Source organism: Monodelphis domestica, chromosome 2, assembly GCF_027887165.1.
Source record: "Monodelphis domestica isolate mMonDom1 chromosome 2, mMonDom1.pri, whole genome shotgun sequence".
NCBI lineage: Eukaryota > Metazoa > Chordata > Mammalia > Didelphimorphia > Didelphidae > Monodelphis > Monodelphis domestica.
The window spans coordinates 119705920-119778008 of record NC_077228.1 but is presented as its reverse complement, the minus strand read 5'-3'; the positions used below and the strand labels follow the sequence as shown (position 1 = coordinate 119778008).

The window sequence follows — 72089 nt, the reverse complement described above, 5'->3', positions numbered from 1 at the left end:
CACTAGTCCTATGAGGTAGGTAGTATTATTTCCATTTTCCAAATGGAAGAGACTGAAGCCCATGACTGTACAACTAGTGAGAATCAGAGTCAGTAAAGGGTGGCTAGATAGCAGCAGGGTGGATAGTGCACCAGACCTGGAGTTGGGAGAACCTGGATTCAAATCTGGCCTTGGATACTTCCTAGGATTGTGATTCTGGGCAGGTCACAACCCCCATTGCCCTTAACCAATTCACCAGATGGGCTGCTAGGTAGTACCATGGACAGAGGCCAGCCAGAAAGGTAGGAAGTCCCGAGTTCGAATGTGACCTCAGATACTTGCTATCTGTGTGACTGAACAAGACCCTTAATCCTGTTTACCTCAGTTTCCTCATATGTAAAACGAACTAGAAAAGAAATGACAAACCACTTGCTAAAAAAATCCCAAATGGGGTCACAAAGAGTCTGAAATGATTGCACAAAAGCAAAGATATTTCATAAAATACCTTAGTAAGACTAGTAACAGTAAAACATTTCTCTCATACAACTGAGCTATGCTGTCTCAACAAATACACAAGCCTAATATTAGTGGGGGAAGTAGAGACATATATCCATGTCTGGACAAAGTAATCTCTGCCCTTCCAACCTGGATAAGTTAGCAAAAAACCAGAGACAAAAAGAAGAAGTCTAGGGAGGAGGGGGAAACCATCCCCTTTGCTGGAGGGAGGGAGTGCTTCTCAGATCTGTTTGTGTGGAGAATTTTTTTTCTTTCAAGGCTTATTCAGAAGAGGCCCACTCTAGCAAGTTCTCTGGAACCCAGAGTGAGGTCATACTCAGCTAGCCGATCCCTTAGGTCTAATTCCATTTTTTGTCATGTTTCTTTCTCCCCGGGACTTGGATATCCTCCACAGACCAGGGCTAGTAAATCAGTGTGACTTCCAGTCTAATTTCTAGTCTAATTTCCAGTATGACATATGACATCTAGCCACTTCTAAGGAGAGGCTGGCCTTCCAGCAAACTGACAGACTTTGGTGTTGGAGATTCCCACTTTTTTCACTTGGAAAACTCTATTACTCTTGAAATAGATATATATTTGGGGGTGATCTAATATACAATCAATATACACCCTCAAGTATCTATTATACTCTCTCATGCAAATAAATGAGAGTGAGGAAAACAAAATATCCCAAGAAGAAAAATTTAAAAATCTTATCTTCATTGGCCTAGCCACATTCCTCTTTATTATGACTATATGTCCAGGGAAGACTATTTAGGCTTTGAGCCCAGCCTGCCATCTTAAAAGCCTCCTTCCTACCTGGTTTCCTTGTCTTAAGTCTCAAATCCCTCTAGTAGAGCCATCATTCGCAGAACTTTGAAAATATTATGCCAGGGGCAGCAAGGTGACTCAGTGGACTGAGAAAGATGGAAGGTCCCAGATTCAGATCTGGCCTTAGACACGTCCCAGCTGTGTGACCCTGGGAAAGTCACTTAACCCCCATTGCCTAACCCTTACCACTTTTCTGCCCTGGAGCCAATCCACAATATTTATTCTAAGACAGATGGTAAGGTTAAAAATATATATATGTGTGTGTGTGTGTGTGTGTGTGTGTGTGTGTGTGTGTGTGTATATATATATATATATATATATATATACATATAATGCCAAAAGGGGCAACTAGGTGGTACAGTAGATAGAAAGCCAAGACCAGAGACAGAAGGTCCTGAGTTCAAATCTGACCTCAGACACTTCCTAGCTGTGTGACCCTGGCCAAGTCACTTAACCTCAATTGCTGAGCCCTTACTGCTCTTCTGCTTTGGAACCAATACTTAGTATTAATTCTAAGACAGAAGATAAGGTTCATTTTTTAAAAGCTAATTAAAGGGAATATTAGTTACTCTGCATGCTACCAGGAAGAAAGCTGGCAGCAAGACTGATTTCTTTATACTAGTTGTGACTGCCAAAAGACTCTAGGAATGTTCACCAGAGCCCAGCAATGAAACCACAAGTACATTATTCAACCTTTGTGGTGCCAGAGTGGTAAAGCAGCTGTTATCTGGGTTTGGCTTGGGAAGACAAATTTCAAGGACTCTTGGCTCCCATCAATGAGTATCAGTGGAATAATTTTGTGTCAAATTGATAACCATTCCTGGAACATTCATCAAAACTCCTTGTTCTCCAAGCCAGGGCATTTTGTGTCTTGACTGGAGGCCCTAGTGTCATGCTACCATGTGTAGACCACCAACTGCTTGGATAAGATGAAATAGACCCTTTAATTAGTGAGAATCTGGAATGGAAAAATGGTAAACCCAATGATGATGATGATGATGGTGGTAACTGATATTTATATAACCTGTTGATCTCTTACTTAATTATTTAATTTAATAAGTCAAAGTAGTAAAAGACTTTTCTTCCCTTTTCAACAAATAAACAAACATTTAAGTATATTCTATGTGCAAATTCAATTGTTAATTTTCTTCATGGGAAGATTAGCCTGGTGTGATTAAGATATTTTGGGGGAAAGATTTAGAGCTACCATGTGACCTGGGATCTATGACCTTAATCTTCCTTAGATGAGACTCAGTTTCCTCATCTGTGAATTAGGTGATAGAACCAGTTTCCCTCTGAGGTCACATCCAGTTCTAAGCCTTTGGTCTTATGGTTTCAGGGACAATAGTGTTCCTGGTTAAAAGTACAGATATTCTACAGGTGTAATTAGTCTGTCGTGGCTTACTCTACCAGAGCGGAGCAGGCAATGTCTCTCCTTTAGGGTTTTTAGGATTCCCTGAGGGATTTGGAGGGTTTCTTCTCTGCCGCTATTGACTCAGTCCCCTAGGTTCTCTTCAGTCAGTCAGTCAGCAATGACATATTAAGCCCCTACTATGTATCAAGCATGGTACTGAATTCTGGAGATACAGCGAAAGGTAAAAGATGATCCCTGCCCTTGAAGAGTACAAAATTAAAGGGGGAGCCAACATTCAAACATACAGGTACAAATAAGCTATGCACAGGATAAATAGGAAATAAGAGAAGGAAGGCATTAGAATTAACAGTGAATGGGAATGAAGGTGAGACTTCAGCTAGGGCTTTATCCCACATTGTTGGGTGCCAGGGACTAGGAACCCCAGTTCCATTTAAATACATCAGTTTTTTAAAAGGAATATTTTGAAGAACAAACTTTCAAAGGGAATGAGACCTCCATGAGTGGAGAAGTGAGCCCCAACCATGTAGTGAAGATACATGTATGCATTGAGGAGCTGTTACTTGCCTGTAACAGGGTGGAGGTGAATTTTCATTGAGTGGCTTGAAGGAAAAGAGAATAGATATCTCTAGCCTCTTCTTCCTCAACCATTCTCCCAGAAACTTTTAGTCTTTCCAGGAGGGGAAGCAAGAAACTGGGGCCCCTGGCCACCAGTCACCTCCAAGAGGCAAGGATTATCTCTAACTGTTTCCTTAAATATTATTAGTCTAAGGAATATGCTGAATATTTCAATCTACCTTCTGATCTTATTATCAGGGACAAGGGAGTTCCCAAACTCTACCTCCAAAGTTTTGCCCCTTTCCCTTTCCTTTAATATCAATTCCTCTCTGAACACACACAACAAAACACAAAAAAGAAATCCATTTATCCAAATCACAGCAAAATAGGAATCAGAAAAAGCATACTTAGAAGAATATGTACCAGACAATACAAACTGAAGGAGCTCTTCCATTGAGAGGGGGATAACACAGCTCAGCTAAGAGAGAGAGAGAGTCCTAGATCTCACCCAAGGGGAAACTCTAACAGTGTCTAGTGTATCAAGATGGGGACAGGATGGGACAATGATGGAGACTTCCATTTCTTCCCTTATTTTCTCAGAGTCTTTTCCTTCAGGAACCTGAAAAAGGGTTGGCTTCTCTCTTAAAGATGGAATCCAGAGTCACAGCCACACAGTTTAAAGTTTGAGAAGTCTCAAAGAAGACTGGCAAAGGTTAGCTCTCTCACTTTTGTCAATTTGCTGCCTCTTGTACAAGGTAGGACATTCATCTTCACCAGTGAGGAAGGAATGTCCTAGCAGGGGACTTTGAGACAGGTGTTACACCAACATTTTACCCAATATCTCTCTTATGTCACTGTGGTCTCTGGGAAGAGTAGAAAAATGAGCTCAGTCCCTACACAGCATTGGTCCAACCAGCTTTATGTACAAAGGACACTGCTAAGTACTGGAGCTAAAAACCAATCTCAATCTTCAAGGAACTCATGTTCTAATGGGGAAAATGACATGTGAATGGCTAGATATATACAAAAGTATATATGGCAGCTAGGTGTCTCAGAGGATGAAAAACCAGGTCTAGAAATACAGCTCTAGAAGGACCTGGGTTCAAATATGTACTCACAGATTTTCTAGCTGTGGGTCCCTGGACAAGTCACTTAACCCTACTTGATTAGCCCTTCTACCCATGGAACCAATATTTTGTAATAGATTCTAAGACAGAAGGTAAGAGATTTTTTCTTTTTGTTTCTGTTTAGAAGGTAAGAGTTTTTTTAAAAAAAAGAGTACCACATACACACAGTAACTGGGTCTTCTGAATCATCAGTTCTTCTTATTCCACAGCTGCTCACAGTTCTAACCCCTGAGTCTCTCTTAGCCATATACTGACTCCCTGTTTGGTTATTTGGACAAATTGTACATGTCCTTCTAAGAATTGGGCCCATTTTGTATAGCCAGGCTCCAATTATATTACTGCTCCAGAGAGGATATACTTTTTTTTTAATTTCATTTTTCCCTACATTATTTTTTTTAAGAATATTTTTCCAAGTATATACTTTTCAGGGCAGCTTTAACCTGCTGGTGGTCAACAGTGGCTTTAGCATTAACAGGGGCAAACCACCCATGGCAGTTTTCTGAGTTGTTTGAATTTAGGTAAATTGGGGAAGGCAAAGGAGGACATTTTGTGACCCTCAGGTTGACCTTATGCTTAAGCAGAAAACAATTGTTTTCTTCCCAGCTTTTCACAACTAGTTCTAATGACCTTTGAGATATATTCTTGACAGAATTTGGCTGGCTCTGGGGAATCCAGATGAGGTAAGTTGACTCATTTCATTCCCTTCCCCTAAATGATTTCTGTACAGGATAGAGTCTGCCCTTCAGGCTGCCCACATGAAGTGATCCAAAGGCTTTGGAGATGAACTGAGCTGATCATAGGCATAAAATGGCTCCTGGATGCCTCTGAAATGCTGTTAAAACTCATCCCTTTGACCTTCAAAGTCCTCTATCTAGCTCCAGTTCCTGCATCTTAACCATCCTCATATTTTTGCTCTCTCTGCCCATCTCAGAATCTAGACTCAGCCCTGACTTTGAAAGACCTCCATGTACCTCCTGGCTGAGCCATTTACAAGTTGATTAGGCTGTTCCAGACTAACCTTCAGTGATTCTTGTCATCTTATTGTATGGTGGGTTAGATGGGAGCATGGCCTGGGGAGATGGGCACACACACTTGTACCCTGGTCCCTTACAAGAAAGTGCGCATAGCCAAAGGTCCCTCTTGGGTCCCTCCTCACAGAGCCAATGTACATGCCCAGTTGAGTGGGAAACACTCCAATCTTATCTATAATATCAATTACTTCTCATCTATGATATTCTAATACTACTTCTAATCTATGATAATTCTAATCTATGATAACAATTACATAACCTTTTTAATGAAAATTCAAATTGAAGTCAATAAAAGTGGTACAAATGTAGGAAATTTATACCAACTGAGAATGGATACAGCAGCAGCTATCATTATTTTATGTGGTATGTGCAGAAGAAGTCACATTTCAGTTGGTGCCTATGAGATTCCCAGCTTTAGGTAGTTATAGACATATGCCACAGATTTGTTGTATCAATTTGCTATATATAAACTTGAAATTTATAAGCTCAAAGTCCAATGATTTTTGTGTGGAAGTTAAGTAATATTTATCACATTTCTCAGTATCATTCTTTTTTGGTAAGTAGGCTCCCAAAACACTACAACTTAAATCAAAGTGAAATAACTTAAAAATGATTATAGTTAATCATTGGAGAGTTTCAATAATTAAATTAATGTTGCTACAAAATGATAAACTCAGAATTATATCTGAATAATATTAGCTAAGAAAAATATCTGCATAGATTATTTCATAGGAAAGGGGCATGAAATTTTTTTGAATAAAAAGAAAGCTTGGAAACCACTGTGCTAGGGTAAAAGAATATTTTTTTAAACTTCTGGGGAACTAGCTACTTGCAAGAAATTGTTTTGGCTTGTTTGGGAAGCTTTGTTAGAACAGTAGGAGTTTCCTGTCATTGCTGGCAGACCATTCAGCTTGTTGCAATTTCTTTTGGCCATGAGCCAACTTCAGGAACTTTTATTTTTACAAATTTTCAGATCTGACAAATGGTGGCTTCTCTGGAAGCAAAGACTTTACCCGAATTACTCCTCATGTCTATAAACTCAAAGGGTTTAAAGAACTAGACAAAGTTAAAGATATCACTGGCTGCTGTCATTAGCCGTGGAGACCTATCTCCTTTCAAAAGCATTCTACTTTAGTGGATGCTCTCTTTGCCAACATGAACTTTGACTATGGAATGCATGGTTACTATTTATGTTAGTGAGAGATTAGATAAGTCAAGAAGTGAGAAAATAATAAATTCTAACCCCTAAATTTTCTAGAGAAAAGATGACAGTCTATCCAAATAAAAACAAATTATGCAATATAATATACAAACAACTTTGTTCCTCTCTCCCTCCCATTCCCCTAATCTTAGTGGAAATCATTGAGCACAGCTTTCCCTAAGAACATATTGAATGGACCAATTCTTAGAATTCTAAGTTTCCAATTTTTTTTTCTTAAAAGATCTTCATGTTCCCGTAGACTTTTTTTTTAAGTTCATTGGTTTTCATTTTTAATCAACATCAAATACCAGATTCAGTCTAGATATACCTGTGGTTGCAATTTAGTCCACTCATTTCTAGATCAAAGAAGAAAAAGAGACAATGCTAAATGGTCCAGTGAACCCTTGCCTATGCAAACTAACCAAAGTCAATCTGAATTAATGAAAAATATTAACAAATTAATGATATAGACTTTTCTGTCCCCATTACCCCCAAATGAGTTTTAGTTCTTAATTACTGGAACGAACATCTCTGAATATTTTCATATGAATAAATAGATAAGACTCATTTTTAATTAACAGTATATGGGCTATCAAGAATTATTAGTAATTTCCCCCATTAGAAATGGGCGAATTCTGAACAAATTGTTATCTATCTTGGCCAGGGGTAGATGGATGCCTTTATGTTACTAATGATTACCATCCAACTGCTTGAAGTTGGAAAGAATTTGGGTGGGGTGGGAGGAAGACCTGAAAAAGACCCCTTTCATCTTCAAGGGAGTCATGTTTCTGTAAACTGTTTGGGTTTGAGTGACTGTTTAGAAATAACAATGTGGATGAATTAGCAGTCCTTTAGTTGTATATGAGCAAAACTATCCAGTAAGAGGTGGCACAAGGAGCTCCCAACAGTGAGAGAATGTAAACCAAGGCAAATCCCTGGAATTTTAGGATTATCCAACAATTGGAGAAACTGAGTTTTGTTTAGACTTTGAGACATCAACTGTAATGTTGTCACATGGCATGAAATGCTCAAATTCTTTGGTGCAAGGATTTGGAAAAGGCATTTGAAAGGTCAATGTTAAATTTTCCCCAGGAACCCAGAGACATTTCTGGAATTGAGATGTGGACAAATGCCAATTGAGCCACCATTTCATTAACTGAAGACAGCCAGGGGTGATGTTTTTAAAGGCAGTTTTAAAAGTTTCTACTTTTGCATCTAAATGACAAAATGTAAAATGTGAACTAAAGCTTCCAGTGAAGGACCCCTGAGGAATATAGAACTTGGAACCCAGGAGCATTTACTGAATCCCAGCAGAAAAATCTGCTGTTTGTACATGAGAAATAGAGCATGAGTACTAGCCTGGAGGAGTCTTTGCCTTTTTGTTCATTTTGTTGTTGTTGTTACAGTGTTTTTTACCCAGCCTGGTAAAGGCAGTCCCAGACCCCAGTGTTAGCAGAGCCCCTGTCACTCCTGCCAAGCAAAGGAGAGTAGTCTGGCTGATGGACATTATCAGGTAACATCCTAGAATAGGGCAGAAGAGTTTGGGGCCCAGTAAGAGTTGTTGTCCTGCTCTGGCACAGGAGAATAGCAGTGGACTCTGGTAGAGGAGACAGTTGGTGACAATGCCTAAAAAGGAAGACCTCAGCAATAATGGACTATGGATTGATCTCTGGGAAGTACTGGTAGAATAAGAAAAAGGGCACTGCTGTGTGGCAAAATACAGGCCCACTGTAATCTATTATTTATTCTACTGTAAAACTGTTTGGTTGTTCCTCATTAGTGCCAGTACAAAATCCAATAATCATTGTATTGCTCTTTCTTCCATTTATCCTTGGTGATCATTTTTTTTATTGGGTTATGATCTGAAAAGGTTGCATTTATTATTTCTGCTTTTCTGCATTTGTTTGCTGTGTTTTTATGACCTAATACATGGTCAATCTTTGTGAATGTACCATGTGCTGCTGAAAAGAAGGTGTATTCCTTTTTGTCCCTATTTGTTTTTCTCCATATATCTATTAGCTCTTAATTTTTCTAAGATTTCATTCACATTTTTACCTCTTTCTTATTTACTTTTTGATTTGATTTATCTAAATTTGATCGTGGTAGGTTCATGTCTCCCACTAGTATAGTTTTACTATCTATTTCCTCCTTCAATTTCACTAGTTTCTCCTTTAGAAATTTGGATGCTATACCATTTGGTGCATACATGTTGATTAGTGATATTTCCTCATTGTCTATTCTGCCTTTTATCAGGATGTATTTACCTTCCCTATCCCTTTTAATCAGATCTATTTTTACTTTGACTTTGTCAGCTATCATGATTGGAACTCCTCTGCCTTCTTTCCATCAGTTGAGTTCTAATAGGTTTTACTCCAACCTTTCATTCTAACCTTGTGAGTGTCTACCTGCCTCAGGTGTATTTCTTGTAGGGAATATATGGTAGAATTTGGGATTCTAATCTACTCTCCTATTTGTTTTCGTTCTTTGGGTGAGTTCATCCCATTCATGTTCAATGTTATGATTGTCACTTGTGTATTCCCCAGCATTTTGATATCCTCTCCTAGTTCTGTCCTTTCTTCTTTTGCTATATCCTTTTAAACCAGTGGTTTACATTTAATCAATCTCCCTAATCCCTTCCTTTAATATGCTTCCCTTTCTGGTCCCTCCCTTTTTGTTCCCTTCTTGTTTTTTTAGGTTCTGTTAAGTTTTAGGTTCTGTTTAAGTTCCCTCCCCCCTCTCTTTCCCTCCCTTTTTGTACTCCCTGCCCCCTACCTATCCCCCTTTGTTTTCCCTTCTCACTTTCCCTGTAGGATAAGATAAAATTCAAGACCCCAATGGATTTAGATGCTCTTCCCTTTCAGAATTGATTTCACTGAGAGTAAGGTTTAAATATGACCTATTAGCACTCCAATGCAGCTGAGGAAGTCTTCAGGTGTAACGACTTTTCGTGCCACTGGACTCAGGCTTCCAATGCTGAGAGAGTGGGACGGTCTCTGTGCATCGACTTTTCCACTTAAATCTCCTTCACGCACAAGTGTCTTTGTGCACACTCATCTACCATAGATGAAAACGCACAAAGACAATCGTCATCCTCCGTTACCGAGAGACTACTACCACTTAGTGATATTATTGGGAGGAAATTTGTTGGCGGTAAGGGAAAACCAGCCCCCACAGAAGAATAGAGGGAGGCAAAGATTTTGCTCAGTATCACTTTGCTCCTCTAAGCCTCCCAGAGAGATGGAGAAACTATGAAGTCAATGCCATCTTTACTGTAGCCTTGGTGTTCTTGGTGCTGTTCCTGCTTATGGCCACCATTTTGTATTGAAAGACCCACTGGCAACTGCAAAGATTTGGCATCACCACCTGCACCTGGCTGGTCATTTAGACCTCGAACTCTATTCTTACTGGAATTCTCCCATATGCAGTCAATTTTAAGGAACTTCTACCCACATCCACCCATGCTTCCTCTGCCAGAGTCCACTGCTATCCTCCTGGGCCAGGGCATGACAACAGCTATGATTGAGGCCCAAATTCTTCTGTCTTCTGCTGGGGTGGTGTTATTATAGGCCTGAGAATTATTGTACTGCCATTACCCAAGCCTGACTCCACCAGCTAGAATCTGCCCTCCTTTGCTTGTCAGGAATGATGGGGGCTTTATTAATGACATTGTTTTATTTTTGTTATGTTTCTCTTTTGGTTTTTCTTTTCCTATTTTATGATGCTACCAGACCTCTTGAGTACTTGAGGTTAGAACTGAGCAGTAACAACCCTAAAATAATTTAAGTGTTGGATGTTCTTAATATTATCTTATCTTAAATAAATAATAATAAATATATTTTAAATATATAAAAATAATAAATAAAAATAAATGAATAATCTTATCTTAAATATTCTCTAGAAGACCTTAAAGACCTTACCATTAAGGGATGAAGTGTGATAGGCCAAATATCCTAACCCTTCCCTCCCATGCAAGTTAAGCTAGTTTTCCTTAAAAGGTATTGGGACATTTCTTGAGATTTTTTTGTCTCAAGGGTCTAAGGACTCAGGATGTTGTGGTTATTTTCTCATCATTTGATGAGCCTCAAAGAGTATATATGCATGAGTGTGTGTGTATGTGTGTGTGTGTGTGTGTGTGTGTGTATGTGTTGGGGAGCAGAGTCTGATCGTTGGCTGGCAAACTGCGATGGGACTTATGAACATTTGTATATGGAAATGTTTTCTTCCACCTCACCCCCATTTGGTGTTTGTTAAGTTCAGGGAAGAAAAAGTTTAAAAGTAATAATTTAAATTTAAAAAGACATATACTTTTACATTGGTAAACAATTTAGAAAGTTTAAAAACTCTACCTATATCTGATGCGCAGTGTAGTCCAATCTCTTCCTATTATTTCTGGGCTTAGCTCAATATCTACCTGCATTACTTATCTAATGTTCACATTTTAATTTGTTGTCAGTCTTTTCAGCTCTAGCTGACTCTTTGTAACCCCATTTAGGGGTTTCTTGTCAGAGAGAGATATTGGAATGGCTTGTCATTTCCTTCTCTAGCTCATTTAACAGATGAGGAAACTGAGGCAAACAAAGTTAATGTCTTGGCCAGAGTCACACAGCTAGTATGTATCTGAGGCTGGATTTTAACTCAGGTCTTCCTTACTACAGCCTGGCATTACTGTACTACCAAGCTGCCCTCTCATAAAATAGATTACTTTAATGAGCTACCCAATCAGTTCTGTCATAATTTGGACAACAAAGGCAACTTGAGATAGAGAATCAAGTGCTAGAATTTCAGTCAGGGAAATCTGACTTCAAATCCTGATATTTGCAAAAGTAGGATATTTTGACCTGAGGCCCCTAAAGAAAAGGGATTATTTAGGCTCTTCTGAAGCTGAATATGCCTGGGAGGGCTTGTCTTCTTGAAAGGGGGAAAAGAAGGTTCTGATTTCTTTCTCTGGCTTCTTATACCCTAAAGCAAAACTCCAGGGAAATCTCTAAAGGAAAACATGATTAGGGTTCATGTTTAGAGTATCCTCCAAAATGTGGTCCCTTCTAAAAAAGGCACTTATAAATCTGAATATCAGATATAGGACAATGGTTTATTTCTTCCACCTCAAAAATGCTCAAGAAACAAAAAGATGGAAAGTCATGCATGGGCAGACACAGAAAATTGAAGAGTACCTTTAAAAAAAAAAGACTTAACCTTCTTAATTACCTTACAATACTTACTCTGAATTTATTCCAAGACAGAAGAATGGTAAGGGCTGGCTAGGCAATGGGGGTTAAGTGACTTGCCTAGGATCACACAGGTAGGAAGTATCTATGGCCAAATTTGAACCCAAGACTTTCCAGCTCCAGGCCTGGCTCAAAAGTCACTGAGCTACCCAGCTGTGACCAAGAATAACTTTAAAAAATTTTACTCCTCCCCATTACATGTAAAAGCAATTTCCAACATTAAAAAAAATTATTTTGAGTTTTGAATTCTCTCCCTTCCTGCTCCTCCACTTCATTGAGCTGGTAAGCAATCTGATATAGATTTTGCATGTGTAATCATATAAAGCGTTTTACTATATAAATCCTTTTGTGGAAGGGAATTTGAACAAAAAGAAAATAAAAAAATAAAGGGAAAAAAGTTTGTTTTGGTCTGGATTCAGACTCCCTCAGTTCTTTCTTTGGAAGCAGATGACATTTTTTAAAAAAATCATGAATGCTTTGGAATTGCTTTAGATCATTGCTTGGCTGAGAAAAGTTAAGTTTTTCACATTCGTTAGTCATACAATATTGCTATCACCGAATAACAATGCTCTCTTGGTTCTGCTTACTTCACTCTGCATCAGTCCATACAAGTCTTTCCAGGTTTTTCTGAGCTCCTCCTATTCATCATTTCTTATATCACAATAGTATTCTATTATAATCATATGCTATAAATTACTCAACCATTCCCCAATTGATTGGTATTCCCTCACTTTTTAATTTTTTGCCACCACAAAAAGAGTTAATTTAAATATTCTGGCATATATAGGTAATTTTCATGTTACTATGTAGAATGGTTGAATTAGTTCCCACTTCCCCAATAGTGCATTAGGGTCTTGATTTTTCCACTTCCCTTTCAAGTTTTTTAATTTTCTTTTTCTATCATAATAGTCAATCTGATAGATATGGTGAGGTACTTCAAAGTTGTTTTAATTTGCATTTCTCTAATTAATTGTGGTTTGAAGCAGTTTTTCATAGAACTATAACAGCTTTAATTATTTTATCTGAAAAGTTCTTGTTTATATCCTTTGACCATTTATCAGAAAATGACTTCTATTCTTATACATGTGACTCATTTCTCTATATATTTGAGAAATGAGACCTTTATTAGAGACTTGCAAATTTTCCTCACTGTTGTGATAACTGTGTATTACTTTCTATTCTATTCCTTCCCATTTATCCTTTTCTTTCTCTTTTAATTCTGTTCATCTTCAAAAGTATTTAGCTTCTGAACACATCCCCCCATTTGCCCTCTTTTCTATCAGTTCTCCCTCCCACTTTTCTTATCTCTTTCCCCTCCTACTTTCTTATGGGGTAATATAGATCTTTAACCTGATTTATTATGTATGTTCTTCCCTTTTTGAGCCCATTCCAATGAAAGAAAAGTTCAAGTGCTTCCCTCCATACTTTCCCCATCTTCTCCCACCTGTAATAGCTCTTTCATACTTCTGTTATGTGACATCATTTACCTCATTCTATTTCTTCCTCCTTCTCTGATTACATTCCTCTTTCTCATGCCTTAATTTTATTTTTTTAGATATCATAACATCATTTTCAACTTATACTCTTGACTTCTGTCTACATATATTTCTTCTAACTGCCCTTATAATGATAAATATCTTATGAATTATGAGAATCATCTTCCCATATAAGGATGCAAATAGTTTAAACCTTATTGAATTCTCTTCAATTTCTTTCCTGTTTACCTTTTCATGTTCCTCTTGAGTTTTGTATTTGAGAGTCAAATTTTCCATTCAGCTTTGGTCTTTTCACCAGGAATATTTGAAAGTCCTCTATTTCATTGAATGCCCATTTTTTCCCTCCAAAGAATTATGCTCAGTTTTTCTGGGTAGTTGATTCTTGGTTGAAGTCCTAGTTTCTTTGCCCTCTGGAAGGTACATAGAGAGAAAGGGACCTAGCTGGAAGTCCCAGGAAAGAAAATGTAGAAATTGAGAGAAAGGCTCAAAGTGAAATAGAGACTTTTTCTCATTCCTCTATGGGTCTACAGCATTCAGGTGATTCCTTCTAACTCTGTCAACTTCAAATCAACCCTACCCCTACCCCTACCCCATCCACAGTGATAGAGACCAAAGGCCCAATTAAGAGATACTGGGTAATGTTAGCAAACCTCTCAGCAAGTATATTAGCTATATGACCAAAGGGTAAGTCATTTAACTAACTACCTTTACTCTTGTTTTTATCTGTACAGTTAAAAATAAGAAGTAGATTTTCCACCTTATAAGGTTGTTGTTTGACTTCACCAGCATAATGTTTGTAAAACATTTTGTAAACTTTATAAATGCTTTAATGTCCCATGATTTCTGTTTCTGTCCTAAAATCCTAGATGCATTTTAGGCAGCAGATAAAGTGCTGGTTCAAACTAGCTGTGAGACCTAAGGCAGGAGTCAGTGTTAGCCAAACCAGAAGGAGATATTCTCAAATGATGAAATGCTCACCAACAGATTGTTCGGTAGCCAATAAATTAAATTCTTGGACTCTGTTTGCCCCAATGTCTTCATCTATAAAGTGGTAATAATAATAAGCTCCTACCTCCTAGGGTTTGTGTGAAGTAAAATACCTCCATCCCATGGCATTCCAGAGATGGGACATAGGAGTCACAGAGTCACCTGTTGTGCTTGATGGCCTCCTTAATGTTTCCAAAGAAGGGCAGACAGCATGTCCTTTGAAAGCCATTGGCCAAGGAAAGGAAGGAGGACCTAGAGGTTTTGGAAAGCTGAGACTGGAAGTGGAGTCAGTCTTTTGGCTTCCAGATCTGTCTCTGGGCTGGGGATTTTCTTTGAGCTCTTACCTTATCTTTTGATCTCTGGCAAGAGGCAAACCAACTGTAATGGGGAAGTGGATCTTTACCTAAAGTTGGAAAAGCTTGTATCTTCTCTGTCTTTACTAATAAATGCTTATATATCTAGTAATAAGCCTCTAGACTAATTTCTATTTGTAACAGGTTGTTGTGAGGATCAAATGAGATTATATTTTTAAAGCACTTAGTAGAGTGCCTGGCACAGAGTAGGTACTATATAAATATTAGTTATTAGTATCATCCATTTTGTCAATGTTTAAATAATATATATTTTTCAAAAGTACATTCTTTTAATAAGGTTAAATATATTCCTTGTAATCTTGTTTCCACTAAACACTGGTTAAATTGCACAGTAAGCCTTTCTTTCATAATGCAGATATAAATTTTCAAGCCCTTTGGAATCATAAGTATTACAAATTCTAACTTAGTGGAGTTCAAATTGATGAGGATTTTTATACATTTTTTACCACAAAACTGAGGAATTGTGTCACAAAGTTTTTAGGGCTAACCACTTTATATTGTACCAAAAAAAAACCCTCAAACTTTCTTATTCATAGTAAAAATACAATACCAATCTCATTAACACTGGAGATCCCTCAATTGGCATAAATAGCAACCTCTCCATTCCTCAGTATCCAATTTCATTCATTTCTTGGGGGGTGGGGGGAGAGACCGAGAAAATGAAACAGAGAGAGGGAGAGAAAGAGAAAAGAGAAGGAAAGAGGAAGGAGGGAGAGTGAGAGATAGAGAGGGAAGGAGGAATAGAGGGAGAGGGGGTAAGGGAGGGAGAGAGACAGAGAAAGATACGGAGAGATACAGAGATATTATTTCCTGGTTCCCAATCTTTGGCCAATGGTTTTCTCCAGAGTCATAATATATGTGCTCCATTGGAATTGTTGTTGTTCAGTCATTTTTCAGTAATGTCTGACTCTTCATGACTCCATTTGGGTTTTCTTGGCAAAGATATTGGAGTGTTTTCCCATTTCCTGAGACCAAAAAGTTTGCCAATCATTGATGTATTGCTTTAGAGTTTGATTCCTTCATAACAACTCAAGGAATTTATATAGTTCAAATATTGTAATTTCCATTTTGACAGGGACAAGAAATTGGGAACTCCCAGTGAGGAAATTCTGCCAATGAGGATCATGATTTTCTCTGCACTTTGTAGACTTAGAGAATTTCCTAGACTGTTGAAAATATCAGTGACTTAACCAAGTTTACACCACCAATACATATTAAACATGGGACTTGAACTCATGTTCCTGTTTTACAGAGAAGGAAATCAAGGCTCAGGCTGGAATCACAACTTCCCCAAGGTTGCATAGTAAGTAGAACCTCAAGTCCATTGCTTTTTTATATGATTTATGAATCATTTTAGTTATTTCATTTTAATTGAAAACTATTTAAGATTCCCACCAGTTTCCACAAACAATAGGAAATCTTTTGAAAAGCAATGTGTCATAGTGAATCAAGAGCCAAGGGTACTTGAGTTCAAATCCTGCATCTAACACATACTAGCTGTGTAACCTTGAAAAAGGGACTGAACCTCTTAGTAGTCTAGGCAATTAAGACTATAAGTTATAGCAAGAGCCTCCATCTGCTTGTAGAAAGAGTTTTTTCTATAGGAGTTACCTATGTCAATGAAATCACTTCTGAGACCTCTCCCCTACAGTGTCAATTTTTAAAAAATCTACCAGCCTACAAATGTATTAATTCGATATAGGCTTATTACTCTCACCACAAATGATTCTCCTTCTTTCTTCCTGCCTCATTATTACAGCTCAGTAAAGATGAATGTAGACACAGGCTCTTTAAATGGCTATTTATTACACATGTAAAGCATATACTCAAAGTCCAAAAAAATTGTGGGCCAAATACAGTGAGATTAAACTGAAGAGGAATAAATGTCAAGTCTGGTACTTAGGTTAAAAAACAGCACCAAAGGTATAGGAGGGAAGAGCAGAGATTTGAAGCTCATCTGAGAATTATCTGGATGAACATGAATCAGTTCTTGGTTTAGTTTGAATTAATGATCTCCTAGTAGCTAGTGGTGAAGTAGATAAAGTGCTGGACATGGAGTCAGGAAGACCCAAGTTCAAATCTGGCCTTTGACCCTTCCTAGTTGTGTGATCCTGAGCAAGCCACTTAACCCTATTTCCCTCAGTTTCCTCATCTGTAAAATGAACTGGAGAAGGAATGGCACATAACTCCAGTGTCTTTGCCATGAAAACCCTAAATGAGGTCATGACTAAAATGAATGAACAATGAAAACAAAGTTGCCTTGTTTGTTGAATACTTAAGATTTTCATCATCACTATCACTCTGTAAAGCGGGTACAAGAATTATCCTCATTTTATAGATGAAGATACTGAGGAGCAGGGAAAGTAAGTGATATGCCAGGTTCATATAGTTTATAAGTGTCAGAAGTGGGATTTGAATCCAGGTCTTTCTGGCTTTGAGTACAGCATTGTTCCCTTCATTGGAGTATTGTGTTCAGAACCATGTTTTAGAAGGGATGTTGACAAATGTCTCCAGAGGAGGGCAAAGAGGATGGGAAGAAGTCTCAAAATCATGTTAAAGGAGGATTAGTTGAAGGAATACTTAGTCAAGGTAGAAATAATACAATGGCTATCATCAAATAAAGATTTTTGATGTGGAAGAATTAAGCTTTTTGCTTGTCCCCAGATGGTAAGAGTAAGATATACTGGGAGAGCTGTGTATTTCAGGTGAATATAAGCAGAGCTTCCCCATCAATTCAAATTCTCCAAAATTGTAGTGATCTGCTGGTTCCTCATTCCTGGAAGTGAATCAAGCAGGAAGTTGATACATCCCTTGTTGGGTGGGAAAATTGTAGAGGGGGTTCATGTTTTAGGTCAGGGTTTGACTAGAAGGTCTCTAATGTCCCTGCCAGCTCTGATGAAATAATTTGACATTCAATCAACAAACATTTTTAAAGTGCCCACTATGTGCAACATTGGTGATATAAAGGTGAAAAACTTCGTATTGCTTTGTCCTCAAAGAGCTATGTTAGTAGTATATTACATCCATCAATCACCAAGCATTTATTAATCACCTACTAAGTGACAGGCACTCTGTTTAGCTCTAGGAATTCAAATACAAAGCATTAAGCAACTTATCAAAATGAGTTTACATTCTAAAGGGATAAATTGTGTTTGTCTCATTACTCCCACACAATTCAGAGCTAAAAAATCCTTGGAAAATAAACTAAAAGCTTCTTGTTATGTTTCAGTAGGAGTGTCTTATTTAATTTAGAAGCTGGAAGGGTTCTTAAGAGGTCATCTTACCTGTTACTTGACTTCACAATTTATAGACGTAAAACTTTTCATTGCAATCACTAGTGAAATGTCTGGCTAGTAATATAAACATTACTAGAAATGTGGAAGTTGAGGTTCTCAATGCAGGTTTGTTTGTTCAACCACATTCGAAGTCATTGTCAGCACTGCTATTTATTAAGTATCTATTCTCATATACATTATATGATTTACCTCCAGATTCTATTCAAATCTGTCATTATTAAGTGTAGATCCCTGAATACCAGGACCCACCATCTGTAGATACATTTTTCCACTTTATCCAATTACTGGTTCATCTTATGAATTTTCAGCTTTCTGATTATATATGTTTATGATCCTGTAGACTCCAATCTGCTTGTTGGACAGTATAGCTAATATTCATTATCTTTGAAGGCACAATAAAGAAATAAATCAATTTATTGGGTCCTGAGATTTAGATCCTATATTAGAGAATACCTTCTATTGGTGGAATTGCTAACCAGATTTGGCATACGAATGTAGTGAAATACTAATGTGCCATAAGAAATAATGAAAGGGATGGTTTCAGGAAACCAGGGAGCACTTGTATGAACTGATGCAGAGCAAAATGAACAGAACAGGGATAATTATTTATATAATAACATTGATATTGCAAATACAAAAAACAATTGAAACACTTAAGAACTTTCATTAATAAAGAGACCAACTGTGATTCCAGAGAACAAATAATGAAGCATGCTAGTCAGCTCTGGACTGAGAAGTGATGGTTTCAGGGGACAGGAGACATCTATTTTTGGATGTGGCCAAAGTCAGAATTTGTTTTGTTTGACTATATTAACTATTTGCTCCAAGGGTGGGCTCCTTTTCTTTTTCCTCCTCCTCTTCTTTTCCCTTTTTCTTTCTCTTCTTCCTCTTCCTCCTCCTCTTCTTGTTGTTCTCTCTCTCCCCTCCCCTCCCCTCTCCTCCCCTCCCCTCCCCTCTCCTACCCTCTCTTCCCCTCCCCTTCCCTCCCCTTCCCTCTTCTCTTCTCTTCTCTTCTCTTCTCTTCTCTTCTCTTCTCTTCTCTTCTCTTCTCTTCTCTTCTCTTCTCTTCTCTTCTCTTCTCTTCTCTTCTCTTTTCTCTCTTCTCTTCTCTTCTCTTTTCTCTCTTCTCTTCTCTTTTTTCTCTTCTCTTCTCTCTCTCTCTCTCTCTCTCTCTCTCTCTCTCTCTCTCTCATACTTTATTTTTAAACTTAATTTCGAATTTCTACTCCTCTATTGACAGTTTATGACCTTTGGTGACTTAGTGCATCAGCAGAGATTCACAATCAGTTTTACAAGCATAATTATCTGCTCTTTGGAAATTTTCAAACATTCCCTCATTAAAATAAAAGCACATGGGGCACATACACAGCCTGTCTGTGTAATATCTTTCTTTTGTTGGGATAAACTTACTTGGCTTTTTTTTTTTTAACTAAAATGTGTGAGTTTGGGGTTGTAGGACAGAGAAAGAGATCAAGGATGTGAAAATAAGCCAAGGAATCCTGTAATACTAATTATTCCTTTTCTACTTTAAAATGAACTGAAATCCCAGTAGTATGAAACCCAGCTAACTAAAAGCCGGAGGAAAAATAATTCGAACCTGTTTAGCCCTTGAATGTCTGGAGTTCCCTAACCTGTTGCTGAACCCACTGCATTTTGGGGATTCCGTCACCCCTCCTTTTCCAGTCTTAAAGTAGAGCAGTTGGAGAGGTGAAGAGGAACAGATGATGGACACAGTGTATGGATAGTGTTAGAAGTCCAAGATGAAGTCTGATGAGATCTTGGAGAAAAGCAGAAAGAAAGGGCACATGCCTGTGTATGTGTGGACTTTGGAGATAAGCAGGCACTTGCACCACCACCCCTTTTATTATATCTCAAGGACTGAAGGAGGGAGAACTTAAGTTTTCAAAAGGGCCAAGGCTAGGCAGAAGGATTGTGTCCTGCAAAGCTGTGGCTTGGTCCACGTTAAGAGAGGTTGGCAAATGGGGAGAAAGGGAGGGAGAGCAGGGTCGCTCTGATCCTTAGATTAGGGAGAAGCAAATACATTCAGAGGGCAGAGATGACTGTCAGTTCCCCCAGAAGTCCCCAGTGTCTCGGAAGCCGGCAAAGGGTGAAGGGTGCGACTAATATAGTGAGATTTTTGTGATGCGACTTGGAAAAAAAAACTCCAACTCTAAACCACCCACTTGTGTTTTTATCTGAAGATGCTCCCCTGTTGGGGGCTGAGGGTCCCTAAAAGCCCATGCTCTAGTTTTCTCACTCCTACCCCCTTCTCAAATACCCCACTTTGTGGTTTGACTTCGAGTTCCCCCCCAAGTTTCAAAGACCGACACGTGATTTCCATGAAGCTGGGGTGGGCGGGGTGGGGGGGGAGACTAAAAACCTGTTGGAGGGGTGTTGGGCGGGACCCTTGGGCGGAACCCTCCCCTCCCCGTGGGCCGTAGGAATGGGGAATCTTCGCGGGGCTAGGGACGAAACAGGGGAGGGTAAGGAAGTAAATTAGAACCTGGATGGGGCGGAGAGGTGTGGGCTCCTAAGGGATCGGCACCCAGGATCAGAATTTGGGGAAGGGGTTGCGATCGAGAGGGAAACGGGAGCAGGAACTGAGCAGGTGGGTGGGGAGAGAGAAAGAGAAAAAGAAAAACCTCCCGCGGAAGGAAGAGAGAGAGTAAAGTGAGAGTGACATTAGGTAGCAGGAGGGGGAGGGGGAAGGTGTGCCTTCAGCCTGGCCTGGGAAGGGAGCCTGAGAGATCACCCGTGGAGGGCCAGGTGCGCTGGCGCGAGGGATGCCAGGGGCCGGAGAGTCTCCGTAGGCAGGCAAGGGGCGCGGCGGCACCGGCTGGCTGCTCCTCCCCTGGAGGCTGCGCTGCGCTGCCCTGCCGGGGGGCGGGTCGGGGGCAGTGGAGCTCCCGGCATGTCGCAAGGGCTCCCAGCCACCGGCAGCGTCCTGCAGAGAAGCGTCTCTGCCCGCGGGAACCAGCAACAGCCGCAGGTAGCAAGGGGAGATGGAGTTGGTGGGGTTCGGACAACTGGGCAGGTTGGAGAGAGAGGGAAAAAGCGTGGAGACCAAAAATGTCCGCGGCCGCGGCAGCTCCCGCTACTGCCCTGCTGACTGAGGGACTGTGGCAGAGTTCCGGGGACAGAGTTCTTCTGGCTTGGGGTGGCAAGCAGGAGGTGACGGGTAGGGGACGCAGCAATGGCTGTGCTGGAGCATAGCAAAGTTCTGGTAACTCCCAGGATAAGAGACGAGACCCACTGATTATCTCTGCCTCCTAAGCTGCCCCTTTACCTTCGGGGCACAGGCACCGGAGCCCCAAGGTCTGGCTGGAGGAGATTTGCCCTTGTCCTGCCTTCGCACGTGGGAACTCAGCTCGGGATGGCGCTCTGCGGACAGTCGTCAGGGCCCTCCCTTTCCCAGGGCTCGATGGGTCTCTGACTTCCATCTCCACTCACAGCTTTGGCTCCTTTCTTAGGGCACTTTTGGGACTTGTAGGGGAGGAATCGGGTGCTAGGGAGAGGGGCACCGCCCCCATCCTTCCTTCTTCCTCTCCTACCCTGCCTTCAGAGAGCCCCTGCTCTTAAGGAGAAGAGATGGGTGGGTAGAAGCACTCAGCTGGATGGAAGCACTCAGCAGAATGGAGAATGTTAGAGCTGCAAGCAATCTTAGAAATAATTTAGGATGCATGATACCCCTCAGTTCGTGTAAGGATACGTGTTGTGACTTGTCAGTACAATTCCTGGAAGGATCTGGTGGCCCTTTACATAGCTCAGTACTCCTTCATATCCACCAGACCAACTCCAGAAGCAGGCTTACATGAAGTACCCTGGCCAAGTCACTTAACCTCTGTCTCATTTTCTTCATTGGCAAAATAGAGGTTATAATAGCACTTACCTGTACTTTTGTTGTGAGGAGCAAATAATATTTGTAAAGTATTTTGCAAACCTTAAATTGCCTTACAAATGCTAGCTACTGTTGCTATTGTTAGTATTAGCTAATTTTCTAGCTCTTTTCTCTGTGGTCCAGGCAAGTCTCCATTCCTTTCACCTCTCCCTCTCTGTTTCTGTCTGTCTGTCTGTCTGTCTGTCTCTCCCTTCCCCTCTCCCTTCCCCTCTCCCTCTTTCTCTTCAAGTGGAGTATACTGACCTATAGGACTGGAGCACTTATGTCCTTTTGTCTGGTCTCATTCATGGGACATGTACAGTGACACAGGGATGAAGTTGTACAATATTTACAAAGATAAGTAAACACCAAGTAATTTGAGGAGGGAAGTACTAACAACTATGAGGATTTGGGGTGGCTTCCTGTACTGTCAAGCCTTAGTCAAGCCTTGACCTCTAGAGATCTGAGCTCAAATTCAGCCTCTAAACAGTCACAGAGAGGAAAAATGCCTTGTTCAAGGTGACACTGGTTAATATAGCCATCATGACTTGAGTCAAGTCCACTGCTCACTTTCAACTCTGCTATACCTGAGCTCTATAAGGAAATAGCATAATAGAGATGGAACTGGAAGGGACCTCTGGTTCAATCCCCTCATTTTACAGATAAAAAAATTGAGACCCATTAAGTAACTTAATTTAATTAAGTAAAGTCCAGGTGGGGTGAGGAATATGACTGAGTGGTTAAGTGACTTGTCCATGGCCACATGGTCAGAGTTAAGACTTGAACCCTGACTCAGGAAATCTGGGAGTCAACACTTGGTTATCTGCAGCAACTTGGGGAGAACATCTCTTAGTCTTTCTTCAGCCCTTTGTTAGTACAGAGTTATTTTCCTATAGGTGTCTGTGCATGTGTTGAGGAAGTTTGGAGTGAATAGAGTGCTAAGCAAGAAGTCAGTAAATCCTGGGTTTAAATTCTACTTCTGATACTTGGCCCTTTGAGATCCAAAGCAAGACATTTCAGCTCTGTTTGCACTAGAAAACTCCTACCAATTACCTACTAAGTCTTTGATCTTTATTGGCATTGCAAATTCCCATGCTCAAAACTCAGAAGGCTGGCAAAATCAGAGTATCAGAGTCTTCTGGTATTCTGTGTGTGTGTGTGTGTGTGTGTGTGTGTGAGAGAGAGAGAGAGAGAGAGAGAGAGAGAGACAGAGAGAGAGAGAGACAAAGAGAGACAGAGAGAGACAGAGACAGAGAGAGAGACATGCAGAGACAGAGAGACAGAAATTTCATGTATCCTTATTTCCCTGTTAGATGGTAATTTTTTCAAGGGTAGACCATAACTTCTCTTTCTTCAGTATCTTCTCATGAGGCACAGCCAGCACAGCAAATGCCCAGGCATTATTTTACTAGGTTCTGATTTTGACCCAAGATTGTGAGATCTCTGTTTCAACTTGACTATTCAACATTTCACATTTATAGACCTAAAGTATTTGTTCTGTGATAAACTTTAAAGAATTTGACTGACTTATACTATTGGATACCACCATAGAGTTTCAAGATGTACCTGAAATTCACTTTGTCGTTTAGTTAGCCATCTTGTAATGAAAGAGCAGACTATTGAAATTTCCAAACACTCATATCTTTGACAAAAATAATCACAGATTTTTGGTGGAGTTTAAGGGAATTTGGCATGGCAGTAAAGTCTACAGGGAAGTACTCAGTGAACAGAATGACTAATAAAGCCTGGGTTTGAGTATTTCATTTTCAAAAGCATTTGTATTATTTGTGTGTGATGTTATATTAGATTCTATCCCCAAATAAGTTATTTATTATAAAGTCTTTACTTTCTGAGAGTTTAAAACCTAATTCAGACACCACCACCAATGCTGTTCTATGTACATATCAATTTAATACAATAAGCATTTATTAATCAACATAGTATATGAAAGATTCTTTGCTATACACTGGAAATACAGAGACAAAATAAAAAACATCTCCTGTTCTCAAGGAGTTTACATTCTGCCTTTTTTTTTTTGAAAGGGAGAATTGAAGTTGTACAAATATTTACAAAGATAAGTTAGCACTAACTAATTTGAAGAGGAAGGAAGTTCTAATAACTATGGGGATCATGGATGGCTTCCTACAGTAGTTTGTATCTCAGTTGAGCCTTGAAGGAAGCTAAAGATTTTAATATTGAAGAAACCAGGAAGCAAAATGGAAGAATGTCTTGTGCAAGGTAACTAGGTGGCAGGTATCACTAGATCCCAGAGTATGTGGATGAGAATAAGGTACAAGAGAGGAAGGGACATGGTTATGAAGGGTTTTGAAAGCCAAATAGAAGATTTTATATTTGATCCTAGAGGTAATAGGGAACCACTGGAGTTTATTGAATTGGGATGGGAGAGAGTGGTGAGTTACCCTGGTCAGATCTGTTTTTTCTTTCTCCTTCCTCCTTTCCTTTCCTTTCCTTTCCTTTCCTTTCCTTTCCTTTCCTTTCCTTTCCTTTCCTTTCCTTTCCTTTCCTTTCCTTTCCTTTCCTTTCCTTTCCTTTCCTTTCCTTTCCTTTCCTTTCCTTTCCTTTCCTTTCCTTTCCTTTCCTTTCCTTTCCTTTCCTTTCCTTTCCTTTCCTTTCCTTTCCTTTCCTTTCCTTTCCTTTCCTTTCCCTCCCTCTCTCTCTCTCTCTCTCTCTCTCTCTCTCTCTCTCTCTCTCTCTCTCTCTCTCTCTCTTTCTTTCTTTCTTTCTCTTTCTTTCTTTTCTCTCTCTTTCTTCTCTCTCTCTCTCTCTCTCTCTCTCTCTCTCTCTCTCTCTCTCTCTCTCTCTCTCTCTCTCTCTCTCTCTCTCAAAACATTTTTTAAAAGATGTAGAGATGTCATAATACAGCTGATAAACTAGTTGGACTCAAACAGTAGTCATTAAGGCATAATGTCACCCTTGGAGAATTTCATGGAGTCCCCCATGGGTTGCTGGTTGTTCCTGTGCTGTTAAGAATTTTTACCAATGTCTTTCTTGGATAAAGACATAGATAGTATGTTTTTCAAAGTTTCAGATGACACAAAGCTGGGAGAGTTAGTTACCTGCTGGATGATGGTCAGGTTCCCAAAGTATCTTGAGAGACCAGAGCATAGGCTGGATCTAAAACTGAAATCCAGTAGAGAAAAACATATTCTTTTTTTTTTTTTTTTTAAATATATTTTATTTGGTCATTTCCAAGCATTATTCGTTAAAGACATAGATCATTTTCTTTTCCTCCCCCCCCCCCAACCCCCCATAGCCGACGCGTAAGTCCACTGGGCATTAGATGTTTTCTTGATTTGAACCCATTGCTTTGTTGATAGTATTTGCATTAGAGTGTTCATTTAGAGTCTATCCTCTGTCATGTCCCCTCAATCTTTGTATTCAGGCAGTTGCTTTTTCTCGGTGTTTCCACTCCCATAGTTTATCCTTTGCTTATGAATGGTGTTTTTTTCTCCTGGGTCCCTGCAAGTTGTTCAGGGACATTACACCACCACTAATGGAGAAGTCCATTACGTTCGATGATACCACAGTGTGTTTGTCTCTGTGTACAATGTTCTCCTGGTTCTGCTCCTCTCGCTCTGCATCACTTCCTGGAGGTTGTTCCAGTCTCCATGGAACTTCTCCACTTTATTATTCCTTTTAGCGCAATAGTACTCCATCACCAACATATACCACACTTTGTTCAGCCATTCCCCAATTGATGGGCATCCCCTCATTTTCCAGTTTTGGGCCACCACAAAGAGCGCAGCTATGAATATTTTTGTACAAGTCTTTGTGTCCATTATCTCTTTGGGGTAGAAAAACATATTCTTATATATGAGTTCAAAAAAATATTTTCACTAGGGAAGTCATAGTTAGTGGATTATCTGAAAAAGATCTGTGTGTTTTAGTGGACCTCAAGCTCAGTATGAGTCAGTTGTAGTGACAGCCAAAAAAATCCTGAATTGATCTTGGATTGTATTGAGTTTTAGCTTCCAGGAATAATGAAGTAACAATCTCACTATACCCTGACTTGGTCAGATCAGATTTTTATTTATTTATAACCCTTAACCTTCTGTTTTAGACTCAATACTGTGTATTGGTTCAAGGCAGAAGATTGGTAAGGGTTAGGCATTGGGGGCCAAGTGACTTGGAGCAGATTTGAACCTAGGACCTCCTATCTCCAGCCCTGACTCTCTATCCACTGAGCCACCCTAGCTGCCCACAAAGTGCTCAGTCTTGCCCACTGTAGTTTAGGAAGGATATTGACAAACTGAAGAGTGTCCAGAGGCAGGCAACCATAATTGCAAAGGGCTTTGAGTGCATGCCATATGCTAATGGCTTGAAGGGAAAAGAAATGTTCAACCTAGAGAAGAATAACTGAAGAGGAACACAATAGTTGGACTGTCATGGGGAAGAGGGACTAGATATGTTCCTCCAGAGTGCAGAACCAGGAATAATGAGTGCAAGTGGCAAGAAGGCAGAAAAAAATCCCTAAAATTTGGAGCTATCCACGAGTGGAATGATGTACCTTTGGAGAGAGTGGATCTACTTCTCAACAGTAGTCTTTAAGCAGAGATTAAATGACCACTTTAAGGGTGTAGGTTAGACGTGTAGGTAGACGGCCACTGAGATCCTATCCATTTCTACAGTTCTGTAAAGACTGTAATAAATTTTAATTTTCATTTTAGTGTTGCATGGATGAGCCCCTTTTCAGATATATTGTTGTCACATTTCATTTTCATAATTCAGATTATTATTTCTAAATGTGTTTCTATTATTTATATTGTTTCTGTAGTTATTATTTCTAGACTACTTGTTCCTAAAGTTTCCATTATTTCTGAGCACCTGATTTCAGCTTCTACAGTTTAATATTAAGTGATCCCTTTTCTGCATAAATAATACATTGGTATCTAATTTGTAGATTCTTGCAAAGGAGTCATGACCACCCCATAATTTGCATTTCCTTTTTCAGTTTTTTTCCTTAATACTTTTATTTCTTTCTTTAATGCCTCCACCAAGTCACTTTAATCTTCATCTCCCTTTTCATAGCCATTATATATATATATATATATGGGTGTGTGTGTGTGTGTGTGTGTGTGTATATGTGTGTGTGTGTGTATATATATATATATAGCCACTCTCCTTAATTCTTCAAGGTTCATACTAGTCCAACTAAGATAGCTGGTTTAAAAATAGTCCTTGACCACTCTGCAACAATTTTTTACAAATTGCCTTCTTATCTGTCTGACATCCCTTTCTCTGATCAGATCCAGATCTATATATCTACCTCCCAGCTTGATAGGTCTGTCCATGAACTAGGAAGGTTTTTTCACCTATCTCTTGTCTGAGATCTTTAAATTTTGCCTAAGAACCAAGTCTGTCAGAACATGCTCTTGTGGCTCTTAGTACTGCCTCCCTAGTTGTACATAGTTTCATGTAATCATTTTCATTATTCACATTCCATCATGAGTCTTGCCAGGGCAATTAACTACTCCCCTTCCCTGAGCCTGATTGGCAAGAGAGATTATTTTATTTTTCTCCCTTTCTGTTAAAAATGCCTGTAATAAATTTTAAAAGCCAATCCAGGTGGGGTCATGTTTGACAAATAGTCTCTGGCTTTTTGATAACCACCATAGGCTCATCCTCAAAAGAAGGGTATGCTGCTTATATTTCTCAATATCTTGAGAGGTGAATGGTGTTTGATGTCTTACAGAAACTAACTCTTCTTTATGATTAAAGATGGGTACTTCTCTTAAGAGGAATAGAATTGTAGCTAGATTTTTTCATGTTTCTTTCTCTTGGTTTCCTGTTTGAGTTGCCATAAAGTAGGTGAAAGGAGGAGAAGGAGTAGGAAGAGAAAGAGAGATGGGTTGGGTAGAGTGAGAGGTAATTTTGGTAAGTTGAGAGATAATTTGGGCTAGTTGAGAGATGTTTTTTTCAAGGTATTCTATCTGAGTCTCAATTAAGCTATCTTTCCATTGTTTTTTCTTGTTGGAGAGAAATAGATAAACTATTTGGTAAATTTGTAAGGATCCTATCAGAATGAATAATCCCAGAAATGGTAATAACTGGAGACAACCTAAAATTGTGAGCTGTGCCAGCTCCATAAAGCTCTCCAAGAGTGGAAGTTTGAGATAGGCTGGAAACTGCTCCTTCAGAATGTGTGCCATGATCTCCAGCACCATACTGAATTGCCTATGTAGTCTTAAAATTCTAGAGGGAAATAATCATTACAGAAGATTAAAAGATTAATCCAACTTCTACCTGGCTCACCAGAAATGAAGGGGTTAAAATTAGAAGCTTGATAAAGATAGGAGAGCAGTTTAACAAATTTTTGTTTTAATTGAGAAAAGATAGTAAAGACAGAAAGATAGGAAAGGGAGAGATATTTAGCTATCTACCCTAGTTCTACCTAAAAACTACCTAAATCTTCTTATATAACCTATAAACTACTTAAAAACTGTCATTTGAGAGAGTCTCACTAATAACTCTTCAGCGTAACTGACCAGGCTGAAACATACACACACACGCACACATATATAATATACACTATATATCTAACTAACTTAATAAACAATGTACAGTTACCAACACACACATTCTCCTTCAATCAGATTCTACAGCAACCAACTGTCACCAGCAACTGCCAGAATCACCCTGCCCTCAGAAAACCTTAGAGCAAAAGGCCCCTTCTCACACTTCATGCTTGCCTTTATATCTCACTGTCCAACTATCATTTTTACCTCATTTCCTTTAACTATGGGCTGGTCTCCATGGTAACAGAACCTCTTATCTTTGGGCCTGGCTCTCTGTCTACTGTTCCAGCCAACTCTTTCTCCAGTTAAATTAGAGCAAGGGATTAAGAATTCCCTTTTACAAGACTTATGAGCAGGGGGTCAACTAAGTGGCTCAGTGGATTAACAGCCAGGCCCAGAGATGGGAGGTCTTGGATTTAAATCTTCCTTCAGTCACTTCTTAGGTGTATGACTTTAGGAAAGTCACTTAATCCCCATTGCCTATCCCTTATTAATCTTCTGCCTTAGAGAGAAGGTAAGGGGGGGAAAAGACTTATGAGCAGGGGAGTGACAACAAAAGAATTCAATAAGAAGTATTTACATTTACTGCTAATAAAGGTGATGGATGGTTAGGGTGCTTGGAAGGGAACAAATGGATAACAGCTTATGGGAAGGACAGACTGGAGGGTATCATTACTGTTCTTGCCATTTCTTCCTTTCTTGTCATTCACCCACTCTTTTTCCTCCCTAGAGCCCTGAGGATGATGACCGGAAAGTCCGAAGGAGAGAAAAAAATAGAGTTGCTGCTCAAAGGAGTCGGAAAAAGCAGACCCAAAAGGCTGATAAACTTCATGAGGTGAGTGTCATTATGGGCAGTGAATACTCATCATTTGGCCCTTAATACTTATCAGCTTTGTAAAGCTTTGTAAATAGGAGTTATTATTGTTCCTATTATTATTATCAAGGACATATCTCTGTCAATAATTACAGACATTGAATACTCACTGTGTGCAAAGCCACATAGTCACTGGTTATGCACCAAGTGTACTATAGCTAATATTTTTTCAAGGTAAATGTCTATTGAATACTCGGTCATTTTTATTCATCAAATTAAAGAAACTCAACTTTAATCTTATATTTTAAAAACTAAACTGTTAAACTTTACTTTAAAAATGAAAACTTAAATAATGAAACAGAAAATTCCATTTTTTTTATTTTGTTTTAGAGTCATTAGGGTATGCCTGGGCACACTCAGCACACCCTGTACTCATATCTATCTATGCATGCCATCACTCTCTCCACTGAACAGAATTTCTTCTTCTCTTCATTCAACCAAAAGTCATTTAAGCAGCTGCTATGTACCTTATGAAAGGAGCATGGCGTAATGGGTAGAAGGCTGGCTTTGGAATCAGGAAGCCTTGGGTTCAAGTCCTGTCTCAGACACATATTACCTTTAAGACTTGGGCAAGTCAGTGCCCAATGGGGAATTGTCTCATTAATGTTTTTCCATACCATTGCAATTACAGGTCTGAATTATAATAGCAAAAGTATTCTATTCATTGTGCCAGATTCAGGAAGAGATACATGGAGGTAAATAAGGCATATTTTTTCTATTACTCAAGGAGTTTATAGCTCAGTGAAGGAGATAAGGCCTGTTTGATTAACGTAATACAAATGAAATCAAATTAAGGAGAAATTACTCACAACTGAGGGGTTCAAGTATAAAAATTAAGTTATCTCTCTAGTAATTACTATAATAATTAAATTAGTCTCTAGTAATAAAAATATTATATTTTATGAGGTTTATTAAGGATTATTAGAATCAAGGATACAAAATAATAACCACATTTGTGCCCAGGGCTGATTAGCCCATTCAAAGCTTACTTACTACATCATTGCAACGGCCGAGCAGAGAGAGCGAGAGCATAGAAGAGAGAGAGGTAGGCTTTACTACCAGTTTAAATACTAATTGTGATCTCGCCCAGGTGGAGACTCAGGTGAGATTATAGGGAATTCTGGGAAATACCAAGGATTTCTGGGGATTGAAGTCTAGAGTTCAAAATCTCCATTTTAAACAAGGAAGGCTTCATCCTATGGAAATGACAGAGAAAGGAAGAAAGGAAGAAAGAAAGAAAGAAAGAGAGAGAGAGAGAGAGAGGAAGGAAGGAAGAAAAAAGTTTCACATATAAGGAAGGAATGGTGCTAGCAAAGGTTGGGAAGGTGGGAACATGGGATTATAGTTATAAAACTAGAAGGGACTTCAAATGTCATTTGATTTAGCTCCCCCCCTTTTTTTTAATCACATGAAGGGACGGACCAGCTCACCATGGCAGTATTTATCACATGTGGAATTGGAACCCAATTCCCAAACTCCAGTGCTCCATTTTCTGGTCTGCATTGGGGAATGATGACTGCCCCTACTTTGGAGTACAGAATAAGCGAACTTAGAATTGTGTAAGATATGATAGGAAATGTAGGTTGGAATAAGATCACAGAGGGTCTTTAATTCCAGACTAAGGCATTCACCTAAGAATATTCTGGGCTGGATCCATAGTGTTTCTGGCCCAGAAACTGTGTTCTGTCTGTTTTCCTGACCAAATCACTTACTCTGACAGTGCCACAGGCAGTTCTATAAGATGATGAACTGCAGAAAAAGTTATAGATCTTCATTAACAAGAGGGAATTTTCTTACCAACAATTCCCCAAAGCAATGAAATCACCACAAGGGAGAAGAACATGATAATTTCCCTTTAAGACATCAACCTCAAAGGTTAGAGGACTACTGTAAACACCTTGATCTTCCCCTAGAATAGCCTCTAACTGATTTCTGAGTTTTCAAATGTATCAAGAGCATTCTTGGGCTCTCGTCCTTCCCTCATCTCCATAGTTGTGTTTATAGGTCAGAAAATGTTTTAATAGGATTTCACATGCACACACAATGGCTACTAGAATTAGGGTTCTGATGTGGGGAGGAAGAAAGGATGATAATAACATTGGATGTGTTTGTGAAGGGAGGGAAATCTAAGCCCAGCTCCTCAGTTCACCAGCTCTGATTCAATCCATTCACTTTTTTTCCTCATCATCTATGGATTCAAGTATAGAAATTTATGCACGTAAGAATTTATGAGCTCAAGAGGGCAATTAGGTGGCTCAGTGGATAGAGGACCAAGCCTAAAGATGGGAGGTCCTGGGTTCAAATGTGGCCTCAGATATTTACTATCTATATGACCCTGGCCAAGTCACTTAACCTCCATTGCCTAGCCCTTACTGCTTTTCTACCTTGGAACTGATACATAGTGTTGATTCTAAGAGAGAAGGTAAGATTTAAAAAAAAAGAATTTGTGAACTCAGCTCTTTGACCTAGAGACTAGGCAATGTCTAAAAAAGTCAGTGAACTTAAGTGACTTGGCCAGTGACAGTGATATTATCTATCAGTGGCAGGACTTGAAGCTAGATCTTCCTTATTCCAAAACGATCACTCTATACCATGCTGCCTATCATTAGTAATTTTATGATTATTCTAGTCACGTACCTGCATAAATCCTAAGATGTTTGTCCTTGTCTTGAGTGCTTCCAGTTAAGAGTCTGCAATCTCTTTAGACTCTTTATCAGGTAATCCTTTGTTCCTCTTAAATATCAGTTATAGAGGCAGCTATGTGTCTTAGTGAATAGAGCACCAAGCTTGGAGTCAGAAAAACCTGAATACAAATTTGGCCTCAGATACTTACTAGCTCTGTGACCTTGGGCAAGTCACTTAACCTCTGTCTGCCTCAGTTTCCTCATCTTTAAAATGGGAATAATAAAAATAGCACCAGTCTTCCAGGTAGGGCTCAAATAAGATCATTTTAAAATGCCTGGCACATAGTAAGCACTATAAATGTGTTAGCTATTAGTATTATTATTATTATCACCTAATCCAATGGTCTTTCCCCAGTTCTTATTCTCCTTGACCTCTCTGAAACATTTTCCCAGGATAATTAGCAATAGAGAGATGGAGAGATGCTCCTCTTTTGTTTTGCTTCTGAGATCTCTGCCAGGAATGGCCTTTGAAGTGGAAAGGGTAGAACAAAAATTACTATTAGAGAGCTGATACTCAAGCTAACTTATCTATAGTCAGAGAGCACCTACTTGTTTATGGGGAGCCCAAATCATCAGATTCTGATGGACTAAATTCTACCAAAAGAATCAGCAAACTCAATAGCTGAGCTATGAAAGATTGCCCAGAATAAGAGATACCACAGAACCAAAGATCTAGAGCTGAAAGGACTTTAGGAGGACATCTGGTCCAACCCCTGCATTTTACAGATGAGGAAATGGAAGCCCAAGAAAGTTAATTGACATATCCAGGATTATACAAATAGATTTGGGACTGCATTTTAACCCAAATCCTCTAACTCCAGAATAGTGTTCTCTCTCCTATATAACAGGATTGAAGAAAAGCAAGTATTCTAGTTTAGACAAACAAAAAAAAAAGAATAGAGTGGAGGCTACAAACAACAATCCAGTGAGTGAACTTTGATTCCTAGCAAAATTTTAGAATGTTGTTATTAAAAGGATATTTAATGGATATCTAGAAACAGAAGCAGTAATAGCAAAAAGCCCAATGTGCCTTCTTTGAAAATAGATTCCATTTTTGGCACAATTAGACTTAGCAAATCAGGGAAATGTAAATTTGGTTCACCTAGAGTTTAGCCAAGTATTTGACAAAATCTCTCCTGGTATTCTGGTGGACAAGTTAGAAAGAGATGATTGAGACAATAGTATAGTTGGGGAGACACTGAATTGACAGAATGTATGGAATGGAAGAATAATAATCGCTAATGTTTCAGTGGCAGCTTGGAAGTTATTTCTGGTTCTATTCTCTTTAACATTCTTAACAACAGTGAGAGGTGGTACTGTGTAGGGAATGGAAAGCTGGTCTTGAGTCTAGGGTGATAAGGGTTCAAGTCTTGTCTCTGCCACATTGTCTGTACGACTCTGGATAAGTCATTTAATCTCTTAGTGGTCTATGCCAGTGGTATAAGATAAGTGAACCAGGTGCATGCCACCCCACAACAAAACAAAAACAAAGAAGTGCATTAAAATGTAATTGGGAAGCATCTAACAATATAAAGATAGAATAGAACATAGATAATGTTACTATGTGGCTTTCTAAGCCAATATGTGAGCCATGGGGATTCTTTTATATAGTTTAAAGATTCTCAGTTTATATTTTAAATTTGACACCATTGGCATAGGCAATTTTCTAAGTTTCTGTGAAGGTGCCAAACTGCCCTTGTAAAGGGAGTTTCCTCACTTGGGAGTTTTCTGATGAAATTAAATTTATGAGAGATAAATGTAAACTCCAACATTTTTGTTTAAAAAAAAAATTAACTTCCTAAGTCACAAAATGGGGGAAGTATAGTTAGAGATCAGTTTGAAAAATCTCTTGAGCTTTTAATGGACTGCAGGGGCTTCTGATCCTATCCATTTTCAGTCCTCTTCCCTTAAAACTCTTAAGACCCGTTTTATTTGGCCCTTCCTTACACAATTCTCTTTGAACTTAGTGGTATTTGAGCTTTTCTCTTATCCTTCATATTAGGTCATATGCTTTTTGAGGACAGAATCTGCTTATTCTCTTATTAGAAATTTTCCCCACAATTGTGGGACATGGTGGATAAAATGCTGGATTGAGAGTCATGTAGGTTCAAATCTTGTCCATGACGTGTACTCAGTATGTGACTGTACATGCTCTTCAGAACGTCAATGTCTTCTTTAAAACAGTGATGATAACCTGTACCTCCCTGTTATGATTAATAATTGAGCTAATGTTTGTAAAAGGCCAAATCACAATATAAATAGCACTTATTTGGATATTTGAATCCTTATCACTTGGCCCAAAATCTTACATAGTGGGTACTTAGTAAGTGTTTACAGAATTTAATTTAAAAAATACCTTTGGATCCACTCAACCTTATGGGATAGTTTTTAGAAAATGTTATCTCAGAACAGTTGTCAAAACTATTTCTAGAAAGGATCTGTTGGAATTGCCATCATAAGAATTCTTTATTTCATAATCATTGTGGGAGAAAAGTAGGGGATATCTTAGTGTCCCTTCTCACACTCAGTGGTCTCTTGATTATTTCTTTGCCCTGATCTATAGTAAATGTCTCGAGAATTTACTATGACTGTTTCAAACCAAAAGAATATACAGTTTCACCAAGTCCATAAAATAATTCAACAAGAGCGGCCTGAAGAGTAGTCTTGGAGGTGATATAATTTTAAAGACTCTAGGATAGGTGCTGCCCTCTGCCCTCAAACTGCCTTTCTCAAGCACACACACCTGCTAAATGATGCCTGAAATTCCTTTAACCTAGATAGAAAGCCTTCTTCATTCCACAGTGGTGGAGGTGGGGAAAGAGGCAGAAAAGGGCAATGGGGACAACCCAAGGAAAACTTCACACTCATGCCTGGGACTGGGTCTTTTTTTTCCTCTTTTTTTTTGAAGCATAAAATCTACCATGACCTTCTGTGGGGCAGAAACTCCCAGAGCAGAGATTTCAGGGTTTCTCCAGAGTTATGGTAGGGGAAGCTTTTTCCTAACCCTTGGATAGTTCTATAAATTTCCAGAGAAGGATTTTGTGAAGCCCCTTGCTTTCTTCTTCACTTCTGTCCCTATTACCTTTGACAAACAGAGTTCTCAGTTTCACATTATTGAAATGGTACAGTTAATAGGAATAATAAGCAAATCTGACTTTCTGGAAAGAAGAAAAAGTCTCTGTGGAAAATGGTATTCTAGTTCAAAGGACCATTTCCTACCTCTACACACAACACAGGGCTTTCAGAGTTATAAACCATTCAAACAGCCATTGGACCCTCCCCTGAGGTCTTCTTTCAGTATAAGCCAGCTAGATATATTTCAACCAAGAAACATGAAAAGATGCTGAAAATCTGGAATGAACATACTCATGGGTGTGTAACAATAAGAAGAGATTGTCTAGGGTCAAACTGGGAAAAAAAGTAATTCTTATCCCCATTTTGCAGATTAGGAAACTGAGACATGTACTAGCTGTGTGATCCAGGGAAGCTAAATGGCTTGCCCTGGATCACACAGCTAGTACATTGAACTCAGTTGTTTCTAGGTTCAGCACTCTGTTCACTGATCCATTTTATAAATATTACCTCATTTGATCCCTACAACAACCCTGTGAGGTAGGCACCATTTATTATCCTCACCATATAGTTGAGGCAGGCAGATATTAAATGGCTTGTCTAGAGGCACCCAGCTAGTAAGTGTCTGAGATTGGTTTTTCTTAATCCTGGCCCAATGCTCTATCCACTGCACCACCTACCCACCTTAATTCTTGCTTTATCTTGTTCATAACTTTTAGTTTAGTTGGATTTGATCACTGGATGAGTCAGGTACTTAAACTTCTTTGTAAAGCAGGTAGAAGCCAGTATTCCACAGTTTCTATCAGAAACTTCCTCCATATGGACGTTGAATGATTGATTTGTTTCAATTCAGCCCTTTCCACTGAAGTGTGATTTGCCTTAGTTTCTGTCCTGTGGAGATGGAAGAATGGAGGACACTAACTATTCACTATTGAATGCCTTTGGAGAGCACAGTCCTCAGGAAGCAAAAATCATGAGTTCCCATCCTTATAGGGGAAGCATAGTGAGGTGGAAAAAATGGGCTTGAAGTTACTTTCTTTGCCTATAAAATGAGAAAGTCAATAGAATTACCTTAAAAGCTTGTGAGATGTCTCAAGAGAGAGAATATTTTTTGTTAAGAGTTTTCCCCCAAACACATACCTTAGAGTGATATGTAAAAATATTACCTATTGTTATTAATTTGGCCCAACAGTCTCCTTCAAATGATTGCTACTGGTCAAAAAAGGGTTAAAATGGCTCAGGGAAAATCCATTCTACTTCTAGATAAACAACCCCCTTCAAAATATTTATGTTTGCCTCACTGACAGTATATTTAGCAGCAACTTGGGATGGTGCAAAGTACAGTCGAACATGGGGTTCATGACACTCCTAGGTATGAGGAACTATATTGAAAGTATGTAATAAACAAAAATGCAACAGAACATAGATAATGTTAGTATGTGGTTTTCTAAGTCAATATGCAGCTGGCAGAGATCCTTATGTATGGTTTAGTGGCCCGTATTTGTATTTGAGTTTGACTCCACTGGTGTCATATATGGTGTCACTGGCCTTGGAGTCAAAAAGACCTAAATTCAAAAAAGGACTCAAATTGAAGGTCAAGGTGGCTTCACAAATCCCCTTTAATTTTAAATCTAGGGTCTTCTCAGGAGTATCACCAATCTCCCCTCTTCCCCTCTCTATCTTATCAGCAATAGCTCACCCCTAGTTTCTTCCTGGGTAAACTGAACATAGGACCAGTACCATGGTTCTGTTGGTTCTGCTGAGTGCCGGCTTCATTAAGAAATGAACATGAAAGGAAAAATGAAGATTTCAGTGGTCTATTTTGGAAGTAACTCTCTTATGATAGCAGTTTTTCTGATACAGAAATGTGATGAAGGATAATTTCAGTGATTCAGTGTAATAGAGGTGTTCATATGAAAAACCACTTGAGTCCTTGAAAATTATCCTAGAGAAAGTAAGAGGCAGCAGGTTAGTTCAGAGAATGAGTTGGCTTCAAAGCTGGGGCTATACTAACACTTGGAAAGAAATTTTAGGGTCTCAAGAAGCAGCATCTAGAGATTTTCTTATTAAACAAACAGAGGAGGTCACCGATGAGATCATAGATTAGGGCTAAAACTGCACCTCCCTCTCCATAATACCTTTGTAATGGGAGGGGGAAGAGGTAGACACTACTATTGGGAAAATCAGGAAAAACATCTGTAATAGGTAGTCACTGAATTGAACCTTGTAGGGAACTAGGAATTCCCAGGTGTGGAAATGATAAAAGAGAGCATTTTGGGAATGGAGAACAATTTAGGTTCAAGCTCAGAGGAGACTTGTAGAATGATGTGTACGGAGATAGCAGAGGCCCTTTGGGAAGAAGAGTATTATACGTAAGAGACAGTAATGGATAATCAGATTGAAAAGACAGTCTGGAACCAGATTTTGTTGGCTTTATAAAATTTTCTATGAGTTTATATTTTATTGTAGAAGCAATCGAGAACCCTTGAAGCTTCTTAAGCAGAGGAGAGACATGGTCAAACATGACCTTTAAGAAAATCAATTTGGCAGCTATGTGGAGAATGGATTGGATGGGAAAGAGGTCATGTACAAGGAGACCAATTAGAAGATTTTGCCATTAGCCTAAATGAGAGGGGTGATAAGGGCCTGCAATGTCAAGTGGGTAAAGAGAAGAGGATAATTTGTTTATTTATTTTAACTTGTAAAAAAATATTTGAATTCCAAATTCTCTCCCACCCTTCCTCTCTTCTCCCCATACTGAAATAGTAGTCAATCTCATAAAGATTTTACAAGTATAGTTATATAAAACATTTTTTGATATTAGTCATTTTATGCATTTTATGGAAGAGATTTTTTAAAAAAAGAGAAAGAAAATGAAATATAGTATGTTTTGGTCTGCATTTAGACTCCATTAGTTCTTTTTCTGGAATTTTTCATCCTAAGTCTTTGGAATTATCTTGAATCACTGTATTGCTGTTACAGTACTGTAAATAATGTTCTCGTTCTGCTCCTTTTACTTTTCATCCATTCATGTAAGTCCAGGTTTTTATGAAATCACCCTGCTCATCATTTCTTATGTCACAATAGTATTCCATTACAATTATATACTACAACTTGTTCAGCCATCCCTGAGTTGATGGACATCCACTCAATTCTTTGCTACCACAAAAAGCTACTATAAATATTTTTGTACAAATAGATCAGGAGAAGAGGATTATTAAAGAGATGTGAGGGTAGAATGGATAAAATAGGCAACTTATTACCCCTTTGATCATCCCCTCTCTACTCCTAATTTTTAATCTTTCTTCATCCATTAGCTCTTTCTCTAGTAACAAAAAAACTTGGATATTCTCTATCTTTAAAAAAATCCTTCACTTAATATTACTATCATCTCAAGTTATTATTCTTTAATCCTTCTTTCTTTCCAAGCCAAGCTCCTAAAAAAAGGGTTCTCCATTTGTTACCTCTGAATCAAAGATGACTTTTGGATTGCAAACCTGGATGCATAAAAGTATAGAAACACCAATGTGATACGCTAATGAACTGGAATGAGCATCTAGGCTCAAATGACACATCTGATACTTACTGTCTGTGTGACTGCCATGGGCAAAGTCCACCCTTGCCCACAACTTCAGGGTTTCCTGACTGGTGGCGAATAATCAGTCAAAATAAATAACAAACGGAAGACAGCTTAATCATTACAGCCATGGGACTGCTTTGCATCTTGACAGCTGCTCCGCCATTCCCAGGCCTGAGATTTATTTTTATACCCATTTTCTTGGCATGCAGATTTCATTACCTAACACACATGTTCAAAGAGAGATAATTGGAAAAGTGATACATTAACTTTTAACAAATCACTTGATTAACATTCTATATTTTGTATAGTGATTAAAGACAGAATCAAGGTTGCACACAAGATAAATGATTTTGTCACAGGTGGCTTAATTTTCTCATCCTGTGAGATTGAGCTTACAAACAATCAAGGAAAATTACTTATTGCTTTTAATAAAATGGAGTCATTAATCAACAGTTCTTAAAAGACAATTCAACAATCATATCGCAACTCAAATTTAGACTGGTCATTTCTCAGGGTTTTTACTATGGAGTTCCTGAGTTACTGATTTGTGTAACTGAATCACTGAGGCATATTGAAGCTTAGTGTACCTGTACTGTACCTGTACATATTGTATGGGCCTCTATGATTGATTTGTGTGCTGGCTTCATGAGAAAGTTTTGGGCTTGGCCTGTAGCTGCGGTTTTGCTGGGAATTATGCAACTAAGTAAAAGTTAACTCATGATAATCTTTTTGGGATTGGGTTTAAGGGTCTGATCTTTTGGTGATGTTTTGGAGAATTAGGGTACAGGTGTTTTGCTCTTGCATTATTTCTTTTGAGACTAGGGGGAAAAATAATCATGTCAATTCATAGGTAAGGGGCATTGATGAAAGAAGTCATGCAAGGAGGATAGAGTGGGCAGTCAAATCTCACCAAGGACCACTCTGTGGTCTCCCCAGCTACCATGCGTGACTCTGTCAAGGTGTTGTGGTCCAATGGCCCCCAGCATGTGTCTATGGGGAAGTCACTACCTTTATGGGAAAATGAGTAAGAAAGAGTCGTGGGTCTAGTAAGGAAGATGATGTGTTCTATTTTAGACATGTTGCTTTTGAGATATCTTTGTATTATCTATTTGGAAATGTCCAACAGGCAATTGTAGATGTGTGATGAGCTCCAGGGAGAGATGAAAGCTGGATATATATATATATATATGTCATGTACCCAGAGATGATAGCTGAGCCCATGGAAATTGATGGGATCACTAAGAGAGAGAGTATAACGAATGAGATGAGAAAGAGTCCAGAATAGAGCTTTAGGGTATACTCATATATAGGGCAGGATGTCAGGATGTGGACGGTGATTCAACAGACTGGAGAAAACCAATAGAGCAACATCACAGAAAGAAACCGAAGGAAGAGAGAGTATCCAGAAGGAGGGAGTGATTAGCAGTGTTAGTCACTGAAAAGAGAAGAATGAGCACTGAGAAAAGGCATTGGATTTATCAGTGAAGAGAATATTAGTAATCTTGGGAGAGAGCAGTTTGGCTGTTGAGGTGAGACCGGAAGCCAGATTGAAAGCAGATTAGAAGACAGTGAAAGGGGAAGAAGTTGAGTCAACAAATGAAGACAGCTTTTAGGAGTTTGTCTGTGAAAGAAAGAAGAACCATAGAATGGCAGTAGGTAGGGGATAGTAGAATTAAGTGAAAGTTGTTTGTTTGTTTTTTTAAGGGATAGTGAAGATCAGAACCAGGGGATAAAGAAAGATTGAAAATTGAGACAAATGGGAGATGAAGCAGAAGGGATATTATGTTGAACTTTAAGGTGGGAATATCTGAATTCAATTCCTGCCTCAGGCATTTAGCAATGAGACCCTAGGCAAATCTAACTTCTCTGAACCTCAGTTTTCTTATCTAAAAAATGTGGATAATAAAAGCACCCATCTTATAGTTGTTTTGAACATCAAATGGGGGAAAATATGTAAACTGTGCAAAATTAAAACTCTCAGATACCTCCTAATACTCATCAGAAGGACAGAGTTGATTTTAAAAAAAGAAGATGAGAAATGCTGGAGTGGCTAAGAGAAACAGGGACTTTAATGCACTATTGATGGAGTTATGAAGTGGTCTGGCCACTGTGGAAAGCAATTTGAAATTATGGCCCAAAGCTTTTAAACTGTGCTTACTTTTTGACCTGCTGGTAGGTTTATACCCTAGAGAGATCAAAGAAAAAGGGAAAGGACCCATTTGTACAAATATATTTACAGTAGCTCTTCCTGTGGTGGAAAGGAATTGGAAACTGAGGGGGTGGCCCATCAATTGGAGAATGAACAAGTTATGGTGTACCTGAAGGTGATGAAATATTATTGTACTGTCAGAAATGATGAAGGGTTTATTAGATAAACCTAGGAAGACTTGTATGAACTGATAATACGTGAAATGAGCAGGACCAGGACAACAATTTATAAAATAATAATTTTGTAAAAAGCCATTCAAAAGACATAAGTATTCTGATCAATTCAGTGACCCAATTGCATTTGTAAAGAACTCATATTGAAACATACTTTGCCCCCTCTTTATAGAGCTGGTGAACTCAGAGTGCAGATTGAAGCATATATTCTTTTTTTCTGTTTGGACATGACAAATATGGGGATTTATTTTGCTCAACTATACATATTTTAAATGGGCTTTATTTTTTCTTCTAAAATTGTGAGGGTGGGGAATATGGAAGGAAGAGAATTCAGAATTTAAAATAAAAATAGAAGTAAAAAAAGAATTTGCAATCTTTAAAGTGCTATATAAATGCCAGCTATTATTATAATAAGAATCAAGTGACCAGAGAAGACAGAAAGGAATGAGATTAAAGACACAAGTATAACATTTGGCATTAGCAAAAATGGCCATCTTTTTCATCAAAGACTAGAACAAAGGAAAAGAGAATATGGGGTATCATGTGGAGAAAATTGAAAAAATGGAATGAGGGCAAAGTAGCTCTGTTGTCCACGGTAATTTCCAAACACTAAATTGGGAAGTTGCAAACACCCTTTGAAGGCTAACACCTCTTCCAAACAGCCCCCAATCCTTTATATTTGCCTACCAACTTTAGCTACTTGAGTAAGTACTCATGGAATGAAAACCCAAGTGGCCACTTGGGACCTTGAAGACTCACTGAAGGTTCTAGTTCAGACATAGATTGATTTGTAACAGTCTACCAAAGGAGTTTAAGAGCTAAGAAAGGCAGAAAACAAAGATTGGTTGAAGATGCTACTAATATTCACTCATTTAATGTATTCACTTGGTATAGAAACTGATCATGTTTTCTTCTACATTTTACTGATCTTGAAGGTTGCCCAACACACAGTTTTTCAGTATTGAAACCTGTTGTGTGCCAGGGACCTAGGGATATAAAGAAAGGCAAAAGACAATTCCTGCTCTCAAGGGACTCATAGTCTGATGGGGTAGACAACATGCAAACAGTCATGTAGACAAGATATAAATGGATAAATTGGACATAGTTGATAGAGGGAAGGTATTAACATTAAGAGGATTGAGGAGAGCTTCTTGTAGAAAGTGGGATTTTAGCTGGGACTTGGTTTGATCACAGACTCACTGAAATAAGCTCAGGAGTCTTCAGGATCTGAGGAGTGCCCTCCCTCCTGGAATTTTCTTGCCTCCTTGCATGAGGTTCAAATGCTTTTGGGAGAGCTTAGCTGCCCCACTCCAAGAAAATAATTATGTGGGGAATTTGGGTCCAAGGTACCATTGAAACAATGGCAGGACTACATCAGTATAGCAAGACATATAATAGAAAGAATTGAACTCTAGGAATCAGAAAACGAGGTCTAGTCCTAGCTTTGCTCCTAACTACTTATGGGAAATTGAGACAGTTCTTTCATCAGTGAGGTGAGCAACTACTTCAAGTTCACATAGCCATTGCCACAGAAATGCCATGAGAATTGCCTCCATTACAAAATGAGGAAGGTGGTTTATAGGGTCATAGATTTAGACCTAGAATGGGACACTTGGATGCCATCTAATCCAATCTTCTTATTTTATATATAAAAAAAATTAGAGAGGTTAGGTGATTTAGATGAGAAGGGTGAGAACTTTTTGGAGAAAATCCCATTTAAATATGGATTAACCACCTCTAAAGTACCTTCCAACTTTGATTTTCTATGGCTAGATGATTTCTAAAGTCCAGTTCAGCTCTGCCATTCCCATGTCTAATTGCTACAATCTTGCGCTTTCTCTTGTTCTTCTTTCCTTTCTCCCATTGGCTACCACCTCTAAACTCTAATTCTCTATCTCCTCAACCATTAAACTAGCCTCATTAAGCTGCTATTATAGTTTAAAACTGAAGGAAGACTTCCGGAACATCATGAACTCTAATGGATCTGTGAGCTCAGTGATGGGATGGTTCTCTATAACAGTTCAATTGCAACCTGTTCATGCCTGCTCCTCATGTGTCCTCCTCCAAGTTCAACATAAGGTGTCCATCCAGTGATCTGGAGACTTTCCTTGTTTTTTCCTGGCATGACATGAGTACTAGAGGAATTGGTTGGCCACCTCTTACCCCTCACAGTTCCCACATGACCAACCCATCTTCTCTTTCTTTTGTAAGTATCCTTGATGTCATTTCTTTTATTCCTTTTCTTCTTTTTGGAAGGTTTAGAAAAGTCCTACAAAGTGTATCCCTTTGTGCCACCCTGTGAGTTAGCTGATGAAAGAATCATCTCGATTTTATCCATTCACTCACCTCATATCCTCAGTCCATTCACCAAATCTTGTCATTTCTCCCTTCTCAACATGACTCATGTACATCCCCTTCCCTCATCTCACACAGCCATAACTCTAGTTCAGGTCCTTGTCATTTGGGGACTAATGGATTAGGAAACTGAGGCTTAGAAACAGTAACTTGCCCATGGTAAAGAGCTAATAAAAATGCACCTTTCCTGAATCCAAATCCAGCATTTTTTCCCATTATACTGTCTAGGATGACCTGGCCTGCCCCCCCCCCCCATTAATCCCCTACTCTAAACCAGCATAGTTTCTGAAGAGTAGAATCCTCGATTTGGATAGTAATTTTGCTGTTTTTGATTTCATTTTTTGCTTTAAAAAGATTTTCCTAGCAAATATAAATTGAAGTATGACAAAGGCCTCAAACTATGCTGTGGCAAATAGCTTATAAAGACAGTGAGGGGAAGGCAGCTTGAGGAGAACCAGGCCTAGAGATAGAAGATCCTGGGTTCAAATGTGACATCAGACACTTCTTAGCTGTGTGATCCTGGGAAAGTCACTTAAACCCAATTGCCTGGCCCTTACTGCTCTTTTGCCTTAGAACCAATAGACAGTACTGAGTCTAAAATGGAAGCTAAGGGTTTAAAAAAGACAAAACAAAGCAAAACAAAAAAAAGAAGAAGAAAGTCAGTGTGGTTGAATGGCATTAAATCTGATAACCTTTTAAAAAAATAACTGAAGACCAATGTGTTTTGCCTGTGTCCAGGTAATTTCTTCTAAATATAAAAATGTGGCATAGTAGTTATTTTCCACCCCCCCTTCTCAGTTCCCTCTTGATATTCTCTAGCCTCCAGCGCTTCTTTTCTCCTCCTGGCCCATCTTGATATTCCTGTGGTTTTGAAACAAGTTGAGTCCCCTACCAACAGGTCACACAGGAAAGAGAATATCACTTCTTGTTTACTTTTAAATTTCCTCTTTCTTGCTTTAGCTCAGACATGGGCCCTTCTGCAAGCTGGGGAGCCAAAGACAGACCTCCAAGAGAAAGTAATCCCTAAGGAAAGCAGAGATTCATGGCTTATCCTTTGGTTCCAGTGAGAGATGGATGAATCTGAGCCCAGCGTGGTAGAACAAGCCAAGAGGGAGGGAGCCACAGGCTTGGATGGGAGACAGCTGAGAGGCTACATGTGTTTAGTCTGTCACTAACAGATGACTGATCTCTGGCAATTCAATTAATTTCTGCAAGCATTGATGAAGCCCTTCTTACATGCAAGGCATTATGTAAGGCACAACAGAAAATGGCACACTTGCTGCCCTTGCCCTCAAGTAGCTTATACTCTACTAGGAAAGATATGATAGGAATACAAGTAAGTGTAAGACAAAGTGTGTTGTGATTGGGGCAGAGGAGAGAACTAGACAAAGGGATTGGAGCAAAGTGAAAAATCCTTTCTGGTCTGGGAGATGAAGACATGGTGGAACAGGTGGAATCTGAGCTGAGCCTGAGGAAGAAAAAGATTCTGGAAGGTATTCTAGGCACAGAGTGGCCTGTATGAATAAATACATAGAGCAGGAGATACAATGTCAAGTCCAGGGAACATCTAGTGGTAATTAATTTCACTTGGAACACAGTGTTCTGTTCACGAAGGAAAGAACTCTAACAATTGTCCCGAAGTGGAAAGGACAGCTTGAGAGATGGTGGGTTCTGCCTCCTTAGTGGTATTCTGGCAGAGACTTTTGAAATGCTTGGATGGGGTAGATTAGCTGGCTATCTAAGCCCCTTGCAGATCTCAAATTCTGTGATTTTACATTTCTGTTGATGATGGTATGAAATCTATTGAAATATGGAATTAAACCTGTGTATATAAATATATCGGCTTATAGATATTTCTATCTCAATATAGTCATATTTATATAGTCTTGTTTCAGTATTTCAATATTGATATTGATATTATGTTTATATTATATATGGATAGATATAAACATGTTTATATATGTAGGCTTAATTCAATATTTAAATGGATCTTTGATCTCAACTGTGTGAGGACTTGTTCCAGAAGTATAAATCAAAAGTCATTAGCCTTCTTATCCTGCATAATTCTTGTCCATTATTTCTAATAATTCATCTTCCTAAGTCTTTCTCCAGACAAGTATTTCTTTTCCTTTTTTTGTCAAGCATATTTCATTATTAGTCTTTTGGAGCTTTGGATGTCATTGTATTGATTTCAAAGTTCTTTGTTTTTTTCAGGGTTGTTTCGGTAAAAACAAAACAAAATGAGAAACAGGAGAATAATATTTTAAATACATAAAATCAAATGTGTCAGATTGCATAGGAAGTCTGAAATGACAGTTATAAAAAAAAAGTTTTTTTGTCCTTATACCCCAGGTTAAGAACCTCTGCTCTCTAGATCTTTAAAACACTTTGTAGCAGTCAGGCCAGGAGTGGCACAGAGGATAAAATGCCAGATCTAGAGTAAGGAAGACAAACTCATCTTTCTAAGTTCAAATCTGGTCCCAGATAATTACTAGTTATATAACCTTGGGCGAGTCACTTAACCGTTTGTCTTTGTTTTTTCATCTGTGAAATGAACTGGAGAAGGAAAAGTCATATCTGGTTTGGCTTTGCCAAGAAAACCCCAAATGTGGGCAGGAAGGGTCAGATACAACCAAAAAATGACTGAATAGGAGCTCGTCCAGCCCTCAGTTCCTGCCCTGGTGGGATCAGTAACTGATATCAAAGGATAATAGGATTTAAAACTGCAAGATACCTTACTGATCATCTCCTAGTGATTTTCTCAAGGTTACGAAGTAGCAGAAGTGAGATATGAATTCAGGTCGTCTGACTCTAAATTCAACCTTCTTTCTACTGGAATCATAGTCTAGAGCTAAAAAAGACTTTGGAATCCATCTAGTATGACTTTCTCATTAAAAGATGAGGTAACTGAGGCCCCCAAACATTAAATGAATTGCCTAATGTCACAGAAGTTGTAAATATCAGAATCATGATTTGAATCCAAACCTTTTACTACAGCTGTATCATTCTGTCTCTCTGCTTTTCTTTTTAATGCTTATATCCTTGGTACTTTTAAAAAACCTTTACCTTCTGTCTTAGAAACAATACTGTATATTGGTTCCAAGGCAGAAGAATGGTAAGGTCTAGGCAATGGGGGTCAAGAGACTTGCCCAGGGTCACACAGCTAGGAAGTGCCTGAGGCAAGATTTGGATCCAAGATCTCCCATCTCTAGAACTGGCTCCCAATACAATGAGCTCCCTAGCTACCTACTTTCTTGCAGCCTCCTCTCCTTCCTCATCTGCCAGTTATCTGCCTCTTCTTACCTCCTGTGTTCTGTCCACTTTGCTGCTCTCTATTCTGTCTCCCATGACCCACAGAAGGATTTATCCCATTTAGTCTGACCTCTGACTTTTTGGAACCACATAATATGAATTATCAACCACCAAGGGAATTATTGGGAGGCTAGTGGAGGACAAAAGAAGGTGACTAGTGTATGGATGTACTTGACTGGTCCTTTGTGAGCATGCATCAGAAAGATGGAAAGAATGGATGCTGCTGCTGCTGCTAAGAAATTCTGAGGAATGGATAAGGGAGTTCACCTTCAGGTAAAATTTAACTTGAATTGTCTCATTGTTCTCAGTAGAGTAAAAGGCAAGTTCATCTGCTATAAATATGGATGTAGGAGCTTCTGTTTCCTGGAGAAATGAGAAGAAAAATTTTGTAACAGGTGCTATGGGAAATAAGATAGGGAGTTAATAAGAGTAGAGTTGGATTGCCAAATAGCAGAGACCCAGTTGAGGTTATAGCCACAAACTGGTCAATGAAAGGGTCATGCCAATTGAATTTCTCTATGACATAAAACCGAGAGTCACAATTGGTGGATGGATGACATATCTGAGATTCAAAAAAATCTGGATGGAGTGAAATGATGAACTCAAACCAACCTCCCAACTCTTGCCTCTTGTTCCTCTTTAGACCACTTGAAAAAGGACTGGTATCAGACATCTTCTCAAAAGTCACTCAATACTTAATCCTTTGCAACTTCAAACTCATCCTTACCATTCTATTGAAACTACTCTCTGAATGATCACCAATAATCTTTCAATTGATAAATTTAGAGCTTTTACTTAGCTACCATTCCTCCATGATTTCTGTGTGTTTGTTGCTACTGATTCCCCTCCCACCTTCCTCCTTGATGCCTTCTTGTCCCTTGGAACTTCGGATACCACACTGTCCTTGGTTTTTCCTCCTGAGATCCACATTTCCTAGAGCCTACTAAGTATAACTAATTAGATGCTGGCATTTCAAACTTGACATATTCCATACTGAATTTATTATATTTTACCCAAAACTCCCTCCTCTTTCTAACTTCATTATTTTTGGCAGTCAAACTACTCATCCTCCAGTAATAGATACTTAAACCTCAGTTACCTTTCATTTTTCCCTCTTCCTCATTGCCCAAATTTCCAAATTCTGTCAGTTCTGCCTCCAAAATATCTGTTGAATCTCTTTCCTTCATTCTTTTTCCACTGGCATGCCCCCCCTCGCTGAAGCATCCATTCCCACCCACTTGGACTATTAAAATATCCTCCTACCTACCTATCTCCCTGTTTCTAGCATCTCTTCTCTCCAATCACTTTTATAGCCCTGGCAGATCCATCTTCCTGATGTATAGATTAGATCTAGATTATGTCAGTCTAGGACTCAGAATTCTTCCTATCAGCTCCCTATCAACTATTGAATTAAGTCTAGCCTTTAGCCCAATATTAAGAGCCTAAATAATCTCACATTACCCTGAATTTCCAGCCTTTATGTATTTCTCCCAACTATGTATGGCATGGATTGTGTATGCACTGTGTATTCTAGCCAAAGCTCATTATGATGCATCTTCTATCCTTGTTTTCTTCTTTCCAATCTCCCTATGCCTAAAATGCACTTCTCCCCTTCTCCACCTGGTGAATTCCTATCTTGCCTTCAAGCCTCAGATTAAATGTCCCTTTTTTAAGGAAGCTTTCCCCAGTGCCCCCCTCCACTGGACATTATCCTCCTTTCTTTCCTCAAACCTCCCATAGTACTTTGTGTCTTTTCTATCTACTCATTCTATTTTGTATGCTAATTATTTGTGCATATTTCTTTTCCCACTGTAGATTATAAATTTCATTATGGAAAGAACTCTTTAAACTGTATATGCAGTAATACAAATATTGTATGACCATCAACTATGAAGGACTGAACTGCTCTCACAATGAAAAGATTCAAGATAACCACAAGGGACTCATAGAAAGAAAAGTCAGAGCCTGAATACAGATCAAAGCATACCATTTTTTACTTTATTTCTTTCATGAGTTTTTTCTTATATGTCTTCTTTCACAGAATGAGGAATGTGGAAATGCATATTGCATGACAGCACTGATGTCAGATTATTCACTATCTTGGGGAATGGGGATCAGAGAGAGAAGAGGGAGAGAGGGAGGAAGAGAATCTGAATCGTAGAATGTCAGAAAACAGTTGCTAAAATTTTGTTACATGCAATTGGAAATAATAAAGAATCAATTAAAATATAGGTATATATTCTGTGTACCTATATATATGTGTGTGTGTAAATATAGGTACACACTCACCATGCCTAACATAGTATTTAATATCTGTTGAATTTAACTGAACAAAAGTCAAAGACACAAAAAATTCAAAATTAACTTTTATTTGTTTTATATAAATTAGGCATCCACTTATATGTGGATGTTAAAACTTCTTTTTTTAATTTTTTAAAAAAATTTATTTAATTAGATGATTTAGAATATTTTTCCATGGTTACAAGACTTGTGTTCTTTCCCTCCCCTCCTCCCACCCCCTTCCCGTATCTGATGCACAATTCCACTAGGTTTAACATGTGTCATTGATCAAGACCTATTTCCATATTATTAATATTTGTACTAGGGTGATCATTTAGAGTCTACTTTCCCAGTGATAGCCCCAACAATCAATGTGACCAAGCAGTTGTTTTTCTTCTGTGTTTCTTTCCCCACAGTTCTTTCTCTGAATGTAGATAGCATTCTTTCTCATATGTCCCTCTGAATTGTCCTGGATCATTGCATTGCTACTAGTAAAGAAGTCCATTACATTTCATTTTACCACTGTGTATCAGTCTCTGTATACAATGTTCTCCTGGTTCTGCTCCTTTCACTGCATCAATTCCTGGAGGTCATTCCAGTTCACATGGAATTCCTCCACTTTATTATTCCTTTGAGCACAATAGTATTCCATCATAGATGTTAAAATTTCTGATTGTAAGCTCCCCAACACTTAGACAATAAATGCTAATTACAGGATAGGACACAGTGGGCTTAGCAGTAAATTATTTGGAAAAATGCCATTGAGTTTTTTAGATGACTGCAAATTCAGTTAAAATTTGAGAGTGTGATGTGCTTGTCAAAAAATCCAATTCGATCTTAGGCTACACAAATAAAAATGCAGTGTTTAGAACAAAGGAGGTGAGGGATCTGTTGTATTCCAGACTTCTGAAGTATGGCTTTCTGTTCCAGATGCCGCCCTTTCTAAGGGACAATGGCAAGCTAAAGCATACCCAGAGGAAGACTGTAAAGTTATTACATGAGATGATAGTTGAAAGAACACGGTATTTTTCATCTGGAAAATGGAAGATTAAGGGGAAAGAAGATAAATGGCCTTCAAATATTTGAAGGGATTATTTTGGATGACTCCTAACAGCAGAACTGAGTCCAGTGAGAGGAAGATGGAGGGAGAAAGATTTTCACATCATAGCTCACTACTAATACTTAAAGCTATTCCACAATGCTTTATGAAGTAATGAGTTCTCCACCATTGGAAATATTTAAGCAAAGACCAGATGACCACCTATCTAGGATATTAGAGAGGATTCTTGCATTACATTGGAGACTGATCTAGATGACCTTACTGAATTCTAGGATTTTACATTTCTGTTATACAGTACTACAGATTTAATAGGAAAATGTTTTATTGTTGTTAAATCATGTCCAACTCTTTGTGACACCATGGACCATACCATCCATGGGATTTTCTTGGCATAGATATTGGAATAATTCTTTTTCCAGTGTGTCCCCCCCCCCCCATTTACAGATGAGAAACTGAGTTAAACAGAGGTCAAGTGCATTGCTCAGGATCACACAGCTAATAAATGTCAGAGGTTGAATTTGAACTCAAATCTTCCTGATTCCAGGCCAATACTCTATCTACTGTGCCTCCTAGCTGCCTTCAAGGAGATATCTAGGTTCTGAGTAATCAGTTTGGAAGCTTGTGTGGCTATTTGGGACAGTTTTATGAAGAAAAATTAATTTTGAGAGACTAAAGAAATGGGGAGATAGCCCTAGAAATTATTTCTACCCTTTTTCTCTTCTTCCAGGAATATGAGTGCTTGGAGCAAGAAAACACCTCCCTTCGGAGAGAGATTGGGAAGTTGACAGAGGAGCTGAAGCATCTGAATGAAATGCTCAAGGACCATGAGAAGATCTGTCCTCTGCTTCATTGCCCTATGAACTTTGTACCTGGGACACGGCCTGACTCCATCACCAACTGCCTGCCCAGATGAGGTCCAAGGACTCTCCTTGCCACAGGGTGAGGGAGAATGCCTGATGGGTGTCAGGGAGGATGCCTGATGGGTGTCGAGCAGGATGAAAGGCTTTCCAATTTATGCCTTCATGTACAAGGCTTTGTGACCAGAACTCTTTATCCATGAGGTGGTGGTGAAACCCTGTCTTGTCTCCTAATCCTCTGAACACTTAAGTGGACACTCAAGTCTTTAGTTTCACTTTTTGTCTATTTGGGCATTTAGTAACTTTCAGCTGTCACTCAAGATACTAGATGTCTTTCCTCCTTCCCATTAGAATTTGGTTAATAAAAGTTATTTTTATCTCTTCCTCAGCATCTTATTTCTCTAGGACTCCAATCCCCATAGAATGTGACATTTCAGTTAGGGTTTGGGTTTTGTTTTGTTTTCCTGTTGCTAAAGTCCTCTAACCTTAACTTACTTGTTTCTTGGCCAGTTTGATTTCATTTTTGATGTTTTAGTTTGATGATTATCTTCATCATTCCTATTTTACTTCACAGATTTAGAACTAGATGAGACATTAGGAAATCATCTTGTCCAACTGTCTCCTTGAAAAAAAAAAGCTTTCTTAAAGCAATTATGGACATGGGAAATAGTAATAAACATGAGCATTTCCATATACAGAGAACAGAAAAAAAGGTTATGTATGAAACCATGAATATCTTTTAGGTATAGATTCTTATAAGCATATATTAAATTTGACATTGTGGTACCAACATTGCTTTAATTGTCTGTGTTCCCCTTTGAAATTCCTTCTCCTCGTTTCTATGATTATAATTAGTAAGCATTTGTGTATATATTAGAAACTATACCTTTTTTATAGATAGAGAAACTGAGGCTGAGACTGTATCCCCAAGATTGGCTTGCCAATTGGCAACCCAAGAAATTGTGGCTGACTCAAAGATAACCCATTCCAACTAATGGAAAAACAATTTGAAGTTTATGTTCTACTGACATGAATTTCATCTTTGAGGACAGTGAATGATACATTCAAGGAATGATACATGAAAGAAAGGATGTGGTGGATGGAGAGGGTGCTTTATAGGATTTCTCTTCCCATCTGCCCCCTCCCCTATAAATGGAGCAATCAAAATATGTTCTTAGGATGTACAGAGGAACATTTAGCTGGTAGTATGCTTGTTGCTTGTGTGGGATAGGGATAAGATTGTTTTAACAATGGAAAGAAATTATCCAAATAAGTTTCCAGGGCACAGGAAGCATGAAGCTGAAGCTCTGTAGGTAAACCTAGGAATTTTCCCATTCATTGCTGTTTTAGGTAGTCTAGGAAGGCAGTTAAAATGGGGGCAATCGTGATATGTTTATGTCACCCCACAGATTTCTGGCATACTTTGAGTGAAGTACTTGCCCTAGAATATTATGGGAGGGGGGGGGTCAGCTGGGTGGCTCAGTGGATTGAGAACCAGGCCTAGAGAGGTCCTAGGTTCAAATCTGACCTCAGACACTTCCCAGCTGTGTGACCCTGGGCAAGTCACTTGACCCCCATTACCTAGCCTTTACCACTCTTCTGCCTTGGAGCCAGTACACAGTATTGACTCCAAGACAAAAGGTAAGGGTTTAAAAAAAAATCAACCTCATTCTTTTGTGACATATTGGTGCTTTTGTGACAGAAAAAATAGCATCAACCCCAATTAGGAAGCTTTCCTGATGGAAAATGGAAATTGGAATGAGTTGAGAATTAATTTTTTATCATGTTTGGGGAACCATATCAGAAACATGATTCAACAAACTTCATGTTGGGAATATGCCTAGGATAATGGTCACTCATGGTATAATAATGATAGCTGTCAGGAGAAGGAGGTCTGCCCCTCGCTTTAATTAATGGAATCCCAGAAGGTTCTTATACCTCAATTCAATTAATCACTGGACATGATTAGGCAGTCATGTATAAACTAGATGCACCTAAGAGAATAAATCAGTAAAGAGTAAATGTTTTTAAATTTTCTATAAATGTGTGAATATATCTTTAATCATTAGCAGGATGACAGAGAGGATGATATGGCCATTAGATGAAGACAGAGACTACCATCGAGGAAACATCTTATGTTTGGCTGAAAAAATCAGACTCACATTCCCTCCCCTCCCCACAGGCTTAGGGATCAAGCTAGCAATGGTTCAGTCTAGCAGGGAAGGATTTCAGTTAAGAAAATTTAGAGTTTCCAGCAGTGGTAGCCATAACATCAGTTGTTTATAAGCCTTAGACATGATTCATGGAGAGTGTGTCCAGATTTCAGATCCATTCTACCCCAGGGCTGCTACTACCTTTTGAGGCTAGCTTCCTAACTCTTTAATACATACATGACTCTTCCCCCTCCTCATTAACAGTCAAGTAGACCCAGCCCTTATTAAGGGCATTTATCCAAAAGGCAGAGTAAGAACAAAGTTACAAAACACTCCACCCACCTCCCATCTACATGATATCCATGGGAAGATTAACTCAGAGTACAATGGTAATGAGATACAATGGAAGATATATTTGTGGCAAAGGCAAAGAAACTCAAGACTCATCATGTGGGACTTGGAGGTCCTTTGTCTCTTCAGTAGAGTCCTTAGGTTTGGTTCCCAAAATCTGTTCCTCTCCGTAGTCAGACTCTCTTCTCTGCTTCCAGGGCTCACATTCCATGAAGCTGCTTCCTCTCTCAGGGAACCATTTCTCTGTATCTATATCTCTCTACCCTATAGATGTAGTATCTTCCACTGATTATTGAACTCTCATTCAAAGCTAAATGACTATCTGAAGTGGGTGGAGAAGAGAGAAATTCCCTCTCTCCACTCCTCTGAAGGAGACTTCTCCACAAGTAGCTCTTGGCTTGCAATATTTTCAACTATCTATCTTGCACTGTGCTGAGACTTGACTGCTTGGTGCCCCTCAAGGTTGAACCAATTAAGCCCCTCTTTTCCCTCCCCCCACAAGGTATGACTCATTTTTCACAGTCATTCCTGTGTTCCCTTCTTGACTCAATCAAAGGTGGTCACAAATAGATTAGAGCTTAGTCTCACCTCTAGTTAAACACTTCATTAATATCTTGTGATTACATTCTAGGTCTTCGATGACTATATAAGCTAAAGTAGAGATGGAGAAAGGAATCTTTGCTCTTGTACAAGAGAAAGTCTAGCAATTGCTCTACACTGGGATTATGATGGTTCAGTAGATCTCCCACTTTGAAATGTTCCCTCCACCCCCATAGGGACAAATTTAGACATTAAATGACTGGAAGGGACTAGCTCTGAAAGTACATTTGAGTCATAAGAGGGTACAACTAAATTTCAGTTGATAGCAGTAGCATTTTCTTTGTCTTCAACAAGGGAGGTGAGCCAAGCTCCTACATTGATTGCTTGAAATAATCATTTGTGACTTATTGCCACTGACATAATTTTTTATTTTTAAGAATGCAGGGGTCATAGACCTATGGCAGAGGTTTGGATCCTTCTTGAAATTAGGGCCAAGGATGAGTGGAGAACAGCCTTTCAGTCATAGTTTAGGTGGTCTAAGTACCAGTTCATGACTTTTGGGTTTGCTAAAATACTTGTGACCTTCCACTGAGGTTCTGGTAGTTCTCAAATTGATATTAGATTCAGGGCACCCAAGTGTCAAATCCCTCCTCAGACACTTCCTAGTCCACTCACCTGTTGGAGCCTCCATTTTGTCACATGTAAAATGGGTGTAATAGCATTTATAGAACCTGTCTCATTCATCTTAAAATTCATGTGAGGAATGTGAGTTCTGCTTATTGAATATACCTTCAGATTTGGTTATTTTCCTCTTTCTTATAAGTAATGGTTCAAGAGGTAGGAAAGGAGAGCAATGTACTTAAAAATGAAGACAAACTAAAATAAGAAATATTAATAAAAAGAAAAAGAAATGTGAATCTGTTCCTTTTACCCAACACAACACAGTAGATTAGAAAGAACGGCGGACCTGGAGTCAGGAGACCTTGGTGACAATCTGTATCGTAGCCTATTCATAAAATATGTTGGCTTTTCATCTCTGCACTACCAGGGACATAACCCTACAGGTTCAAGAAGTGATAGCCTTAGTTTGATCATTACTTATAACCCCCTAAGCATGTATGCCTTACTAGAACAAGGGAATCTTAGTATTCTGACTATGTACTGACCCAAAGTCTTCACATGGGAAAATTGCATAGGACTAGCATCATAGGCAAAGGTAAAGGCCTTAGAGAATGGCGAATTTCCACGGATAGTTCATTTCATGGTATTTCACATTTAGGGGACCCTTCATCTGACAGTCAAAGCAGGGGACCTATGACTTGGCCACCAGGTGGCGCTGAGAGCTACTCACTGAGGAGCCCCAAATTCACCCTGGCAGATGGCACATGCTCCACTAGGTATAAGAGTTCTGGGAACTCAGAGATCTTCTGTCCCTTACATCTACCTCTCTTTATAGAGTAACCTTAAGGTGCTTCTCTAGGAGTATGTGAATTTTCACAAATAATAGCTAACATATATGGTGCTTTAAAGTTTGCAAAATATTTGACATATATTATTAGCTTTGGGCTCCCACCTCTGGGCTAGCCTACCTCTAACCGAAGCTTGACATAATGAAGTTGTTTCTCCCTCAAATCAGACACGCATGTCAGAATATTAAAAGGTAACAATTCTATAGGTACAGAACCAGTAAGTAAGCGAATAACATAGAATAATCAAAACATAATGAATTATAAAATATAAACATCTACTAAATACCTCTAAGCTTGCCATTTTCTTAAACCAAAGAAGTCACAATGACATAGGGTCAATCTGAGCATGGGAATATATTCAGTCTGAGTTTTCCCTTGAGCAGTCAAAGGAGTGTAAAAACACAATTCCCAAATGGTCTCTGGATTCATGCTTTCCATAGAGCTGATGTCATTTAGTGCAGAGGTGGGAACTCTGAAATCAGAGTCTCAACTTAGTCATAACCGGAGCCAGAATGGTAGCATGTAGCGTGACATCAAATCCAAAGGTTCATCATTTGTCATGTAGGTTTTTAGGTGGTCTGGAGTCAAGAAAACCCAAGTTCAAACCCAGCCTTGTACATTTACTAGCTGGGTGACTCTGGGAAAGTCACTTAACTTCTGCTTCAGTTTCCTCATCTGGAAAATGGGATAATAATAGCATCCACCTCCCAGGGTTGTAAAGATCAAATGAGAAAATAATTATAAAGTACTTAGCACCGTACCTGGCACATAGTAAATTTTAGCCATTGTCATTATTATCAGAGAGGTCTTTTGACCTCAGCTGGCCACCATTAGCCCACTATGGAACATGGCTAGTGGAACTGGTAGCCAGCAGGATCATCACTGATTTTGTGTCACATATGTTCTTGAGCTAACCTCCCAACTCCTACTCCTACTGGCAGATTGGGTCCCCAGGGTGGGGCTACAACATCTTGGAATTCTAGAGACAACCTTGAAAGGCTAGGGGCTGGTTTTCTAATTCTGTATCTCCCAGGTCCTCATTGTTCTCTCTCCTGATCCTAATGATGAGACAACCTCAATTACCAGCCAGATTTAGTTAGCTTTTAGAAATGGTTATTTACTATGGTAGTACAACTGATACAAAACAACACTCCCTCCCCATTAAAGTCTGTGATACACTTTCCCCTAATTTAAATACTATTGAACTTAGGAGAACATGGGCTCAAACTAAGAGCATTCATGGCAGAGCAATTCACAGACTCGAGTTGTGGGAAGTCTTTTCTCTGTGAGTTATATAAAATTAGTATAAAATTCTCCTTAGTTACAGTGTAGCTCTTCTACTTGGCTCCTGGTAGTGTCTTGAGCTAGTGTATTCTTAGAACCCAATATAGACACTGCCACTAGCCAACTAGTGATTTCCAATGAATACTTGGGTGTTGCTGACAACTACTGTTTTCCTATGAAGACTTAGGTGCTGCTGTCCAAATTGTCTGATCACAGATCCTTTTCCAGTCAAAGGCAGGGACTTGATTCCTCACTTCTTTAGGTCCAGCTTCAACTTCAGTCATTCCACAGGCAGGATGGTGAGGGGCAACAGAATGAGAGGGAAGGGGCACTATACTCCCTGGAGAGTCAAACAGGAGGGAGGCATTTCAGCTGTGAAGAAAAAGATTCACAACTACTTCCTTCTTGTAACATATATCCAAGATGCCTTTGGTGTACATGTGGAGACAGTAGTATCTGGGGTAGCTACTGGGGGAGCAGTGATACAAAACTTGGTGTAAAAAGAGGAGGGATTATAACCTGAGGAAGGCTATCCAGCCTCTAAATGCTTATTGCTCTTGCCTCTTGATTTTGGGTGAAAAGGAACTATACCACAATGAATGAGCAACTACTAGCTATTAAGTCAGCATTGGCGATCTGTTGCCTTTTCTTATAAAGATCTGGATACCCAGTTATTCCTAGCCATTCACCAATCTTCTGTGGCAAAACTAGAAATGACCTGCTCTAACTGGGAGGGAACCCAAAGAGAAAGTACATATCTTGGGATAGATTTAGGAATAGTCCTATTGCTTAGAGACATGGCCATGGCAAATAAGAACTAGCTGATTTTCCCTGCCTCTTCTTAGACAAATTTATAGGATCACAAATCTCAAGCTGGAAGGCCATGTAATCCAAAACCCTCAATATACTGATGAAGAAACCGAGGGGACATTGTGACTTGTTCAACACCATACAGATTATAAGTGTCATGTGTGATATTTGAACCCAGATTCTCTGACTCTAGGGGCAATTCGCTTACTAGCTCTATAACTCTGGGCAAATCTCTTAACTCTTAACCCTGTTTGCCTCAGTTTTTCATCTGGAAAATGAGCTGAAAAAGGAAATGCAAAACACTCCCATAACTCTGCTAAGGACACCCCAGAATGGAGTCATAAAAAGCTGGACATGACTAAAACAACTCAACAACAATGATGTCTGACTCCAGAACTAATGTGCTTTCTATTGTACCACATATTTTACCATAGATACATGGGAAATCTTTCCTTTTTTTAAAGGAGAAGCCTTATCAGGAAACTATTGATAGCATGGCAACCATGTCTAAACTCAAAAAGTATTTAAAGTCTATTAATGGTTCAATGTCATCATGAAAGGAGTTCTTCAGTGAGTTCCTCAGAATTTGCACTTGACCTCATTTTGTTAAACATTTTAATCAATGACTTGGATGCAGACATGTATAATATGTTTGAGTCTAATGAGATGAAATTTAAGAGGGATAAATGCAAAATCTTATACTTGGATTCAAAAACTCAACCTCACTGGTACAAGATGAGGAGACATGTTGAAATATCAGTTTGTCTGAAGATGATGTAGTCTTTCAATGGACTACAAGTTCAATATGAGTCAGTGGTGTGATATGACAGTCAAAAAAGTCAATATGTTCTTGCATTGAAAGGCCTCAGTTCCAGGAATAAGGAGATGATAATCCCTCTGCACTCTGCTCTAGTCAGACCATCCCTAGAGTATAATTCAGGAAGGACAAAAAGTGGAGCATGTCTACCCAAGGGCATCCAAGACAGTGAAAAGCCTTGAGTCCTTGCCATAGAGGTCAGACACTGTGTTGTGAGCTGAGGAAGAAAAGCAAAGGACTATCCCGTCTCTCAAGGAGCTCACGGTACCGAGGGAGACAACATGCAAAGAATAATGTTCAAAAATGCTATAGTCAAGATAAACTGGAGAGAAAAAGCATTAGACTGAGGATGTTTATCCTAGGGAAGAGAAGATTCATGGGTGATTTGATAGCCATGTTCAAAAGGTTATCATATGACAGAAGGATTCTATTTGGTACCAGAACCAGAACCAACAGTCGGAAGCAGAGAAGAACAAATTTATGCTTGATGTCAGGAAAAACTTCCTAATGATCACAGGTATATAAAAGTGGGTGCATTTCCCTGAGAGATGGCAAGTTCCCATTCATTGGAAGCTGGCTAGCAGGGGTTGGATGGCCTCTTGTCAAATACAGGCATCCCTTGGAGATATTGCTGGTTCAATTCCAGACAACTACAATAAAGTGAATATCATAATAAAACCAGTTGCCCGAGTTTTTTTGGTTTCCTGGTACACATAAAAGTTACATTTAGTCTATTAAGTGTGCAATATAATCATATCTTAATGTATATATATATACATACATACATATATCTTGCTTTTAAAATACTTTGTTGCTAAAAACAAAAAAAAATGGTAACCATCATCTGAACCTTTGGGAGACAAAAGGGAGAAGCAAATTTTTTACACTTACAAAATAAAGGTGGGGTTCCCAGGGAGCTGCCTATTTTTGTATTTATGTGAGGTCAGCATCTTTTGGGCCCAGGGATGGGTTGTGATACATTTTTAGATCTATATTTGCAGCCAAACCCTTTCCTTTCTGTTCTCATTTCTGGTTCCCTCTGTAATGGGATTGCCCCACCCTCTCCACTACCCTCTGGCCCCCAGGGGAAGCCATAGAGGCTCCTTGGTCAGTTAGACTAGAGTGACTTTTGAGGACCTAGGAAAGATGCTTCTTTTTTCCTCTTCCATCTCTCTCTATTCCACCACTACTTAAAAAAAAATTCAAAAACCAGCTTTTGTGATCTGGGCTAGCAGCTGCCTCAGGGAGGAATCTCACTTTTGCAGCAGGTCCCATGCCAGAGAATTTTATAGCAACTAATCACTGCCTGCCCTTAGGAAACAAAGGGCAGTCTAACTGGCATGGTTGATTCAGGAGGGATACAACGAATGTGGTCCATGGTTTGGGCTGAAGATCAAGGTAGGAGAGGGTCAAAGAATGTATGCAGTTGCCATAGAAGAGTTAAGAAAACCCATTTTTCTCTCGGTCATTTCCCCAGCACTAATGGTAGTTTGTCTTTGTAGTTTGCCATCTTCGCCACTTAACCTTGGCCACTCACTTCACATCAATACCTTGAAGTGGATCAAAATGAAAGAATACAGAAAGTTTGGTTCAACTTGTAACCATTATTAGGCGTCTAAAACCACTTTCCTTGGGATGCACTTTTCCTCGGTAGCAAATGCAGCTTCTCATTTATTTCTTTGTTTGCCTGGTGTTGGCATGGGGGGACAGGGCAGGCTTTAAAGGCCACTTAGCTCTTTGCCTATAGCCTGTAACCAGACACTTAATGTACCTAGTATTGTTTCAGCAGAATTAAAGGTTCAAGTTTGTTTGTTTTTCCAACTCTTGAGTCCTTGGAAATCATCTCCACCTCTCCTCTCATTTTAATGTAAAAGATTTTTTTGGCTCACATAAAAATTTAAACCATCACCATAGAGACCTGGTTGGCACATATTAAGGGATATATTTAGATAGATAAGACCTGAGATTTGGAAAACCCCATTCCATAACTACACGAGACTTCAATTTCCATTTGAGGGCAGAGCAGGAGGAGAGCCAAAGTTTACTGACAACTCCTCTAATTAATTAGTCAGCAAGAATTAATGAAGTCCCTACTATGGACAAGGCACTAGCCCAAGGGTTGGGGATACAAAGTAATCCCCTCTACCATCACCTTCCAAAGTGGTCCCTGCTCTGGAGAAACTAATGGAGGAGGGAAAGAGGCCTGCCAACCACTATGTACAAGTATGTTCCATACAGGATACATTAGAGATAATTGTAAGGGGGAGGCACAAGAGAGTTGAGAGATCAGAAGTTTTCTTGTAGAAGGGATTTTAGCTGGGATTTGAAAGGAGAAAGCTGTGATACAGAGATGAAGTGGGAGATCATTCTAGCATGGGGGACAGCCAGCAAAAACAATTAACCAGGTAACATAACTGTTAAGAAAGAGTAGGGGCAGCTAGCTTCAGTGGACAGAGCGCTAGGCTTAGAGACAGGAGATCCTGGGTCCAAATGTGACCTCAGACACTTCCTAGCTGTGTAACCCTGGGCAAGTCTCTTAACCCCCATTGCCTGACTCTTGCCACTCTTCTGTCTTAGAACTGATACTAAAAAAGAAGGTAAGTGCTTGAAAAAAAAAGAGTAGGGAAGTAGGAAGGAGACAGAGTATGAAAGACTTTTAAGCCAGAGTATTTTATGTTCTGGAAGTAACAGGGAGCCACCAGCATTTATTGGGGGTAATGTGGTCAGCTTGGAGCGTGAGGAGATCAATTCGAGGACAGTTGAATAGAGGGTGGATTTAAGTAGACAGACTTGAGTCAGGAAGCCCAAGCAGCTGTTGTCTATTGTAACAGTCCAGGTAGCAGGTGATGAGGACCTGGCCCAGGGTGGTGGCAATGCCAGAACCCAGAAGGTGAAATACAAGAGAGAGAGATTTTACAAAGGTAAAATGAATAGAATTTGGCAACAGATTGCTTCTACAGTGGGCAAGTGAGGGAGAGTCAAGGATGACACATAGGCTGTAAGTTTAGATGACTGGGAGGGAAGTGGTGACCTTAGAGAATTGAGAAGAGAAGAAGAACAGGAGAAAGATAATAAGTTCAGTTTGGAACAATTCCACTCTCCTCTCTTCAAGAGGCATGTTGAGTTAAAATGGTATCTGTTGATTACATATCAGGTCTTTGTAGTCTTGGTGTATGATGTTCTTTGGGAGGATTTCAGATATCAGACTCTTTCCCTCATCACTATAATGGGGGATGTAATAGCTTAGTTTCTTCCACCTTAGCTCCTTCCTAACAAAAATTTGTTATAAAAAAGACAGTCACAGAAAGAGCAAACACATCTCCAAGGAGGTCATAAAACAGAAAATGCAGTTTAGGATGGATGATCAAATACATATGTGGCTTCTTCAGTTTGGAATTGAGATAAAACTCTTAGTCCAGCCAAGGAGAGAACAAATCTCCCCAGAGAAGTCTGCTCTAAGAAGTCTTTTGGGGGTATGACACTAATAAGAGAGAAAACTTTTGTTTTGGGGAAGGAGCAGCTTTCTCCATGCTTGTTATTCCATGTGCTCTTGTTAATCATTTCAAATTTGGGGCCTTCTCTGTCTCTCTGTCTGTCTGTTTGTCTGTCTCAGTTATGCTGGTATATGTGTTTATAGTTAATTGTGCTGTGAAAGGCAAAATGGAGAACTTCAGTGAACAGCCTGAAATTTATAGAATTCAACTAGGTCAGAGATTTAACTCTGTCAAAAACATCAGAATGTTCTTAACTGGGGGTTCTATGAGCTGGATAGTATGAGAAGATATGATGATGATTTTTATTAATAACTTTTATAGGCTCCTTAAAAAGTAGACAGATGCCTATATGAGGACCAGGACCAACTCACCCTATCCTCCCTTTACAAATCTGTAGCCTTCATGGCACAAAGAGAAGTTTCTTCCACTCCCGGGTAGGCAGGTCCCTTGACAAAATTAGGACATCCAAGGCATTGGTGCTGGTTGGGTAGCCTGGGATCTCTTTGTTGGTACTTAGCTCTTCCTGAGAATAGGATTCAAGAGGATGGTAGCTTGAATCCTCTGCCTGAGTAGGAGAAAGTGAGCAAAACTATGTCATCCAGATTCCTTCAGAGTTTTTTTAATTTCAGCTGAGTCACCCCATTTTGCCCATCAAAAATGGTAACTACTATTAAAGTACCTTTTCTAGGAGGGAAGGAAGGAAGGAAGGAAGGAAGGAAGGAAGGAAGGAAGGAAGGAAGGAAGGAAGGAAGGAAGGAAGGAAGGAAGGAAGGAAGGAAGGAAGGAAGGAAGGAAGGAAGGAAGAAAGGAAGGAAGGAAGGAAGGAAGGAATAAACAGGAGAGACATTTCAGTCAAATTTTGGCTCTAAATCCTTTCTGCATCTCAGATTCATTTCAGCCAATATTCTTTCTAGAAAATATAGTATTTATTCCTTAATAGATATGAATAAGCTAAAAGATATGAATGGACAATATTCAAAGAAGAAATCAGAGCTCAGAGAAATTAAGTGACTTGCCCATGGCCATACAGCTAGTATGTCAAAGCTGGGACTTGAACCCATGACTTCTGACTAACTCAATTATTTTTTCCACTGTTCCAAGCAGTTTCTTCCTCATATTGTAAGGGTGTGTTGCTAAATATTTAATGATTGGCTCTCCAGAAAAAAACTGACACATTTTAAAGTTCCATCCTCATTATTAACATTTTCTCCATCATTTTCTAAAATCTAGATAATCAACAGAGCAATAAATCAAGCCCTGATTCCTCCCATATGCCAATTTTGAATTTATAAATGCTCACACTGAAAATTTAACAATTGGCTCTCAAATCTAGTACACCCCTGCAAGTACCTGAAGATCCAGAACTCTAAATCTCTCCTTCTCAAGTCTCCAGAAGTCTCTATCTTTGTTATCTTGCCATCAATAATTTTGAATGCAAGGTGCTAGATTACCTAGAATAAATTAGAGAAATAGTGATGGGGTGAGGGAGCTGGTCATTATGCATTTAAGTGAAAGGGGTCTGAATCTGGTTGCTCAGTCTGGTAATTTCATCCCTATGGGTCAATCAACCTGAGAGAGAGGTATCTCTAAAGTTGCTTCTTAACCTAGAAAGTATTGCCTTCAGATCGAGGAAGTCTTTCCCTCCAACACCAAACCACATCACTTCCTGTCTGCAATACCAGCTGCCATAGTAGCAGCAGCTACAACAAAGTCTTGGGGTTTCCATTGTTGAATCAGGCCCCAACTTTTTTTCAATGATCTCAGCAAGCATGATGATTTCAGCATACAGGAAAGAGCCCATCCTCTCCACTTTCTCATTAGTGTTGGCAGTCCTTATCCACAGGGTTCCGGGCACAATGAAGCAGCCCCACGTGTACCAGGAAACACAGCTGTGTATACTTAGTGGCATGAGGCTCTGGGGTCTGAATGGAGAGAAAAAACAGTCTAGGCTCTCACTGACAAATCACCCCAAGGCTAGACTTTGAGAGTCCTGGAAAACACATGTGGTAGAACTAGGAGGCTTTGAAAGGAAATGGTGAGGAAATAGGGTTGTGGGTCACAGCAGACAATGTTGGAAAGACCCATATTCAAATTCTGCCTCTGCCTTTGCCTTTTATTAGCTGTGTGAACTCAATCAGGTTACTTTGCCTTCTCAGAATTATTATCCTCATCTGTAAAATAAGAATAATATCATCTCCTTTAATAACTTCCACAACAGGTTATTATTAAAAGCAGTACTCCCATGGAGAGTTGGCCCTGAAGCTAGGAGGACATGGGATCAATCAAATCCCACCTCTGCCATATGACACATACAAAGCATGGTGTTTTACACAAAGAAAGTACTTTATGTTTTATTCATTCATACTGGCTATATGACCTTGGATATGTCCCTCAACCTCTCAGCAATCTCTAAGACTATAATCCACAGACAGTATGCCAGTTTACATAGGCTAAGAAAATGTCCTCATTCCAGAGTTCCCTATGCCAATGAAAATGCAGGTCTAGTCCTGTAATTGATAGTTCTGATGGACTATCAACCAATCACTTTCTCTAAATTTTAAAAACTTTATTATATTTTCACTCTTCTGCAGAATACTCTTCTCCCTCCCTTCCTTCCTTCCTCCCACCCCTCCTTTCTTCCTCCCTTCCTCCTTTCTTCTTCCCTCTCTCTCTCCCTCTCTCTCTCTCCTCTCTCTCTCTCTCTCTCTCTCTCTCTCTCTCTCTCTCTCTCTCTCTCTCTCTCCCTCCCTCCCTCCCTCCCTCCCTCCCTTTCTTCCTTCCTTCCTCCCTTCCTTCCTTCCTTCCTTCCTCCCTTCCTTCCTTCCTTCCTTCCTTCCTTCCTTCCTTCCTTCCTTCCTTCCTTCCTTCCTCCCTTCCTTCCTCCCTTCCTTCCTCCCTCCCTCCCTCCCTCCCTCCCTCCCTCCCTCCCTCCCTTCCTTCCTCCCTCCCTCCCTTCCTCCCTTCCTTCCTTCCTCCCTTCCTTCCTTCCTTCCTTCCTTCCTTCCTTCCTTCCTTCCTTCCTTCCTTCCTTCCTTCCTTCCTCCCTCCCTCCCTCCCTCCCTCCCTTCCTTCCTTCCTTCCTTCCTTCCTTCCTTCCTTCCTTCCTTCCTTCCTTCCTTCCTTCCTTCCTTCCTTCCTTCCTTCCTTCCTTCCTTCCTCCCTTCCTTCCTCCCTCCCTCCCTCCCTCCCTTCCTCCCTCCCTCCCTCCCTCCCTTCCTTCCTCCCTTCCTTCCTTCCTCCCTCCCTCCCTTCCTCCCTTTCCTTCCTTCCTCCCTTCCTTCCTCCCTTCCTTCCTCCCTCCCTCCCTCCTTCCTCCCTTCCTCCCTCCCTCCCTCCCTCCCTTCCTCCCTTCCTTCCTCCCTTCCTTCCTCCCTTCCTTCCTCCCTCCCTCCCTCCCTCCCTTCCTCCCTCCCTCCCTTCCTCCCTCCCTCCCTCCCTTCCTTCCTTCCTTCCTTCCTTCCTTCCTTCCTTCCTTCCTTCCTTCCTTCCTTCCTTCCTTCCTTCCTTCCTTCCTTCCTTCCTTCCTCCCTCCCTCCCTCCCTCCCTCCCTTCCTTCCTTCCTTCCTTCCTTCCTTCCTTCCTTCCTTCCTTCCTTCCTTCCTTCCTTCCTTCCTTCCTTCCTCCCTCCCTCCCTCCCTCCCTCCCTCCCTCCCTCCCTCCCTCCCTTCCTCCCTTCCTTCCTTCCTTCCTTCCTTCCTTCCTTCCTTCCTTCCTTCCTTCCTTCCTTCCTTCCTTCCTTCCTTCTCTCTCCCTCCTTTCCTCCCTCTCTCCCTCTCTCTCTTTCTCATTCTGCTGTGAATTTTTCAAATGAAATTTCTCTGTATATCTTAAGAATAGGGTTTTTTTCTGGTGAATGGAGATGGTTCCCAGCAGAACCCAGGGAGCCAGGAACATTTTTCTGTAGTGTCCCTGCCTTGCATGGAGTTTCCACTACAATTCCCCCCACATACAGACCAGATTGCAAGAATAAAAAGTACCAGCCCAAATGTCAAAACCCACAACATGACCCCATATACCAGTCAGTAATGGTTTTGCTTTTTCAATTTTTGAACAATAGAGAAACAGATACTTAAGAACTGAATAGGTGAAAGAGTAAGGAAAAACAAAACAAATCAAAATGCAGGGCCCTTGAACTGTTTGAAATGCTAAGCCAGGGATTGCAACATCTCTCCTTTCTATTATAAAATACACATAATAAGCACATACCACTTCCTTCCAAAAAGAATACATAGTGATTTATAAAACTAAAGTCAATTTAAAATAGGACAGTTTTTTTTTAAAATCATAAAAGATGCAGAGAAAGATGCTTATCAGGTATCTGGGCTAAGAGCCAATTCAATTGAATTTAATAGACATTTTATTAAATGTTTGCTAGATGGAAGGCACTGTGCTTACACATTCACAGAATCTAAAGCTGCAGGGGGTTTCAGAAACAAAGGTCTTCAAGTCCAAACCATAGATGAATTTTGTTGTATTTGTTTCAGTTTTGTGACTGACTCTTCATGAGCCCTTTTGGGGGTTTTCTTGGCAAAGATACTGGAGTGGTTTGCCATTTCCTCTCTAGCTCATTTTATAGATGAAGAAACTGTGGCAAATAGGGTTAAATGACTTGTGCAGGGTCCCACAGCTAGTGTCTGAAGCTGGATTTTAGCTCAGGGCTTCCTGCCTCCAGGGCTAGTGCTTTATCCACTGCACCACCTAACTACCCCCCATATATGTATTGGAATCCATTTATCAATATACCCAATGAACCTCCCTCTGAACACCTTTGGTAAGGGAGAATTTACTATTCTCAGTCAGTCAATTCAGCTTAATAGCCAACATTTATATAATGTTTGCTATAGTCTTACATTTGCTAAGAACTTTACAATTATCTCATTTATTTCTCACAACTATCCTGGGCAGTAGATGCTATTAGAATACCGTGTTTCAGATGAGGAAACCAAGGCATACAGTGTTTAAGTGACTTCCCCAGAGTCACACAGCTGGTGTCCAAGATTGGATATGAATGAAGGTCTTCCTGACTCCAAACCTACCACTTTATCCATGGCACATCTTGACCACAGATCAAATCATTAAGATGTTTTCCCATACACTGAGTCTAAGTTTTCTTCTTAACAATTTCAGCCCATTGTCTCTAGTTCTGCCCTCTGTGATAAAGCAAACACCAATTGAGTCCCTTTTCTCTAGGACACACTTGGAACTGCTTTAAGACAGCCATGATACTGTCACTTTCTTCCTGAAGCTTAACATTTCCCCCTTCTTCAACTGACCTTTAAATGGAATGATTTCCAGTTTCCTTCACCATCCTGATTCCCCACCACTGGATGCTCCAGATTGCCAGCAGTCCACTTAAAATGTGGTACCTAGAACTGACACAATACTCTGGCTACAGCCTAACTGGATCAAAGTACAGTGGTTGTATCACCTGTCAAATGGCCTTATGTGTCTGCTCATAGTCCACTAATCTGTGCTGCCTCTCCCTTCCATAATCATTTCCCCATGAACTGTTGTCTAGTCATCTTTTCCCTGTCCTGTTCAATCAATTGAAAAAAAATGTATTAAGTACCTACTAAGTGCCAGATACTCTGCCGGGTAGTGCAGACACATAGATAAAAATGAATAGGACCGGCCCTCAAAGAATTTACATGCTAAGGAAGAAACAACGTTCTCATGTGAAGGTATACAAAATACATACAAAGCAGATGCAAGGGTATGTTGGAGGGGGAGTGGGTAGAGGGGAGGTCCCATACAGAAGAAAGCTCTAGAACGGAATCTTGCAGGAAACCAGGGATTCCAAGAATAGAGATTAGGAGAGAAAGTGCTCCAGTCATGGGGGGTAGCCAGTGCAAACACTCAGAGATAGAGAATGGAGTGTTGGGTGTCAGGAATAGCAAGAAGCCCAATGTAACTGGCCTGTAAAGTGTATGGAGGGAAAGAATCATTTGACTCATTGAATGTAAACATGGAATTTCATATATATGCCTGTTTCCTTCCAACTTATGGGATATCATTTAGCATTATTCTTGTTCAAGAACCTTTGGACTTTAATTCTGTTCTTTAACATGTTAGTTATTCCTTTCTGATTTATGTAATTTGCAAATATGATGAACTCACTATGCCTTCTTTTAAATCATTGATAAAAATGGTGACACTTTTCATTCACTGAGGACTGTTCTGGTGAGTTGGCTAGCCTACACCTCTCCATCTTGTTCCCAAAGAAAATTTCGCTTCTCTTCACCTTCTTCTCTTACCCCTGCTTTCCAACTTCTTTTATGTGTTTTTTCCCCATTAGAATGAAAGCTCCTTGAGGAGAGGGACCATCTTTTCTTACTTATATTTGTATCCTTAACACAGAGTCTGGAAGATAATAAATGTTTAATAAGTGCTCTAGCATCTATCTATCTATCTATCTATCTATCTATCTATCTATCTATCTATCTATCTATCTATCCATCCATCCATCTTTATCTCTATTATCTATCATCTATCACTATCTATTTCTGTTATCTATTCATCTATCATCTGTCTTGCTCTATCTAGTCTTAGAAATTTATCCTTCAGAGGGATAAGAATTTTAAATCTATGAAATTCTATTTTTTCTCTGCTTGGTGTTATGAATACTAAGATGAAAAAAAAAACACCCCAGCACATTGCCAGATCTCAAATCTAATAGAGGATTTAAGATATTCATGCACACCAATTATTCAATAAAATGTAGTATGGACCAAAGAAAGATCTAAATAAAGTTTTCTGGAAATCTTAGGGGTTGTTCATCTTTAATTAAGAAAGATCCTAGAAGACTTCATGGAGGAGGCGGTACCTGAGCTTGGACTGGATGGGGGTGGGATGCGGTGGGGAATACAGTTGTTAGCAAATGAAGATGTGGAAGAAATATGTTAGGGGTCTGTAGCACAACCTCTGTTTGTCAATGTATAGAGGTGGGGAGAGCACCGAACATGGGATTTTAGACATTAAAGTCACCTTAGAAATCATCTGATTCAATTCCTTCATTTTACATATGACAAAACTGAGGGTCAGAGAATTAAAGTAACTTGTCCAAGATCACATAAGTAATAAGTGGATAAAGCAGGAGTTGAACTCAGGTCTTCTAACTCCACTTACTACTTGATGTTTGACTGAAGTATGGGTATGTTGAAGAGAGTGAAGTAGAATAGTATCAGATAGGAAGATTTTACTCATTGTGTGGAGGTTCTTATTTTTCAGCTTGTTGTTATTGTTTTTGTCCTCTAAGTAGTCTAAAGTTACTGAAGATTTTTGAGTAGGCAAGTGTATTGGCTAAATACATTTCTTAGGAAGAGTATTTATGTGTCTGTGGACAGATAGAAAAGTGGAAAGATTGGAAACAAGGACACTAGTTAGAAGGTAACTACAATAGTTGAGGTAAGAAGAAATGAGGATAGTGAAAGTATGAGTTGAGAGATATGGAAACAGTATAATGATAGAGCAATTGGTAACTAGATATAGTGGATGAGAAAGGGTAAAAATGATTCTGAGGTCCCAAGCCTGGGTGGCTGGAAGCATGGTGACACCATATGCAGAAATAAGGAATTTAGGAGAAGGAAATCTGGGAAGGAAAATGAGTTCAATTTTGAACATGATGCATTCATTTGAGGTTTTAACAGGGCATCCACATGGAGATATCCAGAGATATAAAATTAGAGCTCAAAGGAGGTAAGTATGAATCTTCAAGTTTTCTGCCTAGGAGTCATATTTGTAACTGTGAAAATAAATGAGGCCATCAAATGAGACAGAAGGGAACCAAGGACACCAGCTCAAGGGAGTTTAGGAAAGAAAATGCTGGCAAAGGAGATCTAAAATGATCAGATGCTAAAGAAAAAAGCCAGTAGAAAATGGAATCAAAGAAGTCAAGAGAAGAGGCTATTAAGAGAGAAGAGATATTCCACAAAGCCAAATGTTACAGAAAGGTCAATTAATTTGATCCCAAGATCATTAGATATGACAATTAATTAATATGGTAACTTGTGACTTCAGAGAGGGAAGTTTCATTCACTAGAGTGGTGAGAACAGAGGGCACGGGGATTAAGGAGTGAGTCACTGAAGAGGAAGTGGAGGTAGAGGAACACATTTCTTCTCTTTATCAATGAAGGAGAAGAGAAAATTAGGGTGATAGTTTATGAGATTAGGAAGGTCAAGAGAAGTTTTAAAGATTAAGGAGACAAGCAAAAGAGAAGGATGAAGACACAGAAAGATCCCGAGGTATGGAAGAAGAGAGATAGAGGGGCACATAATGGAAGGTTTCAATCTTCTCATTGTAAGATTGGGTACCATTTAGAATAAAACAGTCAAATCCAACTGTGAATCATAGAAAAGAGAGCCAGTTAATTCTTAGGAATTTTGTGCAGATTCTCCCTTGTTCCTCTGTTAGAATGTAGCAAAGTGGGTGGGAAAGGAAATTGTTTTCTTATTCCCTCAAACAATAATGGTGCTTTGCCATAGAAGAGAAAGATGAAGGGAAGGGAACTATTTTTTAAAGTTTATTTATTTAGTTAATTAATTTAGAATATTTTCTATAGTTACATGAATCATGCTCTTTCCCTCTCTTCCTCACTCCCCACTCCCAGAGCCAATGAGCAATTCCCCTGGGTTTTACACGTGTCATTGATCAAGACCCATTTCCATATTATTGATATTTGCATGAGGGTGATCGCTTAGAGTCTACAATCCCAATCATGTCCCTGTACAACCATGTGATCACGCAGTTGCTTTTCTTCTGTATTTCTGCTCCCTAGTGTTCTTTCTCATAAGTTCCTCAGAATTGTCCTGGACCATTGCATTGCAACTAGTAGAGAAGTCCATTACATTCGATTGTGCCACAGTGTATCCATCTCTGTGTATAATGTTCTGGTTCTGCTCCTTTCACTTTGCATCAATTCCTGTAGGTCATTCCAGTTCACATGGAACTCCTCCAGTTCATTATTGCGAAGGGAACTATTTAGTAAATGCCAGTTATAATGCTAACTGCTTTATAGATAATATAACATTTGATCTTTATAATAATCCTTGGAGGTAGATGCTATTAACATCTCAATTTTACAGATGAGGAAACTGGGACAAGCAGAGGTTAAGTGACTTAGCCAGGGGGTCAGTGAATATATGAGGCTGGATTTGAATTTAAGTCTTCCTTACGTGAAATTCATTATCCTATCTACTCTACCACTTATCTGCCTTATAGAAGCACACAAGATCAATCAATGAAGCTTGAGGGTATCTGCAGAGTCAGTTGAAGGAGTCCACACTAAGCATTAAAGTTTTGGTGTGTGGACTTTGAATCCTGGCAGGTAGATAACAAGCCACAGGGCTAGGCTAAGTCTCCTATTGGTCCTATGGCTTGGAGTATGGCTCTTTCCATTCCTTGACCAGAAGGAGTCTGAGACCTTGAATATGGTTTGACCATACATATTTCCTATACATGTGCTACTCTACTTCTGAATTCTACAGACATCCATTATTCCCACTGACTCTATGTGTATTTGACTCTATATGAGAGAGGGAACCCTAGATTAATAGGAGAAATGTTATTTTGTTACTGTTCTTAGACACCATTCAGTAAAATGCCTTTGCCTTGAGCAAATTGAGTCTTCTAATTGATTATAGCAAAGGTAAAATACACCAGTGTGGGCTCATGAACTAGAATTTAAAGAATATAGACCTGAAGAGTACTTTGGGTAGTTGTCCCAAGTCGTTTTGCTTGTCCTACTCAGTCGGAATGCAGGGTTTCATGAACTATTATCCAATTTTCACTTCAACGTAAATCCTCCCTTGATCTTCTTACCATGCCTGCCAAGATTTCCCTGTTCTCTCAGGACTGAGTTTTATACAACTACAAAACTTCTGGCTCTGCCTGTCCTTGTCAGTATACTTGTTTTAATGTCTTAAGTCTCCAGGCAGAAGAAACTGATAGGTTCTAATTTCTCTTTTTATAACATCACTCATAATTAGATAATATAATAGCAAAAGCAGATTTTAAATAACCAACCTATTCTATATTCTGCTGAGCCACAAAATTAACACTTCATTATCCAAGTGCACACAATTTAAAAGGGAATTATGTTCAGCAAATCTTGAAGTTCTTTCAGGATTGTATTGTTAGTTATTAGATAATTTTTCTAGCTCAAATTCTGCCACTAATAGTTCTGTTAACTTAAGCCAAACACTCAAAACACTTCAGTAAAACACTCCAAGACTCCTATCGATAAAGTTTAGTCGTCTGGGTGGGGGCAATGGATAGAGTGCTGGACCTGGAGTCAGGGATTCAGGGATACTCACCTTTGTGAGTTTAAATCTG

General features: G+C 39.3%; 1 protein-coding gene across 1 annotated transcript; it reads left to right on the top strand.

Moving 5' to 3' along the window:
* Positions 1 to 20465: 20465 nt before the first annotated feature.
* On the top strand, positions 20466 to 51631 carry BATF3 (basic leucine zipper ATF-like transcription factor 3). Its single transcript, XM_001366865.4, has 3 exons — positions 20466 to 20961; positions 29116 to 29220; positions 50712 to 51631. The coding sequence occupies exons 1-3, from the start codon at positions 20884 to 20886 to the stop codon at positions 50895 to 50897; spliced, it is 369 nt and encodes a 122-aa protein (XP_001366902.1). The 5' UTR covers positions 20466 to 20883; the 3' UTR covers positions 50898 to 51631.
* Positions 51632 to 72089: the final 20458 nt, after the last annotated feature.

Excerpts from the sequence above, each read along its gene's own strand:
- BATF3 (XM_001366865.4), top strand. The coding sequence starts at position 20,884 with ATGTCGCAAGGGCTCCCAGCCACCGGCAGCGTCCTGCAGAGAAGCGTC. Across the intron at positions 20,962-29,115 it reads GGAACCAGCAACAGCCGCAG|AGCCCTGAGGATGATGACCG; the intron begins GTAGCAAGGGGA and ends TTTCCTCCCTAG. Across the intron at positions 29,221-50,711 it reads AGGCTGATAAACTTCATGAG|GAATATGAGTGCTTGGAGCA; the intron begins GTGAGTGTCATT and ends CTCTTCTTCCAG.